Below are 72,089 nucleotides of genomic sequence, written 5' to 3'. Positions count from 1 at the left end.
TGACATCCACAACTGTGGGCAATACAAAGGCATCAAACTCCTGTCACACTTCATGAAAGTTCTGAAGAGAATGACTGATAAACAGATATGCAGAGTAGTAGAAATTAAGATGGAAGATGAGCAGTTCGGTTTCAGATCAGGATGCAGCACAACTAATCCAATGTTCGCAGTGAGAAAGATAGTTAAGAAGAACCAAGACCCAATGTTTGCAGTGAAAAAAATACTTGGGAAGAAGCTAGATATGAGAAAAGAGTCCAACTTGGCATTCCTAGACTTGGAGAAAGCATATGACAAGGTCTCAAGGAAACTGATTTGGGCAGTACTGCGGTGGTTCAAAGTCCCAGAAACATGGTAGAGTTAGTGCAGGCTATGTACAAGGACCCAATAACTCAAGTACAAAGAGTGTTCAGTCTCACAGAAGGGTTCCCAGTGGGAGTGGGGTGTGCACCAGAGTTCTGTTCTGAGCCTACTGCTGTTCATACTGTTGATGGACTAAATTAGTAAGCAGGTCAAAGGAGACAGCTCAACAAAGTTGCTCTATACAGATGATGTGGCATTACAGGTAGACTCTAAGCAAGAACTTCAGCAAAGGATAGGAGAATGGAATGCAAAACTGAAGTCACATGGGATGAAACTTAACACAGTTAAGACAGTGATAATATCAGCAAACTGGGGAAATCAGAAGAAGCTGAGAACTGAGATAGAAGTTAAGATAGTGGAACAGGTAAACAGCTTCAAGTATCTGGGAGGAGTAGTTGAGGAGAAAGGTAGTCTGAATGAAGAGGTCAAAGCTAGAATCAGAGGGGCTGCAGCCAACTGGCATAGAGTCTCAGGTGTAGTGAATGATAGAAGAATGTCAAAGAAGCTGAAAAGTAAGGTGTACAAGACAGTGGTGTGACCAGTACTACTGTATGGTACAGAAACCTGAGCACTGAAGGCAGAATAGATGAGGAAGCGAGAGGTGATGAAAATGGAGTGACTGAGACAGGTGGTAGGAGGCACAGTGTGAGACATATGAAGAAATGAAGACATAAGAGCAGAAGCCAAAGTAGCTCCAATTGCTGAAAAGATCAAAGAGAACAGATTATGGTGGTTTAGATATGTGCAGAAAAGCATGAGTCAGTCTGGTGAAGATGATTTTGGACAGACAGGAAGAAGGTAAGAGGAAACAAGGACATCCAGCAAAAAGATGGATGGATTGTGTGAAGGAAGATCTGAGACAGTCAGGCATGCGTGTTGAAGAAGGCAAGAGTGTGGCATTGAATCAATGGAGATGGTGACAGTTAGCACAACACCCCAACCCCATGTGGAAAATGGGAAAAAGGGGACGATGATGATTTTGGCCAACACCCCAAGCCCATGTGGAAAATGGGAAAAAGAGGACGATGATGATTTTGGCATTTCAGTATATTTGCTCATGGGTCTCAGTCTTTCAATGCCCTCTCAAGCAAATGGCTCTTCCTTAAGATCTTAACTTTGTTTAAAAAATAGTTCTGCATTTGTACAGTTCATTATGCTTATCTGAGGTTCTTACCTTTGAAGACCGTGTTTACTACTCTGATTTCTACAAGAAGTGTACCTGAGCTACAAGCTCTTATGGTAGGCTAGCCTTATCTCCAGTAAGCAGAATGCCTGTCATAAGTTTATAGCACAAATCAATCATGTGATTTTGTTCATTGATACAGGCTTTCCTAAAACAGTGAAGGTTATCAGATGATCTAGCAAGCAAACATCATAAATGATTATGCTATTTCTCTGTTACAATTTGCATCATGGGCAGCTTCTGCAAGTGGAGATCACTTACATTGCAAAACCTAAAGGAAGGCTAGTCAGGTTCTTCCTTTTATATATGGAAATGTGTCTTTTAGTTATCAAATTATCTTTTAAAAAATACATTAAGAAAGTGACAACATTCTCAGAAAAGCCTAACTTGAGTTCAGTGTGCACACCATGCACCTCATTATCATCAAGAAATGCCAAACCCACCAGTTCCTTCACTACTAAACGGCCCGGAGCTTGAGTATTCAATATAATACAGTTAATCCATATGCTTTTATTTTTTGCCAAATATTTGGCATGAAGTGAAAAAAACAGTCTTCCACAACAAAACCAGCCCCAGAGACCGGAAGATCGACAACTGAGATGACCGACAGTTTAAAAGCACGAAACTTCACATGCCCGACAAACCACAATCCCGACAATCAACAAAACAAAAGAAATACCTTTTCCGAAAAACACACACACAACACAAGCACAACAAAATCCTTACAAACCTACACTAAACCTTACATACACAACTATCTATGCACTAAACTTAACCCAAACCCTAACCCTAAGGTCCGTCACTATCGCACACTCACCTAACCCACGCTCTAACCCTAACTCACTTAACCCGCCCCTAACCCTAAAGTCTGTCACTATTGCACACTTACCTTACCCACACCCTAACCCTAAAGTCTGTCACTATCGCACATTTACCTTAACATGTCGGTGTTCTCAACATCGTGCTTTTAAACTGTCAGTCATCTCAGTTGTCGATCTTCTGGTCTTGGTGTTCTCATCGTCGGTGTTTTAAAGTAGACCCATATATATATATATATATATATATATATATATATATATATATATATATATATATATATATATATATATATATATATATATATATATATATGTGTGTGTATATATATATATATATATATATATATATATATATATATATATATAGATCTAGGCTTACCTTTAAAACCATGAATTGCAGTCGTTCAAGTGCTCATATGAGCGACTCGAAACCACAAAACTGACAATGTCGACAAACCTTCATGCTCAAAAAACAGCAAATCGAACAGCAGATTTGCTATTTTTCGAACATGAAGGAAGAAGAAAAATAAAACAAAGTGTAAAGCAGGGGGGCAAGCTCCCCTGCACCACCCATTTGGAGTGCTGCGCCCCCACACACCCCTACTTTATTATTCTAACTCTGAGATCACACTACAGTGGGGAAAGGAACCATTTTCCCCCCACTATAGTGCAAATCTACCCCTGAATGTCGATGCAATGCAAGTGTGAATCACTGTGCATTTGTCATTTGCACATTCACTTTTTTCCTTTGGCGCTTTGCAAATCTTGCAGACTGCCTTTGAAAATGTTCTGTTCACCCCCTTGCAATCTGCGGTTTTAAAGGTAAACCATATATATATATATATATATATATATATATATATATATATATATATATATATATATATAGGTCTATATTATCGTGTCAAAAGACATGTTCGCCAAACACGTCTTAATCGACATGGAAATATCGACTTGTCAAAAACCCGAACAGCCAAGTTAGTGAATTTTTTCCCAGTGGGGAAAAAATTGCTCGGCTATCATCGGGGATTTGCCCTTTTTTCCACTGTAGTACAATCTCGGAATTGGTATATTTAGTTGGGAGGGCACAGCCCCCCATGTTGTAGTGTTTGAAAGTGTGTTTTTTTTTTTCTGTATGGCCGAGTAATTTTTTTCCCCTGGGGAAAAAATCTGCTAACTCAGCCATTCGGTTTTTGAAAAGTCAATATTTCCGTGTCGATTAAGACGTGTTTGAAGAACATGCCTTTCAACACAGTAATATAGACCCTATATAGATATAGATATATAGATATAGATATCCCTGTGTATTGCTATTTGTTCAAAGACACATAGGACACATTTGGGAGAGGGGGCTAACATGTTTGAATATTTCATACAGGACATTCTAAACAAATATAAATGCATTTACTAAAGGCATGCTCTTTCCAGTGTCACAGACATTTAATCATATCAATGACATTCTGGTTCTAACCACCATCCACAACATGCTGCCAGTCATATCCATGACATTCTGGTTCTAACCACCATCAACAACGTGCTGCTAATCATATTCATGACATTCTGGTTCGTTCTAACCACCATCCACAACATGCTGCCAGTCATATCAATGACATTCTGGTTCTAACCACCATCCACAACGTGCTGCCAGTCATATCCATGACATTCTGGTTCTAACCACCATCAACATCATGCTGCTAATCATATTCATGACATTCCGTTTCTAACCACCATCCACAACATGCTGCCAGTCATATCCATGACATTCTGTTTCTAACCACCATCCACAATGTGCTGCCAATCATATCCATGACATTCTGGTTCTAACTATTATCCACAATGTGCTGCCAATCATATCCATGACATTCTGGTTCTAACCACTATCCACAATGTGCTGCCAATCATATCCACTATCCACAATGTACTGCCAATCATATCCATGACATTCTGGTTCTAACTACTATCCACAATGTGCTGTCAATCATATCTATGATGTTCTGGCTCTAACCACCATCCACAACATGCTACCAATCATATCTATGACATTCTGTTCAGTAGTCATCAGGAGAATAATAAGATTATTGGTGTCATCCACACACCTCTTTAATATGAAATTAATGTCTTTTAAACTGTATGTATCCACATTAATATTTTTCAGAGTTTGTACCCTTTTCTTATTAACCCCACCTAGACCACATCTACCCTGTCAAACCATTTGTAAAAGTGCACGTTGTGAGGGGGAACCAGGAGCAGACACTGCAGAAGCTTCTGATTTGATATCCTGTACTATTGTACATGGTGTGTCATGCACAACACTTCAATGAAATAAAGCTTCATACCTCTCATCAGTCTCAGAATCTGGTACATGGAAACTTGGCGAAGATTTAAACAACTGTTCAGAGGAACAAACAATAGTAATGGTGCATCCCTTATATTTCGTGAGTAACTTAAACTTGCATGCCCAATAACTGCATCCTTTATGCTCCTATTCTAGATTATACAAGAACATCTATATGACCAACATTGCCTTCTCTCCCTGACTTAGGTTCATAGGTGTGTACTGGGCTAACAACCACAAGGACCTTTTTAAGCCTAGCCATGCATCCCAAATATCTGACAAGCTCTGGTACCCTTGATAAGTATAAGCTGGGGTTTGGGAGGTGAAACATTTACAAGCAGGAACCTTGGAGATGAACCAATTACAGGCTACCTGTATCCATTAGAGACATATGTGCCAAACCAGGGGTGAATTTCCTGTTCCCCATCCAATTGTCCAAGTTGCAGTTGAATTGTGTTAGGGAGGAACTATGCTTCACATAAATGGGGAGCCTGTTCTAGAGAAGGGGGTAGTCTCTGAGATACATACCTGTCTCTCCAGCAAGTCCTATTTATACCACAGGCAAGGTTCAAGTCTTTAGAATGGGTAATTCTAGTGCTGTTTGTTTTGCGGATATGTAGGAGGTCAGGGTCTGACAATTCCTTGTATGCCAGGCATAGAACTCCCCTCAAAAGCCTGTAGGAGATAGAAATACAGGGATAGAGCCTTGAGGTGGCCTGCATAGGACATTTTACTTACACCCTCTATACTTTTAGTGAAGAACTTCTGTGGATATTCCAGTTGTTACATATGCCTGGTTAGGTACATACCAAAGGGGGCATTGTACACAATGATAGGTCTGATGAATGCAGAATACAGTGGAACATTGACTTCCTTGAACCAAGATGCTATCCTTTATTTATAAGTTGCACAACATAAAATGATTTCCTCACTAGCATAGGCATCTGATGGTCAAAGGCTATGTTACTGTTTATGTGTATCCCTTGAATCCCTAGCTACTGGGTCAACTCTTAGGTGTGTGTTGTCAATGTGATAGTTACCAGAGGTGGATGACTTCCCAAAGGATACTATTATGCACTTCTTGGCATTAAGTTTTAGTCCATGGCTCTGGCACCAGTTGTTGTGTCTGTGCAAGCCCTTCCTGGAGAACATTTGTGTCAGTGGGTGATTCAGTAACAGCTCCTAATTTGCAATCATATGCAAATGTAGTCAGCCAGAGGCCATTGACATTGACCTTGACTTCAGAGAAATGAATGCCAAAAAGGACCGGCCCTAGGACCGATCTCTGAGGGACTGTGCTTGGGACTGGCCTCTTTGTAGAGGTGGACTCCCCAATTCTAACTTCCTACATCCTGCTTGTGAATCAGCTGGCTATCCCCCCAGTTATGTAAGGGTTTATACCAAACCTCTTAAGTTTGTCAACAATGCCCAAATGGAGGATTATTTCAAATGCCTTGGCCAGGTCAAGGTAGGCAGTGTGAATAATTTTGCCCTCAGCCATTGCTTTGGTGATCCTTTCAAATAAGTCCACCAGGCTGAGTCGACTTGACCTGCTCTTGATGAAACCAAATTGGGTTGGGTCCAGTGTCTGGAGGTTTCCTGTGTCATTAATTATCATGCCCATAATAATTTTCTCCATGGCTTTGCATATGAGACTAGTGAGATGTATGGATCTGTAGTTTCCAGGGTCTGTAGATGGTCCACCTTTGATGGGATGACTGTTGCTGTTCTCCATTCATGAGGCACAAAGCCTCTTTGGAGGCTACAGTTAAGTAGCAAGTTCAGACAGCCTGACAGATCATGTTTCATACTATTTAAAAGGCATCCTGTAATATTGTCTGGGCCTTCTGATGCAGTGTTCTTGGCCTTTAGCATTAAGGACCTGTTCCCTAGTGATAGTAGGCGGAGTTATACTGGATGGTATTTCCTGATTGAAGGTTGCTGGGGAGAGAGGAATAAAGGTGGAAGTGAATTTGTCAGCCAGCAGGTTTGCTATAGGAAGTTAGCCTTAGAGTAGTTTCTGAATATTCCGGGGTTCCAGTTTTTTTTACTTCAAAGGAGACCATTTTGAGGTATGACCTTACCAGAGAAGACACTACACTAGGGGGCAGCACTTTTCCATATTAGTGAGGACCAGTATGGTTGCAGTCTGTGTTGATGTATTGACAATCTGGTCCAGGAAGTTTGGGTTAGCAGAATCCAGGAATCCCTGTGCCTGAACATTTGGTGTTATATATGATTCCCAGTTAATAGTGGGGTAATTAAATTCATCCACAAACATAGATTGGGTTGGATGGTGAGTGGTTCCAATAAGTTTAAATATATGGTATGGGTTTCCTGTCAGGGCACGGTGGTGCAGCGGTTAGCATTGTCACCTCACAGCAAGAAGTTCTCTGGTTAAATTCTAGGCTGGAGCGCCTTCTGTGAGGAGTCTGCATGTCCTCCCATGGTCGAGTGAATTTAAAAAGACATGCAGGTAGGTGTGTGCATGTGTGGGTGTGCCTTCTTTGAAGGTTGAGTGCCGGGCTGGCAACTCGACACCTTAAAAATTCACTACCAATCATTAGCGGACCGAAGTGGTAACCCCTAACTGGGAAAAGCCGAAAGACATGCTATGGGTTTCTTAGGTCATAGAGGGGGGCCTATAGCTTGCAAGGAATAGTACTGGATTTTTCCTGTGGTGATTTGAACTTGTCGAAGCTCAAGTACATTGTCCTGTTTGTCCAGACTTGAGGTAGATTTATTTCTCATGTACATTTAGACACCTCCATCTTTAGTCCCTGTCTGTGTAGTAGTTGGTCTAAATGTGTGGAAGCCATTATAACCTTGCACTGTCGGTGTTCTCTCTGTGGCTTTAAACCAATGTCTCAGAGACTGCACAGACATCAGCATTCTCTAGAGTAAAGAAAGCTTCTAGGTAGTGGAGTTTTTTGTTGAGACTCCTAGCATTGAGAAGTAGCACCTTTAGATTTTCTTGGTTTTGATTTGCTATGTCAGAAGTACTTTCAGTTTGGCATTGCCTAAAAAGAGCACTATGCTAAACTGGGCACTACCAAACACTTGAAGGGAAGCTAATAAGTAGAGCCTGATGATGTATGGATAAATTATTTAGGCAGATATTCTGATGTTAAAAGAAAATCAAACAGTACTTAGTGAAAATAAAGCATTATCATGAATAATGAAAAGCGGGAGCCACCTGAATGGTTACTGCTTGACTGCTATTAGTGATGTTCTCAACACAGCTTTTCACTGCTGGGATACAGTGCTTCTTTGCTTCTTCTCTCACCAGAAGCAAACACAAATACCAATACCAAGATGAGAATCAGGCCACAGCCTGTTTGTTGAGCCACACTCTTGTCCCACATGATGTAAAGGTCTCTAGGCTTGATGTAGTCTTTTCCTGGTAGATGCTTTGACTATCACAGTATATCAGCAAGACAAACCAGGAAGGTCGAGCACAGACACTCACTTCCCAACCCAAAATAGTCAGGAATCTGTGCACTCTGCTCCACCTCTCACCAGGAGCAAAATATAACCACAAATTCCAAACTGGAACCTATAAAGCAGTTATTAGGCTTTCCAGTTATCAGTAGTGCACAGGAAATAATGTTTTTTTATGCTTCTTCTCTCACAAAGAGCAAAACAGAACCAATAATCCCAAGATGACTACTGAGAGGCAGAATTTAGGCTCACCAGTAATTGGTGGTCTTGGAGCAGGTGTTCAGATTTTAAGGTTTAGATAAAAATGGGTTAATAACCTAAAAGCTGCAATGTCCACTGAGCTAATCAGAGGAAGGGCACTGAGCAAACTCGGATCTGTAATATATAACATTAAGAATTCTGTGTTTTGCTTATTTTTATGAGTTATTTATAGCACTTTTGTTGTCTGCTGCATACGTTTCTAGCTAGTTTCACTGTGTGTAAGGTATTAAATGGAAATTGTCTACATTTATTAAGCATCCGTTTGGGTTTTTTGTTCTGATTTCCAGCCGAGTGTGCCATAACTTATTTGCAGTTAAAAGCTTTCTCTAGAGTCTCCTTGCTCCTTTATCTGTTTAAAACTTTCATTTAAAGGCTCACTGCTGCTTTTCTGCTGTGATAAACATTTCTGCAGTTTTCTTTTCTACCTAAGTAGTGTGGGTATTTGTAGCATTGTCCATTTTCAGGCTTGTGTTTTGGGCCTAGTTGTTTGTGGAGGCTGTGTGTCTGAGCACATGTTCAAGGCCATCTTAGTTTAGCCAAAACCATTCTGCATTTCAATGAGAGGGGATTGCTTATGTTCATTGGCTGATTGGGGTTACCTGGCCTACGGCTTGGAGTAAGCACCTAATTGGGTCTTTTGAGCTTTTTTTAAAGTTGTTTCAGGTTTCAACTTTCTGTTACCTAAGAGGTTAACTTGTGAGTGTTTCTCCCATTTCACACTGAGCTAATCGGAGGAAGAGTACTGAGCAAACTTGGATCTGTAATATATAACATTAAGTATCTTTTTTGCTTATTTTTACAAGTTATTTATAGCACTTTTATTGTCTGCTGCATACGTTTCTAGCTAGTTTCACTGCGTGTGAGGTATTAACTGGAAATTGTCTACGTTTATTAAGCATCTGTTTGGGTTTTTTGTTCTGATTTCCTGCCGAGTGTATCATATAACTTGTTTGCAGTTAAACGCTTTCTCTAGAGTCTCCTTGTGCCTTTATCTGTTTAAAACTTTCATTTAAAGGCTCACTGCTGCTTTATGCTGTGATAAACATTTCTGCAGTTTTTTTTCTACCTATGTAGTGCGGGTATTTGTATCATTGTCCATATTCAGGCTTGTGTTTGGGCCTAGTTGTTTGTGAAGGCTGTGTCTGAGCACATGTTCAAAGTCATTTTAGTTTAGCCAAAGCCATTCTGCATTTTTTTGCAGTTGCCCACCCCTACTGTAAATTTGATCTGGGACATTCCTCCCAGTCTAGTGTCATTACCTCATTCTACCTAATCCAGGGAGAACAATTGAGAAGGCCAACACACTTAGCTTCTGCTCCTCCTTTCCCCTTTCCACTTTACAAAAAAAAAAAAAAAATCTAAGCTTGTTTCCTTCCTTTCCTGTAAGTAGTCTAGTCCAGATACAGATTTGCTGTATCCAGGACTGTTTGTAAGCTTCTGAGCCCCCAAGCCTTTCTATGTTGGAGGGAAGCCTTCTAGCTTAATTTTGTTTCTTAGAACTAGCCAGTTTTTTAGTTTCAGTACTCAAATCTGTTTCTTGGAGTTCAGCACTTGTTCAGAACTCATTGTAAGCACTAAATAAGCTACAAATTATTACAGCACTCAACTTTCCTCACTTGTCTAGAAGAAAACAGTTTTAGTACTTAATAAATAAGCACCTATCCAGGCATGTCTAAGGGTCAGCTCCCGGTGTTTTCTACCTGATGAATCTGGGCATCTTTGGGCAATGCAGCAATTGCCTCATGTACACAGACAACCCTCTCCTCATACCACCCAACACTACAACCTGAGAGAGATGCACTTATATAGCCAAACTGGAAGCAAAGCTCTCTTCACCCAAGACTGGACTAGACAGTCAAGAGAAGAAGGCAAACACTTGCACCACACCATACTCATCACATAGTCCCTCAAAACCTACACCACCAAAACACATACATAGAAACACAAAACACACACCTACATTCATGGAGGCTCCCAATAAAAATCTGCCCAAGCAACAGGGGCCTCCAAAGCAAAAAGGCAAGCAACCTCCACCCCCCCAACACAACCCAAATGACACATAGTCCACAAACTCAGTGTGCCACTCAACCACAGCCAATAAGGCATAACAACGTACCCAACACTCTAGTCATAGGTGACTCTATAGTCAGGCACACTGATGTTCCACTCACCAGGCTAAACAAGAAGAAAGTTACTGTCAGCTGCCTGTCAGGTGCCAGGATCCACCACATAACGCACGCACTCAGGTCACTCCACAACAAGTACAGATATGACTCTGTCATTGTCCATGTTGGTGTAAATGACCTGAGACGTACCTCCCTAGACTACATGAAAAGAGACATGGAGGAGATGTCTGATCTTGTAGCCCAGGCAGGCATGACCCTACCCCTGGTTAGCATCCTGCCATCACCCAGAATGATACCACAGTACAAGGACAAAATGATTGACTTCAACAATTGGCTAAGCTTCTGGTGCCATTTTAAAGGGATCCAGTATCTGTCTGCCTGGGATGACATGATCGACAAACCATGATGCTTTGCCAGAGATGGCCTGCACCTGTCGCCCTTGGGATTCCAGATACTGGCTAAGGCTCTTGCCACCCCTATAGTGCCTTTTTTAGGCAAGGTTCAAATGACAAATTCACCAGTGTAACAGGTACAAGCAAGCAAAATACAAGTGTAATGCTACTCAATGCTAGAAGTCTAAACCTCAAAATGCACTCACTCGAGGCACTCCTTAAAATGGAGAACATCGACATCTGTGCAGTGACAGAGACCTAGTTCAAGGCTCCAGAGAGCACCTCTGCATTACCAGGCTATAATTCATACCACACCTTTCGGCCACCTAACCTGGACTGGAGCAATAAAGGCGGAGGCGTGTCCATATTCATTAAGGATATCCACACCTCCAGGCTAGTTGCTCAGCATAATGCATCTGAGATTATCCAAGTGCAACTAAGTCTGGGCAAGACCTCAATCCAAATTGTAGCTTGCTACAGATCCCCCACCATGCCCCAGGATTCCCACTCCTCATTTCTTGATACACTGGAAAATATTAGGGTACAACCTAACAACCTAATAACGGGCAATTTCAACTACCCCACCATTAACTGGGAAAACTACTCATGTACCAACTCTTGTGCTCAACGTTTTCTGGAATTCATAAATTCCAATGCCTTGGATCAACTTATCCACACCCTTTCCAGGGGCAGCAATATCCTAGACCTTGTCATTACCAAGACGGGCAGCTGGTGTTCCACACCAGAGGTCAATTCCACGTTGGTCAGATCTGACCACAAGCTAATCACTCTAGATATCTACATCCCTCCCCCACTCCCCACTAGAGAAACCACCATAAAAAAAATTTCCAAAGCCAACTTTACGCTTTTTAAGGCAGAAGTGGCAAACTTCACGGCACCCATGCAGACGGACAATAGAGGTACGACTGCTGAATCCTACACAAATGCACTTTATAAGCACTTATACGAGCGCATGGATTGTGCAATCCCTAACAGAACCAAGATGCTATCCTCCAAAAAAAGGAAACCAATCTGGTGGTCCTCTGCCATAAACAAACTCTACAACAGAAGAAAGAAACTGTTGCAAAAAAGAGTAAAATCCCATGATTGGAGGAACTCCCTGGTCAGCATCAGTAAGAAGCTGAGATCCCTCATAAAATCCTCCAAAGCTAATTACAAAAATAAAATCACCACTGATTCTAAAGACAACCACAAATCATTCTATAGCTATGTCAAGAATCTCAATGGCAACACTCAGATCTGCTCTGAGTTACAGCACAATGGCACTAAATATACAGAACCAACTGATATTGCCAACATACGGGCATCAGTACTCATCCCCTATTGGGCCCATCTCTATACCGGAAGTTCCTGTAATCACGGCTGCACAGGTAAAAACCACACTCTCCAAAGCCAAGAACACAGCATCCATGGGACTTGACAACATCCCAGGCTGCGTTCTGCATGAACTACCGAACAAACTGGCACCCCACCTAAGTACCATGTTCAGTCATAGCCTCACCTCAGGCTTTGTGCCCACTGAATGGCATACAGTGGTGGTTATCCCACCCCACAAAGGGGGAGCCACCAGAGACCCCGGGAACTACCACCCCATTAGCCTGACAAGCCTGGTCTGCAAGGCTATGGAACATATCATCATGGAACTTATAAACAATGACATTGGTAATCTCCAAACTCTGGACCCCATGCAGTTCGGGTTTGTAAAAGGCAGATCATATCTCCTAAACCTGATAGACTTCTTTGAAGCGGTCACCAAAGCCGTAAATGAGGATAAGATGGTTCACAAAGCCTATCTAGATCTTGCCAAGGCTTTCAACACCATCTCCCACTCTGGAATTATAGATAAACTCACTAAAGTAGGTATAAATCCCTATGTCACAAGATGGGTTGCCAACTTGCTCACTGACAGAACCCACACTGTAAAAGTAGCAGTCTCCAAATCCAACTTCAGACCAGTGACAAGTGGAGTACCACAGGGTTCAGTCCTGGGTCCTCTCCTGTGTTTGGTATCTACTTTCTTGAAGTAGAGGCTAACACAGAAGGTCTTTACCTAACGAAGTTTGCAGATGACTGCAAACAAGGAGCCATAATCAAAACTCCTAACAATGTGGACATCCTACAAAAGGGCCTCACTGAGACAGATGCCTGGTGTCAAAGCCATGGCCTCAAGCTCAATGCCAAAAAGTGCATTGTCATCCCTTTTGGTAAAACCTCTGTACCCATGAACTACCACATAGGCGGTAGTCTACTTAACACCGCAAGTGTGATAAGAGACCTTGAGACACAGGTGGACAGTAGTCTCTCCTTTGATAATCACATCACCACAGTAGTCAGGAAATCCTTCTACGTAGCACACCTCATCACAAAAGGTTTCTCATCCAGGAAAAAAGAGGTCATTGTTCCCCTCTACTCATCACTCATTAGACCCATTATAGAGTACAATGACCCTTTTGGTATATATCTCACAAGATATCTACAACAACTGGAAAGGCCGCAGAAATACCTCAAAAAGAGGATTACCGGCCTCAAACAGATGCCCTACACAAACCATCTCAAAAAACTCCAGCTTTACTCCGTCACATATCGCCTACTCAGAGGCAATCTCTGCCTAACATATAAATCTATGTCAAACCCAGAGCTGTTGGACATGCTCCACTTAAAGAAATCCCAATCCTTCTGAGCTACATACTCTAGAGACCTAAACCTTGTCACCACAATAAACAGAACATGCTGGAAGGATAGATTCCTGTCCCAGAGACTTCCCATACTCTGTTGAACAAACTACCTATCTATATCAAACAAAGCTCTTCATTAGCACTCTTCAAGAAAAATCTTGATGATTGGATGGGAGATAGGAAATTCACCCCGGGGATCACTTCTTTGGCTCTGCTCGACAGGAGTGATGAAAGACAGAGTACCTTTTGGCTAGGCTTATATAGGCCCTAGGTCCAATAGCCTAGTACCTACCTATGAACCTATGTCCACTAAGCTGTTAGATATGAAAGAGGGAGTAACTTAAGCTTTAGCTATCTAAGAGGAGAGGCTCTAATTTTAAAAGAGCAAGATAGATTAAAAGGCGGTGGGCACTTTGTATTCTAGTTCTATGGAATACAGTGGGATGCCCAATAAATTTAAATAGCTGAAGGAGAGTGATTTCACAAAATGATAATTTTGTGCTTACTCACAATAGCCTATGAAAGAGGAGAGGGAAGGAGATATGTGGTCAAATTAAGATAAGGGGAAGGTAACTATAAAGACAGTTGAGTTTGAAAACACAGTAGCTCCAGGGTGGGAATGTCAGGAAAGCTTAATGTCTGTGTGACTCACAATAAACTCAGCTGTGGCCTCTTTCCTAGTTTAAATATGCAATTAAAAGCAGAATACAAGTAAAACACATTGTAAAGAAAATGAATCACAATAAACAAAACAGAAGACGGCCATAAATTAATGCAAATACAAGAAAGCATAAACAAACTAACCTTTCCCACACAGCAAGTTTTGGAAGAGTCTGGATGAGCTTATCTAGTAGAGTAAAGTACAGTAATCCAAAATCACCAGGTAAATACTGTGAATGGAAAAGACCATACTTTCAGCAGTATTTATTCAGGCAAGTGCCCTTGGCCAACAAACAGTTACAGCAAACAAGAAACTCCAAACCGGTTTCGCTCCCTAGCGTCTTCAGTGGAATAATATAGTCCCTTGTAAAATAAGAAGTTATGTCTTACCATAACGATCCATGTGAATTGTTCATCTCGCCTTTGTTCTTACACACGGGTTCAGAGCCGATCCTCGGCTCCGAGTCGGCCGCATCACCAGCTCGCATCTTCGAGAAAGCTCGAGGCACAGTAATATCCCATGATCCTCCAGTGCTAACCCTCAGATCTAGTTTGCTATACCAGAAGAATCCCTTTTAGAACTGTGTCTAGAACACTTATAAACAGATACTACACAGTGTCTGGAACCCTGCTGTCAAGTAGAGGAGAAAAGATGCCATTACTAATGCACAATAACATGCCAACCATATCTAGAAAAGGCTGAAAAGGAATCTAGTTGAAAACCGTTCTCCCAGACCGTAGGATGGGGGATGGAGGGGGGGAATGTAAGAACAAAGGTGAGATGAACAATTCACATGGATCGTTATGGTAAGACATAACTTCTTAATGTGAAATTGTTCAATCTCGCCGTTTGTTCTTACACACGGGTAGCATCCCTAGCTCCTTTTTCCCAGGTGGCTCAAGGGAGAATATTCCTGAGTACAGTGGAACCAAATGTCGCCCTGTCCCTGGAGCTCTTGTCTAGCTTGTAGTGGGCGATAAAAGTATGTGGTTTTGCCCAAGTTGCCGCTGCACAAATGGTATCTAAAGGCAAATGAGCAGTATGGGCTGAAGAGGTAGCAATTGCCCTTGTAGAATGAGCTCTGGGTTTGAAAGGGAGTTGCTGTTTCGATTCAGCATATACCAAATTTATGCAATCTGAGAGCCATTTGGATAAGGTAACCTTTGTTACTGCCTGTCCTTTTCTTTGGTCAGCATATGAGAAAAATAGTTGATCTGACTTTCTGTACTCTTTTGTCCTATGTAAGTAAAATCTTAGTTGTCTGTGAACGTCCAACTTGTGCAATGTGTATTCTAGCTTATTGGAATGATTTTTAAAGAAGGTAGGTAGTTCGATAGATTGATTGATGTTCTGAATCGAACAAACCTTCGGAAGGAAGGACGGATTGGTGAGCAAGGTTACTCTATCTGGATGAAAAATCAAGTACGGGGGTCGGATAGATAGAGCCTGTAACTCTGAAACTCTCCTGGTGGAAGTGATGGCAACCAGAAAAAGTGTTTTCCACGAAAGAAATTTTAACGGAGTTGTGGTTGCTGGTTCAAATGGGGGCAACATGAGTTGTGACAGCATGAGATTAAGATTCCAAGGGGCTATTGGATTATGAAAGGGGGGACGGAGGTGAAAGGTACCTTTCATGAAGGCTTTACAAAGCCTGTGGGACATAAGAGAACCATCCACACGGCCAATATGAAAATTGGATATAGCGGCCAGTTGAACCCTTATAGTGGATGTTGATGCTCCTTCTTGAAAAAGTGTGGTGAGGAAATCTAGTATCTTGTGTACTGGAGCCCCGAATGGATCTATACCTTGTTTGGAGGCCCAGTGCGCAAAACAGTTCCATTTGCTGATGTACAATTTCCTTGTAGATGGTTTGTGAGAAGATACAATAATTTGTTGTACTGCAGGGGATAGTAACTCCGACCTGGCTAAGATGGGAAGCGGAGCAGCCAAGCTGTCAGTTTGAGGGACTTGAGGAAGGTGTGAGGAACTCCCGACGAATGTGTCAACAGGTCTGGCTCCGGGTCCAGTATCCATGGTTCCTCCACTTGATGAGATTGAAGGAAGGGAAACCAGATTTGTCGAGGCCAGAATGGGGCTATCAGTATTATGGTCCTGTCCAGATGTTTGGCTTTCTGCAAAAACCTGGGAATTAGTGGAACAGGAGGAAAAGTGTAAAGGAGACCCGGGGGCCAATCATATACCAGTGCGTCCCTGGGGACACCCCCTGGAGGGGGCAACAGGGCAAAGTAGCTTCTGCATTTGGCATTCAATGGGGATGCAAACAGGTCACAGCAAGGCTGGCCCCATCTGCGGAAGATCTCTTCCGCCACTTGAGATTTGAGGGACCACTCGTGAGGGAACAGGATGGATCTGCTCAACCTGTCCGTGATTACGTTAGAAGTCCCCGGGATGTGCGTTGCTATCAGAAAGCGTCCAGTGGACTTTGCCCATTGCCAAATTCTGAGGGCCTCTCTGCATAACGGGTAAGATCTGGTTCCCCCTTGCTTGTTTATGTACCAGACCACTGACATGTTGTCTGTCTGAACTGTCACTGTTCTCCGAGGTAAGAACTTGTGAAAGTGTTGCAATGCTAGAAACACTGCCCTCAGCTCTAGAACATTGATGTGCAGATTGTACTCCAAGTTGGACCATTGACCTTGGACTGCTTGTCCCTGAAAGAATCCCCCCCACCCTATCAGGGAAGCGTCCGTGGTTAGAGTTGCTACCAGACTGGGTAAGACAAAGGGTCGTCCTAGTGTTAGCTCTTGACTGTGTATCCACCACAAGAGATCCTTCTTGCAAGAATTCGTGATCAAGATTTCGTGAGACAGTGGAAGTTGTAGATACGACCACTGGGCGAATAGCCTCTATTGAAGAATCCTCATGTGCATCCTGCCTAAAGGAACTACAAGAAGGGAGGCTGCCATCAAGCCTAGCACTCTTAATATTTGTCATGCAGGGACTCTCTTGTTGTGAAGAAGGAGCGAAATTTGATGCCTGAAGTCTGATACTCTTGGTGGGGGGAGAGTAACTTGAACCAGGGAAGTGTCTAGCTGTGCTCCTATAAATAAGATACGCTGTGACGGCGATAAGACAGATTTTCCAAAATTCACCATTATGCCTAGTGAAGAGCAAAGACTGATGGTGTAGTCCCTGGCTTGTAGAAGACGATACTCGGTGGTAGCAGATAGGAGCCAGTCGTCTAGATAAGGAAACACCCAGAATCCGTTTCGTCTCAAGTGAGACGCTACTACTGCCATGCATTTGGTGAACACCCTGGAGGCTGAGGTGAGACCAAAGGGCAGAGCGCGAAACTGGAAATTACTGGCTCCCAGCCGGAAGCGCAAGTGATCTCTGGATGCCCTGGCCATCTTGATATGGTAGTATGCGTCTTTGAGATCTATAGAGCCCATCCAGTCACCCTTCTGCAGAAAAGGGAGGATTGACTGAAGCGTGACCATCCGGAACTTTTCCTTTTTCACAAAGGTATTTAACTTGCTGAGGTCTAAAATTGGCCTCCAGTCCCCTGTTTTCTTTGGAACTAAAAAGAACCTTGAGTAAGTTCCGGATCCTATTTGGTCCGCTGGGACTGGTTGGATGACTCTGTTTTTGAGCAACCTTCCTATCTCTATGGTTGCTTGGTCTCGCAGACTGGGTGGAACGTCTGGGAGTTTTTTGGAGTTGGGTGGCATTTTTATGAAGGAGATGTTGTAGCCTCTGGTAACTATGCTTTTTACCCAGTAATCTGATGTAAGATTTAGCCAGGCCTCTGGGTATAAAGCCAAGTGACCCCCGACTGCCTCCAGAGTAGGACAGCCGGGCCTGCACTCAGGAGTGCTGGAAGGGCTTTCCAGAGAACGTCTCTCTGTCGCCCTGATTTTGCGGACCCCTCTGCTGGCTGGGTGGCGTCTTCCATTTCTTCCCCCTCCTCTGCCTCTGGAGGGGGCATCACTTTGGGTGTGTTGAAAAGATCCCTGAGTCTTTCGGAACCACATTTTTCCTCCTCGTTGCCCTTTAGGGTAGGGTCTAGATGGAATGGAAAAATGGACCCCTACGGCAGACAGGGTCTTCCCTTCTTGTTCACACCTTGTGAGAGTCTCCTTTACTTTGGGCCCAAACAAGGAGGCACCATCGAAGGGGGCGTTGGCAAAGGAAGACTTAAAGGCTTCCGCAAAGGAGCATAAGCGCAACCAGGATTGTCTTCTCAGGGCGATCGCTGAAGCTGCCGCTCTACTCGACCCTTCGGCTGCATATGAAATCAGCCTCATGGACGAGTTGACTATGGAATTTAGGGTGTTAAGTTGCGCTGTCACTTTCTCAGCGACAGCAGCATCTGTGTGTCCCTGGAGAGTATCTCCTAATTCCTTAATGAGATCTCTCTGTAAACGTGTGAAATGCGTAAGGTAGTTGAGCGATCGGATGGAAAAAGTCGCCAAACTAAATATGCGCTTCCCATATCTGTCCATTGTCCTAGAATCCTTATTAGGAGGATGGACAGAGGAAGATGATTCAGACATCTCTTTCTTAGTGGCCGCCGCCACCACCATAGTATCTACGGGAACTCCTTTTGTAAGATAGGCTTTATCTTGGGGAGCTGTCATGTATTTGTTTGGTTTACGGGGGATGGGTTCCACTGTATCAGGTGTTTCCCAAGCCCTCCGAGCTATAAGATCCATGAGATCGTCAAAGGGTGGAGTCACCCAGGAGGTAGAAGGTTGAGCCCCAAATGCCTTCAGTAAGACCAATTCATCCACAGAAGGGGTAAGGGTTTGCCAGTCCCCTCTTTGCTTCAGGATTTCCAAAATGTCTGCAAACAAGACATCCTCAGAGGTGGACTGTGGGGAACCTTCTGTTTCATCTAAATCTGTATCAGATGTGAGAGATTCCTGAGGGGAATCTATGTGCCTCCTCTTGCACAGTCGTTTCCTCGGAACATCCTCAGCGGGAGCTTCTGGGGATGCATCCGAGGAACCAGAGTCGCCCTGTGGGGACTTCTGAGGCATTGGGTCTCAACGCTAGGTAGGAACTGAAGGCACAGAAGCAGAACGCGGACCTTTTGGGGAAGGAGATGAAGATACCGATGAAGCATGTGTCTGATCAGACAAGACCTTCCTCATGATGTCAAAGGCACCGGTGCCCCGACCCGAAGATCCAACCCGATCCGAAGAAGGGGGTCGTTTCTCCGGAATCGGAACCACGGGCTCTGACACCGAGGACGGATCCGAACTGATCTGAGCCGAGGCACCGAGGGGAAGAGTCGGAACCGATATCTCGGTTCGACTATCCCCCCTGGAACCCAGGAAAGATCTTCGGCTCCGAGACTCTCCGGCTGGTTCCGAAGGAGTTGAGGTCAATGGAGCCGATAGCACTACTGGAGGCTTCGGCACCGAGGGCTCTACAATCATCAGTTCTTCGACTCCTAACACCGATGACTCGACGGGTCTCGGAGGAGGGAGTGATGAGGGAACTGGAATAGCTTCGAGTTTCGAAACTAGCTGGGACGAAACCTCGATTAATATGGACAAAGCCGAGTTCTCCATAAGCTTCTGTACCACTCGGTCCACACTGGAGTCGGAAAGTGGCCTCGAAGAATGGGTCGAAGGGATCAAAGCCGTCACCGAGCGAAGGATAGCCGAAGGTGGTACCTCTGATACCGGCTCCAAGACCTGAGCCTCGTGCAGAGATAAAGTCTCGACACCCGGCACCGAAGACATAGGTGCCGGTATCTGAATCTGAAAAGAGGTGCTCGGAGCCGATGACTTGGGCTCCGACACTCTTGAAGACTTCGACCCCTTCGAAGACTTTGAAACCTGTTCAGCCTTGTCCAGAGCCTCCTGAAACTCGGGTTTAAGCAACCCTCTGTCCACCAACTTCCTGCGTCTTTCCATCATGACCCTCCCACTAAAGGAATGACAAATGGAACAGTCTTCCTGCAAGTGGAGAGGGCCAAAACAGTAGATGCAGGATGAGTGGTTGTCAGTAATGGTCATCTTCTGTCCACACTGACACCTTTTAAAACCACTTATGGTCTTTTCTGACATTTTTACAGTAAGAAAAAGAAAATCCAAGAAAAGTACACCACTCTTAAGAAAAAAATTTTCTATAATATATTTTAAATGCAATATATATCTCACACAGCACACTATGATATAAATATATATATATATATATATATATATATATATATATATATATATATATATATATATATATATATGAAAAATAGAAAAGGTACTGTAAATTCTTACAGAAAAAACGGCCTAAGGCCCTTACTAAAAATTTTGAAGTAACAACCTAACTAAACTAACTTTAAACACCAACTAGATAATAAACCTATCAAACACTATTATAAAATGTAAAATTTAGAAGTAAATAACAAGAAATAACAAGAAAAATATAGAAAAATTTCTACTGGCCCAAGCCTCTCGATGTGATCTGCTGCTAGCGGCAAACTAGATCTGAGGGTTAGCACCGGAGGATCATGGGATATTACTGTGCCTCGAGCTTTCTCGAAGATGCGAGCTGGTGATGCGGCCGACTCGGAGCCGAGGATCGGCTCCGAACCCGTGTGTAAGAACAAACGGCGAGATTGAACAATTTCACATCATACATTTATATACTCACTTTTTAAAGACATAGCATATAAAGTCACCCTTCATTTCTCATACATATTAAATAAACTCTCCAGCACATTAAATCTACTAAAAATTATTAAGGGGAATTAGAAGGCACATCTCAAAGTACACTTTTTATCAAATCATTCCTGCTTATAAATGTTCATTCAAACCAGGCTTGTAAAGTGCACCCAAATTTATGATCCAGTCTTTCCTTTTTATCTAACAAAATATGTTTATCCGCTTCAGACAGATTTGCACTCCATAATGAGTCAATACCTACAAAAACAAAATTAGCAGATGCATGTTCAGTTTTATGTTTGAAGAGAGCACTCCTAGTATGTTTACATTTTATGTCACTTAAATGTACTGCTACCCTGCTCCCACATAGGTATATAGCCATATAAATTATCCATTCGCTCCAGCAAATAATCAATTTTCTGATCTCAAAAACCTTTGAGGTGTTAGTAGATGTGAATGACTTGGATTTCAAAATGACCTTACAGTATGTACAATTAGCACAAGGGTTACTTCTTCTAACAGTATTAACCTCATTCTTATTATTAATATTCATCCTTTTAAACCATGACAAAAATTCTCCAATATTTTTGCCACATTTATATCCATAAAGACAATGTTCATCCAGTCATTCATCAAAAAACTCATCTGTTTTTAAAATATGCCAATATTCATCTATAATATTACATACCCTATATGTGTTGGTACCATAAGTGGTCACTAACTTGGGTCTGGATGCTTCAACCAAATGTTCTGTACTCTAAATCATTCTGTACTAATTGTCTTTTTAACGCAAGTGCTACTTCTTCTTCCTTTCTAATAAGTTGTCTATTATAGCCCCGTTCGACAAATCTTTTTCCCATTTTATCTACCTCAGTCTGATAATCATCTTCTCTATTATAGATACATCGTAATTGTTTAAATTGGGACTTGGGTATATTTTTAATACTATGCCTCCGGTGGCAACTATCTGCTTGTAGAATAGAATTTTTAGTAAATGGTTTTCTATACAATCCTGTATTCATAGTTCCACCCTTAGTTTTTGTAATATGGACATCTAGAAAATCAATAGATGCCATTTCTATTCTATCCACAAAATTAATATCAAAAACATATAGCCGCAGTGGTACAGCGGTAGCTATGTTGCCTCATAGCAAGAGGTTCTCCTGTTCGATTCTCGGCTGGAGTGCCTTCTGTGTGGAGTCTGCATGTCCTCATCGTGGTCGAGTGGCCTCCGAAAGACATGTGTGAATGGGCGTGCCTTCGCTGAAGGTTGGGTGTTGGGCTGGCAACCCGGCACCATAAAAAAATTGACTGCCAATCATTAGCGGACCGGAGTTCCGCTGTGGCAACTCCTAACCGGCAAAACCCAAAAAGGCAAACAAAAAAACATTGAAGTTAAGGTATTCCACAAATGATTTCCAGCCTATTAGGGAACCAGACCAAATTGTCCAGCTGTCATCCAGGTAGCATCTCAACATCACCAGTTCTCCCTTGAAAAGATTGTCGATATTATAGATCAAATTGCATTCTAAATACCCCATAAATAGATCAGCATACACCAGGGCGAATGTGGTGCCCATTGCTTCCCCTTCACTTGCAGGTAGCAACCCTTACCAAAATAAGACACATTGTTATTCAATACCAGTTTCATTAAATCTAACACGAATTCCCCATGTTCTTTAGAATAATGGCCATATTCTGATAACCAGTATTTAATGGCCTCAATACCTCCATGATGTGGAATACTGGTATATAATGATTGCACTTCTAAAGTGCAAATATATGGATCGTGTTATTTGTAAGTCATTCACAAGTTCCAAAAACTCATTGGTGTCTTTTGGTCTTGATCTAACTAGCTGTAATAATGGCTTAAACTGATATTCTAAATACAGAGAGATAGGTTCAGTGAAAGCCCCAATTCCCGACACTATCGGTCTCCCGGGTGGGGGGAACACATTTTTATGTATCTTTGGTAAGATATAGAATGTCTGTAATCTAGGATTCTCTACCATTAATTCTTTAACTGATGTTTCTGTAATATAGCCCCTTTTGTTGTATTCCATCAACATTTCATCTATTTTACGTTTGAAGTCAGTCGTCGGATCTAAAGGCAGTTTATAATAAAATCTGCCATCATTTAACTGCTTGTTAACTTCGTTAATATATTCAGATGTTTTCCAAAGAACTACAGCCCCCACCCTTATCTGCTTTAAGTATCACTATGTCTTTATTTTCTTTCAAATGTCTTAATGCCAATCTCTCTTTTTGAGTTAAATTGGCACCATGATGTTTAAAGATGTCATTTTTATTAATGTGTAATTCACATAACACACTATCTTCAAAAAGTTTAACTCTAGAATGGTATGGAGGTACAAAAGAACTTTTCTTAACCTTAAAATAAGTTACCATATTAGACATTTCACTTCTGTTATGAAAAAATATTTCAGGTTTAACGTTCTACAAAAATATTTTATGTCCATACAAACATCATATTGGGACACAAAATGTGATGGTACATAGTTTAAGCCTTTACTAAGAACGGTCCTTTCTTCGTTTGTTAAATTATAGTCAGTTAAATTAACTATAAGTCCATCTTCTTGTTCTATTCCATCATTAAGTTCCTGAAAGTTCTCTCCACCTGTGTCTGTCCTTCGTTTAAAATGCTTTTTGCCACCCATTCTAAAGGGCTGGTTCTGGACTTTGTTTTCTTGTATTTGGCTGAATCTACATCTACTTCATCCCCCATATCATTTTCAGTATTGGTACTCAATGCACTTGAAGACATTTCCGAAGCACTAGATTCTGTACTGTAACCCAAATTGTAAGTGGATTTCAAGATGGATTTACTGCGTTTACATTTGCTTCTGCCTGATTTATTAATAGTCTTTGTAAAGCTAACGGCCCTTTTGGATTGTTTCCATGTATAGGCCTTGTCAGATTTAAAGTCATTCAAGTCTCTATTAAACTTTTTAACTTTTTTTACTTTCAGCTCTGAATCAGAAACATTCATTTCTTTGATATATTTGTCATATAGTCTCATATTTATCCTGTTGTTCAAAACATTGTACTGACTCTAAATAAGAATCAAGTTGGCTCTTAATATCACTAAGTGTCTCTTCATAATATGAAATCAGCAGTTCAATAAAAAGTTTAGATGCTGTATTTTGTATCATATGCCATTTATTCATGAAAATCTGTTTTTTCTTACCCATTCCGGGTTCCACATACACTCGCAACCCTCGTGGTACAATTCCAGCTTCTAAATAAGCTTGCAACAGTTTTATGTGCCATACGGTTGAACGAAAATTTTTTGTAGATAAGCTCAATTCTTTGGAAGTGTCTTGCATCTCTGAAGTGCGACTCACCCCAGTAAACGCTGTATCAGACTGTTCGCCAATAAGCCACATTCCATCCTCTTTATCTGCTGAAAGGTTCCCAATAAATGTTCATAAATCACCTTCAAAAGACATCTTGAAGCTGATAAATAAATCCATTCACAATAGAGATGTAGAAACGCCACAGCACTCAGCACTGATACAAATCCCAACAACCTCCTGGTGCACGTAAGCTCACAGTGTGATAGGACTATACCAATATGTAAAGACACCAAAAGAAAAAGTCCAGGACAACTAAATACACAAACTGTTGATGTAAAATAAATCGCAAAAATAAATAAAAAAAGAAATCAGGTAATACTTTCAGCAGTATTTATTCAGGCAAGTGCCCTTGGCCGACAAACAATCACAGCAAACAAGAAACTCCAAACCGGTTTCGCCCCCTAGTGTCTTCAGTGGAATAATACAGTCCCTTGTAAAACGTTTGTAAAGACATAGCATATAAAGTCACCCTTCATTTCTAATACATATTAAATAAACTCCCCAGTACATTAAATCTACTAAAAATTATTAAGGTGAATTAGAAGGCACATCTCAAAGTATACTTTTTATCAAATCATTCCTTCTTATAAATGTTAGTTCAAACCAGGCTTGTAAAGTGCGCCCAAGTTTATGACCCAAAGTCTTTCCTTTTTATCTAACAAAATATGTTTATCCGCTTCAGACAAATTTGCACTCCATAATGAGTCAATACCTACAAAAACAAAATTAGCAGATGCATGTTCAGTTTTATGTTTGAAGAGAGCACTCCTAGTATGTTTACATTTTATGTCACTTAAATGTACTGCTACCCTGCTTTTAAAAGACCGTGAGGTGTGTCCCACATAGAAGGCCCCACATTGGCATATAGCCATATAAATTATCCATTCGCTCTGGCAAGTAATCAGTTTTCTGATCTCAAAAACCTTTGAGATGTTAGTAGATGTGAATGACTTGAAGAGCCCTTTTTCAGAGAAGGCCCGGGGAGAAAATCTCCAACATATTAAACAATTTTCATTATAAATTAGCATTAAACAGAAATGTTACAGGATTATTACAAGGCATTAAGTAGGAATACAATGTTATACAGTGTCAATAATTAGGAGTATAGCAAAACTATTTCAAGATGTATAAAAAGAAATATGTCGTTAAGATGAATATAGTTTCTGGGGTAAGTGATTACAAAAACCCAGTTTTATCATAATCTAGTTGCATGAAGGCAAGACAATTACAATAGAATGTTTCTATGAAGTGATTTGCTTAATAGATTTTAGAAGACAGTAGAAAGAGTAGTCAAGGAAGATTAGGGAGAGCTAGTGAGACGAGTGAGTTAAGGGCAGAATGTAGATTAAGTTTGAGAAGTAGGGAATGTTAAGGAGGGAGAGTGCAGTGGCAGGACCAGTGACTTTTAAAGTGCTCTTTGGTGGCTGCCTTAAATTGTTTAGGATGTGTAAGGTGTGTATAAAAGTGTCATTGAGAAGACTTAATAGTCAGCTTATCAACAGCTTTTTTATGTGAGAATTCTCATGGAATGTATAGCTCCTCAAACGTGTGTGTCTGTGATTGAGTGATCCAGTTGTGTGTAATTTATTAGTGCTAGTATTGTACAGTGCTATACTGCAATAGAGATAGAGTAGGGACTGGGAATATGCCTTGTTCTGCAATCTGAGATTTGGTATATGTAAAGTTGTATGGATATCAGGGCATAGGCCCATGTTGAGGTATAGGGGTATTAGTGGTTGGCTGATGTGTGTGCTTTGGTGTGTTATTGTTTGTGTGCATATATTGTGCAACTGTGTATGAGCAGGGTGTTTGGTAAGTGACTACAGCGTGTTTGCTTTGAATGAATTACAAGTAAATGTGCTTTGTTGGAAGCATGCTTAGTATTGTGCAATGGGATGTGTTTGCGTTAAGCTTTGCTGTTGCCTGTGTTGTGATTGGTGTTCTCTTCAATAATGCAGTATATATTCATGTGTATAGCATTAGCATTTTGGTAGAAAATAAGTTAAATATATGTAAGTAAAATAGAAATAAATATTCTTTGTAGCCATATATATAAAGTTGTACATGATCTTCTCTGAAAACTAACTGATGAGACGGTCTGATGTTTGTTCTTACCCCACTTGCAAATAAAATTATTTTCTGTTTGTACTGCAATTTATGTCATGCATGCTTGGGTTGGGGGGGGGGGCAGGACAGTCGGTATCTCAAATCCTCCTTGTGATTCATTTCAGGACCGGTCTGCCTTTATATCCTTTATGACTGGATTACATAAAGTTGCAGAGAAGTTAATGAGTCTACAGGATATTTAATTATGGCTTGGAAAAAAATGTTCAGCTACTTATGTATCTTAAAATCCTGGTTAATCCAGTGACATTTTTATGTCTAATTATAAAGCTGTTTTCTATATGGTCATTAAGTTTCTCTTTTCTTTGTTCAAATGGATTCTTGCAAATTAAGTAGCATAATAGAGATGGTTTCAGAGCATACCTCCATTCTAACAAAAGAATCAATCTTTAGAAAAAGCAGATACAAACAACAATCATAATACTTTCGTTGTTGCTGAATTGTGTTGTTGTTGTCTGTTATTCCAAAGTTTTGTTGGTGGTACAAAACATTTAAGTTAAAACTTTCAACAGAGTGTAAACATATCTGGATTGTTTTACTAATTAAGTTTTGAACAAGCAAAATTAGAATAAAACAACTGTTTTTTTGGAGCAAAAATAGTTATAAATAAAATATAAAGCTTGACAAGTTTGCAAATGATTTCTAAACTCCCCAAATCCCACAGCTATGGTTCTATTGTATGGAGATATATTTTAATAAATAAAATATGCAGTGTCTTCGCCAGGCACTCTCCACTAAATAGCTTGAATAAGTTCTGCCTTGTAGACAAAAGTTTATCCTTTTCATTCAGCTCCCACCTACCAGATGTTTGCTTATCAGTATATGCTGATTTTCATGAGAATAAATATTATTCAGCCTGCTGATTACCAAGTGACAGCTGGGATGCCAACATATCTGTTTCATCTTGGGAGATGTTCCCATGGTCTGTTGCTAATCCCCTGCAGAGATACTGACATTAGAAAGAATTTATATACCAGTAAAAAAAGACATGAACATTAAAATGTCATCTGAGGACTGCCAACACTTTCCCATTGGATGTGGTGCAAGTCTAAGCTTGAGAAAGGGCTGGCAGGGTTACATGCATGAAAACAGTTGTGCAAGAACACAAGTGCACTGTAGTAGCTGTTTCTTTCTGAAGTTACCGACACCTCTGAGTATTTGTTATGCCTTGTGCAGTAAAACAATGAAGGATTTACAACTATGACTTGGTGAAAATGTTCGAAAATGTTAAAGACTTATTAGAATTTGCAGAAATAAAAATTATTATGAGTAGTGTGGATAATTTAAAATGCAGGAAATGTACAGATGAACATTCTGGAATTTCTAGATGATAATGTAATAGAAGTAAAAGGAAAATGTTTTTCTCATTGAGGACTCAAAGCCAAGACCCCCCCAGCATCCTGTGCTGGCAGCTCTGCCACTGGACCAACAAGAACCTTTGGACAGTTAGGTGTTCAGTTTTCCCTAAAGAGTTTTTTCCTTTCAGCTATGAAACCCCTAAAATGGTGATTAAGGTCAAATTGCAAACACATAGACACACACAGATACAGTGAAAATCATCTGCTTGGGTTCTAGCCCCAAATTAAAGCTTGTAATTTTCTTTCACTTTTATCATTCTAGCAATGGATAAGCAGAGGGCTTTCTTTGTTTTTTATTGTGTGTGTGTGTGTGTGTGTGTGTGTGTGTGTGTGTGTGTGTGTGTGTGTGTGTGTGTGTGTGTGTGTGTGTGTGTGTGTGTGTGATAATGTGTAGATCGAGTGTGTGATATACCTTTAAGAAGCTTTCCAGTCAGCAGGCACATGCATATAAGTACTGAGCACGTGCAAGCAAGAGTGCCATTTTGTAATGAGCAGCCGAGGTGTAAGTATGCATCTGTATACTAGTCAGTCAGTTCATTTAAGTTTAATGTTCCTGCTATCCATCCTAATGTGTTTGTGTGTAATAAACTACTTAAATGAACACCCAGCCTCATTTTTCTTATTCAAGTACACAAGACGGGTGACTTAGTCTCAGAAGTAGGATCCAGAGTCAAGACCATGAGGTGCACAGTTAAAGTTGGAGGAATATACAGGTGTGGATCATCCCTACTGCTCAAATGACTGACAAACAGGTCAGAAATGAATTCCAGGTACTAAAACTCACTTAAATTATTTTTTACACAATGAATATAAAACAAAGCACTCAGAATGTTCAAAACAAATTTCTAATTAAACGAAATGTTCGAAACTGCGACATAGTGATAAAATATTTGAAATAATTATGAAAACATTTGAAACAATTTCCGGTGGTTCATACAGCCTACCTTAACCTGGCCAAGGCCTTTGATACCATTCCTTACTCAGGAACCATAGAAAAACTCAGTAAGCTAGGCAACAACCCCTATATCACTATGTGGGTTGCAAACTGGCTCACAGGTAGAACCCAGAGTGTGAAAGTAGCTGACTCCAAGTTAGAATGCCAACCAGTCACTAGTGGAGTCCCACAGGGTTCAGTCCTGGGTCCTCTCCTGTTTGATATCTATTTCTCTGAAGTCCAGGCCAACACGAAGAGACTCTGGCTGACAAAGTTCACAGACGATTGCAAGTTGGGAGCTATTATTAACTCCCCAAGTGATGTCGACATCCTACAGAAAGGCCTCACTGAGACCGACAACTGGTGTCAGAACCATGGCCGTAAGCTCAGTGCCAAAAAATGTGTCATCATCCCTTTTGGAAAAAACCCGGCTCCCATGAATTAACACATCAATGGTAGTCCACTGAACACAGAAGGTGTTATAAGAGATCTGGGAACAGGTTGACAGCAACCTGTCTTTTGACCACCACATTGCCACTGTGGTCAGAAAGTCCTTCTATGTGGCACATCTCATTACTAAGGGTTTTGCATCCAGGAAGAAAGAGGTCATTGTCTCCCTCTACTCTTCCCTCATTAGGCCAATCATTGAGTACAATGCCCCATTTGCCATGTACCTCACTAAACACCTGCAACAACTGGAGAGGTCGCAAATGTACTTCACAAAGAGGATCCTAGACCTTAAACATTTGTCCTATATGGACAGAGTAAAAAAACTTCAACTATTCTCTGTCTCATATCCCCTACTTAGAGGCGATCTCTGCTTGATTACAAAGCCATGTCTGACCCAACTCTGTTAGACATGCTACATCTAAAGAAATCCCAATCCCTCTGCACCACATGCTCCAGAGACCTCAACCTCATTACCACAATCAACAGAACATGCTGGAGGGACAGGTTCATAACCCAGAGACTGCCCATGCCATGGAATAGGCTTCCCATACATGTCAAGCTGAGCACCTCACTGGCCCTCTTCAAGAGAAATCTTGATGAGTGGATGGGAAATAGAAAATTCACCCCAGGGATCACTCCAGTGGCTTTACTCGACAGAGACACTGGGAACTAAGGTCGGGTAGCATGATGCCAGGGTAATCCTACGGGCTAGGCTTGTAAAGGCTCCAGAGCCATTAACCTAGTGCACACCTATGAACCTATGAACCTATGAATCGCATAAAATGTATAAAAAAGGGAAAACAACTGTAGTTTTTCACTATGTGCTACTTTTTCACATTAACTAAATTTATTCGAAGTATCCAAAGTGTGCAAAGTATTGGCCAGTGTGCGCAGTATTACAGCACAGTTATTTCGCATAGTACAGTCATTTCAAAGAGATTTTGTGCATTTGAATATTATTACAAGTACCTGGTGTGTACATGTTCATACATAATTACAAGGCCCATATTTGCATTTTGTTCAAACATAATTTGTTGGCTTGGCAAAAGGATTTTGCAGACCAAGTCTGCTTGTGTTTGATAACAAAATTGCAGAAAATTGGAGAGTGTTTGGGCAAGAGCACGATATTTTCATACAGGCTGCTTTTTTCTGACAAAGACACATGTACAAAGGCATTTATTCTGCTTAATTTAGCTGTTTCAGAAGCCATTAAAAGAGTGTTCATTTGTGTATGCACCTGCTGTGTATGCAAGGGAGGGAGAAAACTGACATATAGTGCTACCAGCTGAAACGCGGGAAGACCCTGAGTGTTTAAAACGTAAATTTAGATAAATGTGTAAACCCCAAACGAATATTACAATGGAAAGGCACATATTTTACACAAGGGATCAAAAGCCTGGTGAAACTTTTGCAGCATACATGTGGCTTGAGAAACAAGGCAAAAATGTGCAGATTTGGTGATCTAAGAGATGAGTTGATAAAAGACAGGCTTGTGTGTAGTATTAAAGATGATGCAGTGAGAAAGATTTTTCTTCGAGGCAGTGATTTAACTTTGAATAAGGCAATAGAGATTTGTCAGGTATACGAGCTCACAGAAAAGAACACAGATATGCTTACAAATGAGAAAAGCACGCACGTGACGTCTTATACTGCTAATGTTGTTAGTATGCAGCACGAGATTAAAAGATACAGGCCCAAGGGTAGGGCAGCTTCAGTGAAACCCAGAGCCTTTCTAGCAAATTCCAGGGCAGCTACTGTAAAGTCCAGAGCATGCTCAGTGAAGCACAAGCGTGAATCAGCAAAACCTGTACCTAACCTCATAGTCAACTGTTGTAATCGTGGTGGTAGCCATGCACCTAAAAGAGAAAAGTACTTAGCTTTTGGTCAGAAGTGCCACAAATGTAAACAGTGGAATCATTTCAAAAGACTTTGTAAATCAAGCAAGGCTCATTCTTTTATTAAAAGAGGCAATTTGATCAACTAGAAAGCAGTGACCCTATTTTTTATGTTGATGGTGTGTCTTTGCTTGCTGAAACAATCAATGCAGTAGATTTGAGGGCAAAGAACAAAGTATTTCAAACTGTTCTGATTAATGGGAGACCTGTAAAGCTCAAAATTGATACTGTTTCAAAGAGTAATGTTGTGTCACTAGAAATGTTTGCCAAGGTAAGTGCTGGTGAGAAGCTCGATCTGGCAAAATGTGCGAAACGTGTTGCTTATGGTGGTGAAGAAATTCAAACTGAGGGCTTAGCAGTGCTTTCATGTTACTCTGCTGGGAACAGCTATGACTTGCAGTATTACGCAGTCAAGAGACCCATGCAGTCATTATCAGGCCTCAGAGACAGTTTGAAAATGGGACTGCTTTCATTTAATAAGAAGTCCACCATGTATGCTTGAATGATAACAGCTTAAATGTCACCCAGACTATTTTTTTTGACTATGCTGATTTTTTTTGAAGACAAATTAGGCAAACTCCCAGTTGTGTACTCCATGAAGTTAGACCCTGCGGTAAGCCTAGTTATCAGACCAGCACAGAAAGTTACAGTAGCTATACAGAACAGAGTCAAGGCTGAGCTAGACAGAATGGTACAACAAGGAGTAATTTTCCAGCTGAAGAACCAACTGAATGGGTATCCTCCATCATGGTAGCTCATAAGAAAGAATAAGAAAGAACTCTCATCTTGTTCTGTTTGTAATAGTACATCTGTGTCTCAGTATTTACTTACCTACTTACTTAATTACGTATTTATTTATTTATTTATTTATCCATCCATCTTTTGTTGACTAGGTTAGTCCCACCATGTCAGTGGCTTCTTCACAGGTGTGACACGAGGTGGTATTTATATTGACTAGGGGAAACTTGGCCAGAGCATTGAGGAACTTCGCCTCCTCTTTCATCTTTAGAGCAGGTAGATGCCACTGGAGGGCTTCTACAGCAGCAAGGAAGATAACTAAGATAAGAAGCAGCACATAGGAGGAGAGAAAAGCTTTGGAGAGTTTGAAGGTGGAAGATGAGAATTTGGAGAAAGATTTGTTTGATATGGAGAATCAGAATGAAGATAAAGATCCTGTGTGGTGGATGTTACAAATGAGTGGTGTGTAGCTGTCTCAGCGGAAAATGAGCTAAGCAAGTCCAGTGGAGTAGTGCAGATAACAGAACCATGCAAATGTTGTTCTGTTGAAAATAATCAAGCAGGATGTTCCAGGCAATCCATGTTCTGCTATTTCATGCAATGAAATGGCAGATAGCGTTTTTTTGGAAATGCTGAGGATGTAATGTAGAGGAGGAACCAGGTGATGTGACAGCAAAAAAAAAATGCAAATGTTGATGTGTTGCAGTCACAGCATTTAATTGTCATTCTGAATTGTGATAATGAAGACCTTTTCCTCCCAGTGTCTTGTTTATTAAACTCCTCTGGCCCAGCGGGGCCTAAACAGTCCATAAAATCCAATATGTATACATAGGTAAAAAGGAAACACATACCCTTATCTACATAAAATGACTATTACTGATTTAGTTTCTGCTAACATACTTTTCCTAGTAACTAAACATTAACACATAGTATGTACAACTAAACTAACAAGTATATATGGATTCTTGAACTATATATAATGACTAAGTTGTTTTTCCTTAATCTCCTCTATACATTATCTTATATTGTATGTAACTCTCGAATTGTTGTATTGGAACTTTCATGACTGTGTTAATGAGTGCACAATATGTGGTGCTTTTTTCCCTGGGCCTTCAATGGAAATGGATTCTTGCTAAACCAAACTGTACTATTCTTGTAGACAGAGGCAAAATAAAATAAAAAAAAATGTATTCTTTATGAAACAGTGATAAGAATAATTAAGAAAATATTACTACCTGACAGAGCTTTCTCTTAATAAATCTCAGTGTTATTCAAAGAAAAACGTTTATTATTCACACCATTCATAAATTGTTACTGATAAAGAGCTGTCATAAAAAAATCACTATTTTCATAGTAGCACACAGTAAAATACAGTTTATTTCTTTCCTTGTTCCCAAAATATCAAATACTATATTAAGAATATTTTTCTTTTACTTCTAGCTCTTCATTTTGTAGTGAAAAACAGTAATACTTATTGGGATATACTTTGGTTGAAGGCTATATCTGTCAAATAAAATAATTTGTTGTAAAAAAAAAAGTGGCTTAGAGGATTTACTACTATTAATCACATCTTGCTTAATTGATATGCAAACAGTTGTAACCGAAACATATCTCACAAATGTTTAATAGCATACCTGAACATTGCAAAAAAAAAAAAAAAAAAACTTTGCCATATGTTGTACCCTGGTGTCTATCTTAAAGACTGTCTTTTGAAATAGTTGAATTTCACATGATTGACTATTTAAAAAGTCAATATATCCCTAGTTGCATAAACAATGAATTGTCCTGAGATAGCATACACTGGAGATTGGGAAAAATGCCCTTTTACCCACTGTAGTGCAGTCTTGGAGTTGGTAATTGTAATTAGCAGAGGGTGAGGGGGTGCAGGGGGTTACCCCTTTTGAGTTTTTAAATATGTCCTACTTTTTAAATAGTCGATCATATGAGTTTGACCATATGAAATGTGACTATTTAAAAAGTCACTCATATAACATAGATCTGTTGTAACTTCACACCCCTCCCTCACTTTATATATATATATATATATATATATATATATATATACTAACTTCAAGGTTACGTATTCTTGTATATTGTATTCTTCAGAATCACAAGAGGTCATGGAAAATAGAACATGCATACACCTGACTACAGTCATTGATCAGGACCTTTAACGTTTATAGTGTGGCTTTTTCCTATGCCACAAAACATCTAAGCTGGAAGATATACTATTTTTGCTTTCCATGTTTTCACTATATTGAAACTGAGCTGAATGCTGTTGTAAAAAGGATTAACACTTATTGTGATATAAACAGAGGAGATGGAAGACTTATTTTCTGATGAACATCAATCATTCAGAGTTCTTATATACTTAACTTACAACATATCAGAGATATGAGAGATTTGCTGGAATTCATTATGAAATGCATTATGCTTCTTGATAACTTCCCAGAACAAGACTGCATTATCATTTTCAAACCAAAGTGTAGCTACATCGATATATTACTCAGAAAAATGTGAAAAGATTTAAAGCAAAAATAAACCTCACATTTTCCGTCTTGTCCATTTCCCACTAGCAGTTATGATTTTCCATCATTAAAGAGCAAAGCCCATTGCCTTTCATTAGTAAGAACATTGGAAAACAAAGCACTATAACCTACTGAATTCATCAAGTTACTCCTATGTACAAGACACCTGAAGCACAAGTAGCAACTGATAGCCAGAGGCTAGCCCAAGCTATTAACATTCTAAAAAAGATGAGCCAGCACGTACAGTTCTCTCGAACCCAACTTTATTTTTGAGCAGATTCCACTAAATATTAAGGAATCCTAGTAACCAAGCATACCAAGCATACCGGTTTCGGCCATGTCATGGCCTTTATCAATGCTATAAAGTCTGTACAAGTCAGGAAACCCGACCCCTAGTGAGCAACCAATATATACTCCACATTTAAAGTGATATATGTTCTTATACAATAAATGAATGTATTGGAACAAAACAACATTTCTACCCCCATAATAGTATAATTCAACATAATAAACATGTAGAATACATTTATGATCATGAACATCCTCAAAATTATTGTAAAAACAAGGGAATGTACCATAACCGAAATATTTGGTGGGCCTTAAATAATAATCAAAAGAATTTTTCCAAAACAATTTTTTATATGAATGACATATGTTTTATGTATTAATAAACCTCAAAATTTGTATTGATCATGAATATTCATTCCCACTAGTATCACAATATTGGTTCAGGCTATCCAAATACTGTATAATATATACATAAATTGTTGATATCATAAACTCAACTCAATAAAACATGGAAATAGTATATACATCCTCCATGTTCCTGTTAGTTTTCAAATATCCCTTGAACCAAAATTCATAAATGGTACATGAACCACCTTTATATAGATCATAATATGTATACATGACTTGTAAAGGTCTATTCTAACATATTTAAGCCAGGTCTAAATAAACCACCCAATTGAATTATCCACCTATTTTCCATTTGATTGAGTTTTTGATGCCATCCGGCTTTGAAACTCCTATGAAGGGTTATCCTGTCTATAACAACAAACCGGAAAATTGCTGAAGCATGTTCCAAGGTGTGTTTGAATAAGGCATTGACAACACGTTTATTCTTAATTGCACTTAAATGTTCCCCTATTCTAAATTTGACAGGTCTGGACGTTTGTCCGACATAAAATGCAGAACAACTACAGGTAGCCAAATACACCACCCAATCTGTGCTGCAATTGGCAAACCCTTATCTCAAAAATTGACGATTTTGCTAGGAAATTCTTTGGTTTGCTGCAAATGTTGGCAAGCAGCACAATGACCACAAGGATAACACCCCCTTAGTATTTCACCACTTAAAGTTCTTTGTTGTGGTATATTTGGAATGTATCTTTTGTAATGTGTGAAGTGAGAATTCATGTTTCTTCCCCGCCGGTAAGAAAACTGACAGTTTTCAGGCAACAACCTACCTAAAACCTCATGCGACAAAAGAATGCCCCAATGTTGGTTAATGACATCCCTGAAACGATTGGTATTAATACCATAGGTAGTTACCAACCGTATCGGTTGATTGTTATTTACTTTCTTACAATCCCTGTTATTTATTTTATAACATAATAGATCCTGACGTGTCATTCTATTAGTTTGTCCTTCAGCTTTGGCTAGTAGTTGAGATTCATAACCCCTTTGTAAAAACCTGCGCGATAAATCCAGACTGCAATCCAGATAATCTTGATCAGATGAACAAATACGTCTGATTCTCATGTATTGAGATTTTGGAATATTGCGGATGGTGTGGCGTGGATGAGAACTCTTAGCATGTAATAAAGTATTGTATTTAGGGAATTTACGATATATAGTGGTCGATAAAGTATTATCTACAAGTTTGGAAACCTTAACATCCAAAAATACAATCTCTGAAAGTTCAATATTAGCCGTGAACCGAATGCCAAGAGTATTATTGTTCAAATAATCCACAAACTGTATTAAACTTTGCTTATCTCCACGCCACACCATCCAGCAATCATCTAGATATCTACGCCAGATATCCAGATGTTGTAAAAATTTATTATGTTGGTCATCATATATATACCTAGCCTCATAATACCCCATGAACAAATCTGCATAGATGGGTGCAAAAGAAGCACCCATCGCGGTGCCCTTAATCTGCCAGTAGGCCTTGCCTGCATAATAAAAGATATTCTTCCATAGTACAAGTTCAGTAAGCTTGATCAAGAAGTTGTTAAAGGCTAAGGAATAGAGGTTGGATTTGTATAACCAAAAGGAAACAGCTAGAATTCCCTGATCATGTGGAATACTTGTATATAATGAAGCCACGTCAAGAGTACAAAGTAACCAGTGAGATTCTAATTGCGAATCATTGATTATATTAAGGAATTCGGTGGTATCCTTAATGCGAGACCTAATAAGCGGCAGTAAAGGTTTCAAATAATGAGTCAAAAAAGCTGACAATGGTTCCGTTAAGGAACCTCTACCTGAAACTATAGGTCTCCCAGGAGGATGTAATGGATCTTTATGTATCTTCGGTAACATGTATAAATACTGAGAACTAGGCTCTTCTACCTTAAGTTGCACGCCTACCTGTGTAGTAATGATACCTTGTTGCACCGATAAATCCAAAAAATCATCAATTTCTCTCTTAAAAGATAGAGTAGGATCCACATTTAATACCATGTAAAAACTAGAATCTGCTAACTGTCGCAAAGCTTCCTGATTATATAGTGAATAATCCAAAACCACAACTACTCCTCCTTTATCCGCCATAGTTATAACTATGTTGTGATTACTACCAAGCTCAACCAAAGCTTGCCTTTCAGCTGCTGTTAAATTATTTTCAGTAAGCCCATATAAATTGGAAAAATGTAACTCTTTCATTATACACTCTCTGAAAATAGACACATGTTTGTTCATGGGGGGAACAAAATTAGATTTCCTAAACCTAAAATCAGATGATCTTTGAGTATTTTCCTGATCTGCAAAAAAAATTTTTAGGTTAAGTATTCTACAAAATTCATCAACATCTTGTAATAACTGAGTTTCTGAAACCAATGATGAGGGTACAAAAGAAAGCCCTTTATTCAATAATTTGGTATGTGCTGAAGAAAGTTCAAAAGAGGAAATATTATGTATATTATCAATTATGTCACCATTTGTTGTAACAGGGACTGTAAGGTTAGGTTGCCGGAATCTGTTCCTATGTTTCTTACCACCCCGCCTCCTACCCCTAGCTCTAAAGGGGGGGCTGTTTCCTTTTGCTCCTATGCACAAGACACCTGAAGCACAAGTAGCAACTGATAGCCAGAGGCTAGCCCAAGCTATTACTCAGTATTATTCATCTGTAACTCAGTGTAGACTCTCTGTCCTGAGCAACAGCGGTACTCTATTGGCAAAGTTCAGAAATGGCCTGGGGCAATACTGATTTGAAAGTGATTAGTAGCTGTCACTTTATGGGTCAACACTGCATGCAGAGATGCATCTACTTCAAGCAAAACCCATGCAAAATTTGGCTGCTGATAGCTTATCTGTGCTTCTACTGCTACTAATATCTCTGACCTTGGGCCATGTGTTTTAATTTTAAATGTACAGAGTGGCATGATCATGCAATGGGCACAATGCATAGTACAATTTGCTTACAGTACCCATTGCTGCTTTCATATGGAACACCATGTGGCTATGTCTTGCTTAGGGAATGGGCACCACCTTTGTAAATGGAATGATTGCTTGTTGACTTGTTCAGGTGTCCATGTTTCTCTCAGCTAAAGCTCTTGGTGTGAACTATGTATTAACCCCCCCCCCCCCAGAAGTGCTGACAACACACAGAGTTACTGAAATCATAAAAAACAATCACATCTACAACTCAAGCAATGCAAGCAGTCCCATTGCTGAGTCAATGAAATGCCAGTGAGGACTGCTGCTCTTGCAGAAATGACATTAAATGGCACACAAAAACTGTTTTCCAGGAGTATTTTCCAGTTGTCATTCAACATACTCTAGGTAAACAAGCATTCAGATCTTTCAGAAAAATAATCCGATGATTCTGCATTTTGTTAAGAAAATATAAGAGCGTAAGAGTTTTATCCTTGATGGGCTTCCGGATATTGGCTAAGGCTCTTGCCACCCCCATAGTGCCTTTTTTAGGCAAGGCTCAAAAGACAAACCCACCACCTTAGAAAACAATAAAGGAAAAAAACTAAGGGTAATGCTGCTCAACGCCAGAAGTCTAAATCTCAAGATGCAGGCTCTCGAAGCACTCCTCAGTATGGAGAGCATCGATGTCTGTGCAGTAACTGAAACCTGGTTCAAGGCTCCTGAGAGCACCCCAGCCCTACTAGGTTATACCTCGTATCATGCATTTCAGCCCCAAAACCTGGGCCGAACCACAAAAGGAGGGGGAGTGTCCATATTCATTAAAGACACCCACACCTCCAGGTTAGTGGCAACGCACAAAGCATCGGAGACCATCCACGTGCAACTCACCGTAGGCAAAACTGCTATACAACTTGTAGCATGCTACAGACCACCCTCGCAATCTCAGGAACTCCATTCAGCCTTCCTGAAGACACTGGAGGATATGAATGTCTCACCAAATACCATCATATTGGGAGACTTCAACTACCCAAACATAGACTGGGTGCATTACTCAAGCCCTAACACCCTAGCCCAAAGGTTCCTAGAATTCATAACCTCAAATGTGATGGAACTAGTCACCTCCCCCACAAGGGGAAATAATATACTTGACCTGATCATCACAAACATGGGGACAAAATGCTCAACACCGGAAGTATACCCCTCACTAGTGAGATCAGACCATAAACTAATAACCCTACATATTCATATCCCACCTCCACCCCCAGCACAAAAGACCACAGTGAGAAACTTCTCAAAAGCTGACTTTACACTCCTTAGGACTGAAATGGTATCCTTCAAGCCCCCTAGGCCAGTGGAAACCACATCCCACACTGCTGAATCCTTCACAAATGCTTTCTACGGGCATCTCCAAGAATGCATGGATCATGCAATCCCAAATAAAACCAAGACCCTTTCCACCAAAGGCAAGCATCCTATCTGGTGGACCCCAGCCATAAACAAACTTTATAACAAGAGAAGGAAGCTACTGCAAGACAGAGCAAAATCCCATAAAGGGAAGGCATCACTGATCAGCACTAGCAAAAAACTACATTTGCTAATAAAATCATCAAAGGCCAACTTTGAGAGAAAAATCGCTAAGGACACTAAAGATAATCACAAGGCCTTCTTCAGTTATGTTAGAAACCTGGGAAACCCTCAGATATGCAGAGTTAGTTCATAATGGCAAAAAATACACTGAACCCACAGATATTGCCAACATACTGGCAGACAGGTTCAGTGCAAATTTCTCCCCTCCCTCTCCCCCAAAAGATGAAATAAATATCTCAGCTGAATGCAACCTTCCTGAAATCTCAGATGTCCAGGTGAGAGCTGCCCTCAGCAAAGCTAAAAATACAGCATCCATGGGACCTGACGGTGTCCCAGGTTGCGTGCTACGTGAACTCCTAGAGGAGCTAAACCCGCACATAAGAACGCTGTTTAATCTTAGCCTTGCTACAGGATACGTCCCTGAACACTGGCGTACAGCTACAATGGTCCCACTCCACAAAGGTGGCACCTCTACAGACCCTGGAAACTACCGCCCCATAAGCTTGACCAGCCTGGTCTGCAAAGCTATGGAAAGGATCATTATGGAACTCATAAACAAAGACATTGGGGACCTGCAGACAATTGACCCTACCCAGTTCGGCTTTGTAAAAGCAAGATCCTGTCTTTTAAACCCGGTGGACTTTTTTGAAACAGTCACTAGAGCCATCGATGAAGGCAAAGCAGTTCATACAGCCTACCTGGATCTGGCAAAAGCCTTCGACACAATACCCCACTCAGGCATCATTGACAAGCTCAACAGCTTAAATGTAAACCCGTTTGTCACAAGATGGGTTGCAAACTGGCTAAAGGACAGAACCCACAAAGTCAGAATAGCTGGAGCTATGTCAGACTCTAAGCCAGTCACAAGTGGAGTCCCACAGGGCTCTGTCTTGGGACCCCTCTTGTTCGGCATTTATTTCTCAGATGTGCAGGCAAACATAGGGGAGTTGTGGCTGACAACGTTCGCAGACGACTGCAAACTAGGCGCCATAGTCGACACACCAGCTGACACATGCATCCTCCAGAAGGGCCTCACAGAAACAGATGACTGGTGCCAGAGTCATGGCCTTAAACTAAATGCCAAAAAATGTATACTCATCCCCTTTGGAAAAAACAAAGTATCCACAAATTACCACATAGGTGGTAATCCATTAAGTGCGGAAAAAGTAATCAGAGACCTGGGGACCCAAGTTGACAGTGACCTCTCATTTGACACCCACGTCGCCAAAGTGGTTAGAAAGACCTTCTACCTTGCCCACCTTATAATGAAGGGATTCATATCCAGATCAAAGGATGTCATTGTACCCTTATATTCCTCCCTTATCAGGCCTATGATTGAGTACAATGCCCCATTTGGTATGTACCTCACCCGGCACCTGCAGCAGCTGGAGAGACCCCAAAAGTACCTTACCAAGAGGATCAAGGGTCTCCAGCATATGTCATATGCTGCCAGACTGAAAAAGCTCCAGCTCTATTCAGTAGCATACCGCCTGCTCAGAGGTGATCTGTGCCTTACGTACAAGGCCATGTCCAATTCAGAATTAATGGACATGCTCCACCTTAAAAAATCCAAATCCATCAGAGCCACGAGAGCTAAAGATCTAAACCTCAGCACAAATATGAATAGGACATGCTGGAGGGATAGATTCATAACCCAGAGGCTTCCCGCACTCTGGAACAGGATACCTGTCCATGTTAGGCAGAGCCCCTCACTGACTCTCTTCAAGAGAAATCTGGACGAATGGATGGGTGATCGTAGGTTTACCCCGGGGGTCATCTCTGTGTCATTGCTAAATAGAGGTATAGTAAACTAAATTTAATTTAAATTGTACACTTTTGTATCATTACATGGGGTGGCGAAAGCCACATACACTTTGGCTAGGCCTATAAATGCCCTAGGGCAGATAGCCTAGTACTATACTATGAAACTATGAAACTATATGCTGAAATATATTAAGCCTAATGGGAACCACACTCAGCAGCAATTATTCAGTGCATGTGTTAAAAAATGCATGCTTGCCATGAAGTGGGACTTGATGGCAAAATGTTTTATAGATGTATATTATACAAGTGCAAGGCATATACAGAACATGTAACTATGAGAGAAGAACACACATGGCATTGTTGTCACCCAAATTATGTAAGGTTTTGAGGGGTGGGAGAAATCCTGTCAGTAATGTTATGGGCCTGATGTCTGACCTATGTGGATTGACCCCTATAAATATCAAGAATACCTTCAGCAGGGTATACATACATGGGGGAATACAGTGAAGTAAGGAGTAGCCTGGACCAATCACTCCAGCCTATGCTAATACCAGTTTTTGCCATATCCAAAACAGCATGCTTGCTAAGCTTAAGTGTAGGAACACCAGTGACTCCACTGAGAAAACTGCAAACAAAAGCAAGTTCTCAGAGGCACAGAATGAGGTGCTACTGCAGGCTGTCTATCTCCACTGTTGAGGGCTGTTTGGGCACGATGCTCTACAATGGGCAACCTGAGACCATGCATGAAAAGACCTTGTAGCAACATTAATGCTGTTGGTGACAAGGACCGAACATATGACCAGGTCCACCATAGGGCTACAAACATTGCACACGTAACTAAGAAAAAAACCTTGCTTGGGAAGGTAGGTCAACAGGAAGTGGGCTATCTGTAGAGCTATGTCTGGTGGAGGAAGAATTTCTGGTCTCTGTCAGAAGCACAGCAATATCCTCATAGTCTCACAGTGTGGTGTTGAGCATTGCAGTTGAACTTCAGTGTGTCTGAACAATATCCAGAGGAGATGTTCCAGGTGGGTAGTATTACACCTGTATAACAAGTTACTTAATTTGTTCTGCCACAGTACTCACAGACCAACTTAGTAAGGCTGTGTACTTTGGTTAATACAGGAACATCAGGGATACAACTTACAAGGGCACTTGCATGAGGTAAGCTATTCCAATGTGCTGTGTAAAAACACTGTTACTGTTACATCTGACTTGGGAGAATGCTTCTGGTGGTGGGTTATAATTACACATTGTTGTGTAATGTGCTGTGTTCACAAGTGATTCGTGATCCAGGATCACCACTGCGGAGCTGCCACCATGATGGCAGTGCTGATCTGCCACAGTCAGTGTGTTCGATACAGGAAATGTGATCACTCGATCCCTTTTGCAAACCATTCGCACAGCCTCTGTCCCTGTAGGTACCCCAGGAGATGCACACCACACAGGAAGGACTAGTTACTGGGAACAATCACAGTCAGAACAATATGATACCTCTTATTGGTCAATAATCAGTATCTGAAACAAGACCTAGAGCATGGCTGTTTAAAGCAGGGGATTGAAATTGGTGATAGTTGGTGGCCCAGACACTACTCTTCCCCTGAACGAGCTGTGTCAGTGGTCATAACATTGGAGCAACCCTGGAAGCAGAGACTGGTACCTCCGCAACCATTTCTAAGTTAGCACAAAGAATGGGTGCACAGGATGACCTCCGGGAGTGTATGTCACCTAAGTGTGACAGTTTCAAAACACTGATTTGCATACTAGCATGCACATTGTCCTCACATGCGTCTGCACACTGTAGCAGGTGCCAGTCATGAAGCCAGTCCACCACTTCCTGCACAGATGGGGGGCATCATAGCCATGGATGGCCAAGATCATGATCATGGAGTAGCTGCACTTCCAAAGTGACATGAGTTGTGGAGGTGAGGATGGCCAGGTGAGGTCATCACTGGATCATGCCGGTTCTGACAGAGGCATGTCTGGCAATAGACTATGATCCTGATCATACAGCACACCACCATGTGTACAGGCTCAGGTATAAACTGTGAGACTCTAGGTAGAGACAGTAACCATTTGAAATGTCAGGACATGGAACTGACGAATCCTGAAATGTAAAGACTAAATGACCAAAACTTTGAACTTTCATATACTAAGTCTGAGATTTCCATTTCCTAGAACATTCCTTTTTCTCTGAGGTATGTTACCCTTGGAGGTGATATATATAAGTTCAGGAGGTATGGGGGTTTGCCTGCCTAGCAACAAAAAGAATGAGGTTTATTATTCAACTTTACATTTTCTTGGTGTTCTAAAACTCAGAAATCCAAGTCTCAGTATTTCAATAGGAAGCTCTCATTGATAAGGATGACAAACTGATTACTGTGCATGCCTTGGACCTGTCCAGCAGATCAACTGTAGTTCTGCAACTTGACTGTATCCCTGCATGCACACACAGAAACACACACACACACACACACACACACACACACACACACACACACACACACACACACACACACACACACACACACAATGCAGACCCATTGCTTTATACGCTCACACATCTATTGACAGTGGCCTCCCTGAACAGTTCATACATATAGTCATTACTACCTTGGCATGCCACACATTTCACTGTGAAAGACACTACACACTTGTGCTCCTTCTATTACAAATGATAATACCTGTGCCCTGTCCACTGTACTTTGTTATTTGGATTGCCTATATCTGATGAACAGTGTGACCAGTATTTGCATGTGTTAGTATAGACTGATGTTGGATTTACATGCATCACTTTTAGTGTAATGCATATTCTTTACAATGGGCTAGAGCTGTGGGAATTCACTGCCTGCTTGTTAGTGCCATAGCATACTGTGCCTGCCTGCACCCGGCATGATTCATCTCCTGCTCCTCCATTGACTCCTCATTAAATTTTTCCTCCTTCACAGAATAATTCCTTGCAGCTGACTCCTTCACTGACTCCTCATCTGGCTCTTCCTCCTTCACAGACTCATCCTCTGCTGCTGACTCCTCATCAAACTCTTCCTCCTTCACGGGCTCATCTCCTGCTGCTGACTCCTCCACTGACTCTTCATCAGGCTCAGTCCCCTGCTGAGGTGTCTGCTGTTTCTCCTGCAATTGGACACTCTGCTGTAACAGCCTCCTAAGTATAATGTTGTGTAACATTACACATACTAAAACAATTTTCATACAAATGGCAGGGTCATACTACAGGGAACCACCTGATGCATACAGGGAATGAAAGCATGCCTTCAGCAGTTAAAACACACCCACACTCTCTCTCTCACACACACACACACACACACACACACACACACACACACACACACACACACACACACACACACACACACACACACACACCATGACCCTAGTTTGCAATTGGGCATAGTTGTATATCTAGTCTGTTTCATTCTGTGGATTTCTAATGCATATGATCAGCCAGGGCTCCAGGCATACCCAGCATCACCACTAGCATGTCCTTGGGGGAGGTCACCCCTCACAAACCTTTGATAAAGGTCACACGAGTGACATATGTCAGAGTTGTGATAATTGCCTGAGTGGCCTTCTGACAAACTGCAAATGTTACCTGCAGACAACCTGCCAATTAACAGAATTATACCCCTTATAGTATGCATACTTTCTCCCCAGATCCCCACATGGGGCCTTTATTTAAATGTTTGTGCAGTCTGTAGCCCCCAGTGCCTCAGGGAAATGTGCTGTATCACAGAAATCCCGCATGGTGTTTGCTCTCTCATCTGTCATTTAGGGAAAGCATATATGCTCCCCGACATACTAAAGCTTGGCACTGAGAAACTGATGGAATATTATTGAGGCAGATGTCTCAGAATCTGCCACCATCTCCCCTTCTGGTCACTGAAAGGTCCCTACAGCTAATATACAGTGCATAAAGCAACACATAACCTTGATATCCACATGAGTAGGTAAGCCACTCCTCCTCCTGTCCTACAGATTAAGCCAACAAATGTCCACCAGGTCCTACTTGGTATCCCTATCCACACAGCACAGGTCTACAATGTCAGATTTGTGGAGACTGTGAAATGTTCAGCATTGTCAAATGATGTGACATCTCCCAGGGAAACAACACACATCTCTATGGCTCATAGTGGCAATAATAGCTTCTTGCATATACACATTAACTAAAGCTGTGACATCCTCCAACATATTCCCATGGTTAATTAATGCATGAACTCAGTTATTTAGCTGCAGTTATTACCATTGGTGTTAGAGCACTATGCTGCCCTTTTTATATGTTTCTGAATCCCTCCACAATCTTGATTTACCTCATTTGCATGAACAGCAACCCTCATTTTAATAGCAATGCACATTACTGTCCGTTTAGACGTTAATATATATATCACTGCCAGCTCTGCAGCTTGGCATTCACCACTTAAGGTTCATATGTCTCTGAGTCACACACATCCTGCAGGTGACCTCTCATTACGTAAAATTGCTTACCCCAATGTCTCTAAGGCAGCTGAATTCCAGAGTGTGACTTTTCTGATTTGCAGACGTCATTTTGAATGGAAGTTTCATATGTGGTATAAGAGAAGACAGAGCAAGAAGCAAACAAATGTCTGAAATGGATTTAATTTTGAGAAAAAAATGAGAATTTCTTTAGAGCAGCAGAGTTAACCAGTGTACAAATAAAACAACTTGCTGAAGATTTGGATGTGTGTAAAATTAAAATGAAGCAAAAGTCTATTGGTCATAGACAAAACACAACTGTAAAGTCAAGGCATAATTAGAAAAATATGAAAAACTGTATGGAACCAATCAGCAACACAAGTTTGTTAATACCGTTTGATACGAGGGCACTTACGTGACCAGACTCCATCTTGGTGTAGGTGTGTTTATTACCATGGCAAAAATCTTTGCCCAGCTCTTAACAGAGAATGCCATAAATGTGGTAGGCTAATAATTTTTCTTATGTAAGCAAATCTAGGAGGGAGAGTCAAAAACCTATTTTGCATGTATTTCATGCCAACTTGGTATCACTAGCAAAATATGTCCAATAACCAGATTGACCAGTTTAAGGTAAACAATGATTTATAAGTGCTGTAGGCTTGTGTTGGGATTGTGTGAACAATTTCAGCATTGAGCCTGGAAACTAAGACATGTGTTGCACGAATTATGAATTTATCACATTTCAGTTACGTGCTGCTACTGAATGTAATATTATTTCTGAGCTCATTCCTACACACGGCTTTAGAGATTGACTGTATGCTTCAAATGCTTCATTACTGACTTATTCTGGGATCAAACTGAAAACAATGGGACAAATTATTCTGTATTTTAGGTTCAAGAGTACAGCATAATTCTTCAAGTCATTTCAGCAACGTAATATAGTGGTAAGCTGCCACGTGAATTGATTAGCATGATTCAGTGAATTCACAGTGTACAAATGCAACTGAGTATACAGTGCAGTCAGAAGCACTGACCTGCATCATCACAAAGGCAGGGATTTATATAGTTACAAAGGTAATGATTCACATAGTTGCAAACACAGTGATTCGGATGGCAGATTCAGAAACGTCTGTCGCCCTAATATGGGCTACTACCACTAGCAGTAGCCCTGTCTGATTCAGAGATATCACAGTGACACTACATGGCCTGTAGGATCACTGCTGTGGGCCATTTCCTCAGCCAAGCTACATGCTAACAAGGAATGATGGGGGAGCTGCCTATGCTTATTACCCATGTGCTGTCCCTCATGAAATGCTTACAATAAGGCATTTACACAGCCAGACAATACAGATAATTGCTTGACTGCATGTGTTAGCACAACTGGCCCAGTTAAAAGTTCATATTCACCTATTACATCTAGTTGGCATAATGGTTAAGGTCTTCATCTCCCATGCACAAAGTACACAGTTTGTTCCTGACCATTTGGAGTTTGCATGTTGCCCCTGTGTTTCTTGGGGTTCTTCTGACCTCTGAAAACATGATGAGTGTTTCCATCTCAAACTCACAAATGAATAGAGCCGTGGGCAGCAGAACAGATTCTACATGGTGCCCTATAGGGGGAAGAGTTGTATAGACTGGCGGCTTTGGACATCTACTGTGGTGTGCAGTATCCTGAAGATAGAAGCACACGGATCAGAGACTGTGATCCGTGGCAGGGCTAGCTGCTCGACAGTTTAAAATATGGTTTTAGGTGATTTGGTGATGCATGGGTATTTGCCAGTAATAAGTAGGTTGAGGGCCTGGCCTACTGCCATGCTAATGGTGGGAGGGGTGTATGAGCCCTTACTGGGCAGTGTGTACCAGCCATACAGCCCAGCAACCCTGAGTCAATATGATACTGCCCGGCTGGTATCCAGTTGCCCAGCCTGGGTTACCTGGGATAGTTCTGTTGAGCGAAAGCTGGACATAAAACCAGTCAACCTGCCAAGCATAAACTAAGAATTGCTACACTCCATGTAGGTTTACTGACAGGACAGAGCTTGGAAGTGGATAACATGATGGTGTGGAGGAGGCTGGACATCCTATGTATCCAAGAGATAAAGACACTTGGCTTGGGATCCAGAGCCTACTACTTAGGATGAAGACAGGCTAGAAATGGTGCAGGAATTGTGATGAGAGAGCAGCTTCAAAAGACATTTAGGGATATCATCAGAATTAGTGACAGACTCATGGCAGTCAGACTCCAGTGTAATGATAAGGCAGTATTCATAATCTCAGCCTATGCCCCACAGCAGGGTTGTGATGAGGGAAAGAGTGCATTCAGAAAGCATTTGCAGGACCTACTAGATAAAGCAAGACAACATGAACTGGTGTTGATAATGAGTGACTTGAAAGCACATATCGGGACAGACAGAACATGATATGAGGACTGTCTGGGTCCACATGGGTGGGACAACAGTAGTAAAGAAGGAGAAGCTGTTCTAGACTTTTCTCTGGCAAATGGCTTGATAGTAGCCAACACATGATTCAGAAAGACAGACAATCATAAGATCTCATACAAGAGTGGCCAACATGCAACTCAGGTAGACTTCCTCCTAGTAAGGAAAGGGCACTAGGGTAGAACCAATGATTGCAAAGTCATCCCCAGTGAAACAGTTGGCCCACAGCATGAACCATTGGTTGCCACAGTCATCTGCAAACAGTGGTCAGAGAAGGCTCTAAGGTCAACAGAGACCAGGCTGAAGACCTGACCTGAAAGTAGACTGGAGAGAAAGTGCAACAGTTCAAGGAATTACTCAGTGCTCTATCTCCCCAAGAAGAGGAGGAAACAGGTGAAGTCGAAGAAGAATGTTAGCACCTCCAAACAGCATGCGTGACAGCTACAACACAAGTACATGGCCTAGCCATGTATGGATATAAGGTACTTAAGAAAGCTGGTGGTCGAATGCAGAAATCCAGGAAGTCATAAAAAGAAAGAAAGTGCAGATAAAAAGTGAGAGAAAGAAAAGACTGACCAGGCTAGGAAGGAATACTGGCTGGCTAGCAAAGAAGTTAAGAAAGGAGTTGCAATAGCAAAGAACAGGGTATCGGAGGCACTCTACCAGCTTTTGGAAAGTGACTCAGTAGGTGGCATGAAGAAATGATATCAGGTTGCAAGGCAAAGACAGAAAGATAAAGAAGATAGTCAGACACCCTTCATAAGGGATGCCAGCAACAACCTTCTCACAAATCCACAGGACAGCAGACGTAAATGGGAAGAGTACTTCCAGTAGCTTCTGAATGAAGAAATACCCACAGAAGTTGTACTGCCCCAGACACAGCCTACAATAAAAGAAGAACAGGAGGAGCCCACTTTAGAAGACGTAAGAACAGCACTAAGAAAAATGAAGCCAGGGAAAGTAGCAGGTTCAGATGAGGTCACAGCAGATATGATAAAAATGCTGGGTGAGATAGGGGAGAAATGACTCTTGAGAGTCCTCACAGCAGTGTGGAGAGAAAGACGTATCCCAGATGATTGGAGAATAAGCACAGTCTTGCCAGTGTATAAGAACAAAGTGGTAATTCGCAACTTTGGGCAGTTCGGTGGCATCAAGCTCCTGTCACATTGCATGAAAGTTCTGGAGAGGGTGGTTGATAAATGGATATGCAGAGTAGTAGAAAATAAGATGGGAGATGAGCAGTTTGGATTCAGATCTGGGTGTGGCAAAAGAAACCCAATGTTTGCAATGAGAACGATAGTTGAAAATAAGCTAGAAATGAAGAAATAGTCCAACTGAGCATTCCTAGACATGGAGAAAGCATATGACAAGGTCCCAAGAAAGCTGATTTGGGTAGTCCTGCAGTGGTTCAAAGTCCCAGAAACATTGGTAGAATTAGAGCAGACTATGTACAAGGCCCCAATGACTCAAGTACGAACAGTATTCGGTCTCATAGAGGGGTTCCTAGTGGTAATAGCTCTGCACCAGGGTTCATTTCTGAGCCCACTACTGTTCATACTCATGATGGACTGTCTTAGCAAACATATTGGAGGGGACAGATCAACAAAATTACTGTATGCAGATGATGTGGCATTACAGGCAGACTCTGAGCAAGAACTTCAGCAAAGGATATAGGAATGGAATGCAAAACTGAAGGTACATGGAATGAAACTTTGAACAGATATGACAGTTGTAATGGGGTAAATCAGAGGAAGCTGTGAATTGAGATAGAAGAGAAGATAGAGAAACAGGTTAATATATTCAAGTATCTGGGAAGGGTGATTGAAGAGAAGGGAAGTCTGAATGCAGAGGCCAAAGCTATAATCACAGGGCTGCAGCCAACTGGCATAGAGGGTCAGGTGTAGTGCATAACAGAAGAATACCAAAGAAGCTGAAAAGTAAGGTGTACAAAACAGTTGTGAAACCAGTACTACTGTATGGTATAGCAATAAGGGCAATAAAGGCAGAGCAGATAAGGAAGCTAGAGGTGATGGAAATGAAGTTCCTGAGAAGAGTGTTAGGAATCACACTGTGGGACAAATAAAGAAATAAGGGCATAAGAGCAGAAACCAAAGTAGCTCAGATTGCAGAAAAGATCAATGAGAACAAATTATGGTAGTTTGGGCACAAGTGCATAAAACCAGAAGACAATCTGGTGAAGAAAATTTGGGACAGACAAGAAGAAGGTAGAAGGAAGAGGGCAACTAGCAAGCAGTTGGATGGATTGTTTGAGAGAAGATCTGCAACAGTCAGGCATGAGGTCGAAGAAGGCAAGATTGTGGTATTGAATCGAGAGAGATGGTGACAGTTAACATGACCCCCTGACCCCATGTAGAAAATGGGAAAAAGGGGGCTGATGATTATGATGATGATTTTCCCATTCATTTCAGTGGGTGAAATGATGTTAGAGGTAAGTGCCAGGTAATTTAGCAGACTGGTAGTGGTGGGGGATCTCTGTGTTTCTGCATGTGTGGGGAGGGGGGCTGCATGTATGAGAATATGCAGACAAATGAGTGCTCTCAGATGAGTGTGTGTGTGACTGTGAGTCTGCCTGGGTGGTCACAGTAAGGAGGTTAGTTAGGGTATAGGTTGGGGTGTGTGGGCTAATGTGTGTGTCTGTGACTTGGGTGGAGGATTCTGTATGTCTGTTTGGCAAGTAGGGTAGAGGACTAAAGCTCTGACCTGTTATTAAGCTGTTTCCTGTGCCAAGGGTACATAGTTTGAATCTTTCCACCTTCATTTGCCTACTGTGTGCTTTGAGAAAGTCACTTAACCAGACAGCGCTTTGGAGCAATTGGGAATTTGGCCTCATCTCCTTTTTTTTTTTTTTCCAAAATCTCTTTATTTCAATTTTCTTTTTTCAAATAATAACAATATGGTAACTCAAAAACACAAATAAACAATACAAATACCTATCTAAAAAAAACAGACAACAATCTCGTTCCGATAAAATTATATATATATATATATATATATATATATATATATATATATATATATATATATATATATATACACAATATATACACAAGAAGTCACTACATCGTCAAGTAAAGTATGAGAATTCTTATGTTCATTTGGTCTCATAAGGGATAGTTAGAATGGGGATAGTCTATATATAAAGTAAAAATAGAAATGTAACCATTTATTTGTATGTTAAGGGAAAATATCTAGTTATACATATACTAAGAAAAGGGAGAAGATGCAAGAAAGACTGGTTATACTACATTCATTTCTTATTTAAAGGTTAGCTTTTCATGAAAATTTGTAGGCAAATTTTATTTGTCAAGAATTATATGTAGCAAGTAACCCCAATATTTTTGGTAATAGCGTTTGTTTTTTGTTTCTGAATAAATTAATTTGTGAGATGAGATATATTTGATAGCAAGATTGCTAATATTTTCCCATGTAATTGGTGACATGACATTCCAATTCTTTGTAATAAAGAATTTAATAGCACACATCGTAATAACGACATGTTTTAATATTTTTGGGAGTTGATTGATATTAATGTACAATATAGCTGTCTCCCAAGTAAGGGTTGATTTTTCATATCCCATCTTCTCTAATCTTACTCTCAAGGAACCTCATAAGTTGTGTAATTTAGTACAATTCCACATGACATGTAAAATATCAGCTGTTTGATCCGGACAATGGGGACATATAGGCGAAAAGTTATGATTTAATTTATTTAATTTAGATAAGGTATAATATAGATTGTTATTTACCATAATTTGTGTATATAACAGCTTCTTGAAAGGAATGAATTTGATTGTATTTTCAATGGCTAGTTTCTTATTTTCTTCAGTCAGTGATTCATTTTTCGTTTGCCAATAGTTTGAAAATAATAAAGAATTCTGATGTTTTGCACTCATTACAATTCCTAGAAATTGTTTTCCCTTTAATCGCAAGATTTTCAAGTATTAATTTAACTAAATCTATGTTCTGTAAGTCAGTGTGTATTTGTGAGAATTTAGCATTTATAAGATGATGAAGTTGATTAAGGATAATACTATATTTCATAGGAAGTTTGAGTTCAAGTCTCATTTGCCCCGTGTTAGAGTCTTTCCATTGGTATATATCCCATATTGTGTAGTCTTTTATCAGGGGGGTAGTTTGTTGGATTCACTGGTTTATTATTTATTAGTAAATTAGGATTTAGGTGTAACGGTTGTATAAGGGCAAAAGCGTCAGCTAATTGCAATGATTTAAATAGTTTCTGGGTTGTAAGAATCATGTTTTTAATTAGTGGGTGTAAATTCTTCATGTATATGCTAGCTTGGTTTAAATTCAAGAATGGTAAGGATTTGATATTACAGCCAAGGGATTTCAACTGTTCATACCAGATTTTAGTCCACTGGGGTGTCCAAGTATTTATATATGAGTCATAGTTTATTATTTGTATTAGTCTGTATACAGCAATTATACTATAGTAAAGCTTAAAATCAGGTAACCCCAATCCCCCCTTAACTTTGCCGAGTACAAGTTTTGCATATTTAATTCTGGTAGATTTCGGATAACATAAGAATCTTGATATAGCTTTCTCCATGGCAAGGAAGAAGTTTTGGGGAATATTTGAAAAGGTAGCATTTAATTGAAAGAGTATTCTTGGTAGAAAATTCATCTTGACATCAATAGCTTTTGACAGTAGAGACATATTAATGTTCTTCCATCTATCCATATCGTTTTGAATACTAGTCCATGTAGTTAGTAGGTTATTGTTTATAATGTCTTTGAAGTCTGAAGTAAATATTATTCCTAGATATTTTATCTGGTAGTTTATTTTGATCTCACTCATAGGTAAGTACAATTATTTATGCCCTATAGGATTGAGGGGAAATATGTGTGACTTGTTTAAATTTAAATTATAATTTGAAACTGCCGACAACTCATCAATAACTTTAAGTATTTTTGGGAGGTCAGTAGTGGGGGGTTGGAAGTATATATTTAAGTCATCAGCAAAGTCCGAGTATATAAGATTTGTATTGTGGATTCGGAGAATATGCTGAAAGGTTTTTTTTTTTGTGAAATAAACAGAAGGAGGGGTTCTAGATAGAGATTAAATAGGTATGGCGAAAGAGGACATCCTTGTCTTGTACCATTGGATAAGAGTATAGGGTTAGTTATAAGTTTATTTACCTGTATAGTGGTAGAAGCTTTCTGATACAGAACCTGGATCATTTTAATGAATTCTCGAGGAAAACCATGTAAAGGCAGTATATTAAAGAGAAAGTGTAAGTTTACTCTATCAAAAGCTTTAGTTGCATCGACTGTAAGGGCATATCTGGGGCATTTATCCATATTAAGTAGTCTTACAATGGTATCTAAAAGGAGGGTATTGTCACTTGTTTGCCTGTTTGTCATAAAGCCCATTTGGTGTTGGGAAATAATAAAGGGGAGTATATTCTTAAGTCTATTTGCTATAACATGGGCTAATATCTTAAGATCAGTGTTTATGAGGGCTATTGGTCTATAATTTGCTGGATCTGTTGGGTCAGAATGTGGTTTAGGAATCAACACTGTCTTGGAGTTATTTAAGTATTTGTCTGTTATACCATATTGTATTATATAGTTGAAAACCTTTAATAACACTTTGGAGATAGGTTCCATGAATAGCTTATAAAATTCCGATGTGTATCCATCAGGCCCAGGGGATTTACCTAATTTTAGTTTGTTTATTGCAGCTTTTATCTCTTTTAAATGTAACGGTGATTTTAAGAGTTTCATTTGATCTTCTGTAATTTGTGGAAAGTTTATATTATGTATAAAATCCTCAAAGCTGTCTGTAGATGATGATAAGGGTATATTGTATAATTTCTTATAAATATCTTCAAAAGTGTCCACTATATCTTGATCTTTATATTTCACCTGTCCTTCATATTTTATTTCTTTGATCCTAGGAGGTCCACTTTTTATGTTAATTAGAATAGCTAGGAATTTTGATGGTGTTTGAGCCCATTCTGAATATTGATATATTGACCTTAATTCTAAGAAGGAAATATTTTCTAAATAGTGTTTGTGTAATTGTTTTTGCCAATTAATTATTTTTTTCTTCAAGTTCTTTAGAATATTTTTCCTGAAGTTCTAGTTCAGCAGTGTTTATTTGACACTCTAGTTCATTCTTAAGATTGTTATACTTTTTTTGAGCCATGCATATTTTTGAATAATAATACCCCTGATGACCGCCTTGGTAGCCACCCATTGTATGTCATAAGGGATTTGATCAGATATAAAATCATTTTGAAATTGGGCTAGCACATTCTGAATTTCTTGTGTAGTTTCTTGGTTTTGTATAATTTTAGGATTTAATGTCCAGGTATTGAAATAGGAAATATTTTGTTTATGAGCTTGAAAGTTTATTAAAAGTCTAATTTTGGAATGATCTGAAAGAGTTCTAGGTGATACAGCATAATTTAATTTGTTAGAAAGGAAAGCAAGGGAAATTAGAAAAGCATCTATCCTGGCCCAAGTTTTATGAGTGGCTGAAAGGCCTCATCTCCTTAATGGTCTCTTGGAGTGCATGCCTAATCTCTACCAATGAATCTGATTGTGTTTTTTTTTGGGGGGGGGGGGCTGTCATACCTCTAAACTCTCTTAGACTAATGAGTAATCCTGCAAAATTAGGGTAGCACTAGACACCAGGGATATTGAAACGCAGATAAAAAAGTTAATAGAACCACAATTTTGCAGCATGAAAGACATATTGGTAGGGCAGGAGTAGACACCAGGGATATTCTTAAAATATTACCTGAATGAAGCATGAAAAGTTAACAGAATAACAGCTTGGATGTATGGACAGGGAGCAAAACTAGACACCAGGGATATTCTCAAAATATTACCTAACTCCTCTTACAAAGTTAATAGCACAACCATTTTGTAGTACAAAAGATGTATCAGGGGGCATTTATAGATGCCTGAGACACTCATTAAACATTACATTAACTCCTTAGACAGCCAGAACTTTAATCCTTCTTCACTACATACCAGGGGTATTCTTTAAATGGTACCCTATGTCAAAAAAAGCAGGGAGAAAGCTTTGAACCCCATACCATTGGCAGAGGAAACACTTCAGTCCTCTATGGTATAGAGCAGATTTGTAATACAAAGTATTTTCTAAAGAATAATAAATATAAAACTCTAATGTTTAGTTTTGTTGACTGACTGTAACAGTCTGGAGTTATGAGCAACAGGGTATAAGGCAAAATCAGGTTCATTGTGCAAAATCAAAGACAGTTAAAAGGGATGGATGGTTGGTTGGGAGACGCTGCCATATCTCTCAGTGGCCATGCTCAAGTCTCCCAAACAAAGATAGGAGGAATACTAAATGAGAACAGGGACATTTTTAAAATATTAGTCATCCAAGTCACTTAAAAAGTTAATAGAGCAACAGGTGGAGCATTATGACTCATTTTTTGGACAATGAGAAGAATGAAACTGTAATGTCTGTCATTATTCATTAACTGTAACGTCTGTCGTTATTCATTAACTGTAATCCTCTCATTATTCATTAACTGTAATGTCTGTCATTATTCATTAACTGTAATCATCTCATTATTCATTAACTGTAATGTCTGTCATTATTCATTAACTGTAATCATCTCATTATTCATTAACTGTAATGTCTGTCATTATTCATTAACTGTAATCCTCTCATTATTCATTAACTGTAATGTCTGTCATTATTCATTAACTGTAATCATCTCATTATTCATTAACTGTAATAATTTCATTATTCATTAACTGTAATGTCTGTCATTATTCATTAACTGTAATCATCTCATTATTCATTAACTGTAATGTCTGTCATTATTCATTAACTGTAATCATTTCATTATTCATTAACTGTAACCTCTCATTATTCATTAAGTGTAATGTCTGTCATTATTCATTAACTTTAATCATCTCATTATTCATTAACTGTAATAATTTCATTATTCATTAACTGTAATGTCTGTCATTATTCATTAACTGTAATCATCTCATTATTCATTAACTGTAATAATTTCATTATTCATTAACTGTAATGTCTGTCATTATTCATTAACTGTAATCATCTCAGTATTCATTAACTGTAATGTCTGTCATTATTCTTTAACTGTAATCATCTCATTATTCATTAACTGTAATGTCTGTCATTATTCATTAACTGTAATCATCTCATTATTCATTAACTGTAATCCTCTCATTATTCATTAACTGTAATGTCTGTCATTATTCATTAACTGTAATCATCTCATTATTCATTAACTGTAATAATTTCATTATTCATTAACTGTAATGTCTGTCATTATTCATTAACTGTAATCATCTCATTATTCATTAACTGTAATAATTTCATTATTCATTAACTGTAATGTCTGTCATTATTCATTAACTGTAATGTCTGTCATTATTCATTAACTGTAATCATCTCATTATTCATTAACTGTAATGTCTGTCATTATTCATTAACTGTAATCATCTCATTATTCATTAACTGTAATAATTTCATTATTCATTAACTGTAATGTCTGTCATTATTCATTAACTGTAATCATCTCATTATTCATTAACTGTAATAATTTCATTATTCATTAACTGTAATGTCTGTCATTATTCATTAACTGCAATCATCTCATTATTCATTAACTGTAATAATTTCATTATTCATTAACTGTAATGTCTGTCATTATTCATTAACTGTAATGTGTGTCATTATTCATTAACTGTAATTATCTCATTATTCATTAACTGTAATGTCTGTCATTATTCATTAACTGTAATCATCTCATTATTCTTTAACTGTAATGTCTGTCATTATTCATTAACTGTAATCATCTCATTATTCATTAACTGTAATCATCTCATTATTCTTTAACTGTAATCATTTCATTATTCATTAATTGTAATGTGTGTGTCATTATTCATTAACTGTAATCATTTCATTATTCATTGTAATGTCTGTCATTATTCATTAACTGTAATAATTTCATTATTCATTAACTGTAATGTCTGTCATTATTCATTAACTGTAATCAGCTCATTATTCATTAACTGTAATCATCTCATTATTCTTTAACTGTAATGTATGTCATTATTCATTAACTGTAATGTCTGTCATTATTCATTAACTGTAATGTCTGTCATTATTCATTAACTGTAATCATCTCAGTATTCTTTAACTGTAATGTATGTCATTATTCATTAACTGTAATCATCTCATTATTCATTTTAACTGTAATCATCTCATTATTTATTAACTGTAATCATCTCATTATTCATTAACTGTAATGACTGTCATTATTCATTAACTGTAATCCTCTCATTATTCATTAACTGTAATGTCTGTCATTATTCATTAACTGCAATCATCTCATTATTTTTTAACTGTAATGTCTGTCATTATTCATTAACTGTAATCATCTCATTATTCATTAACTGTAATCATCTCATTATTCATTAACTGTAATCATTTCATTATTCATTAACTGTAATGTCTGTCATTATTCATTAACTGTAATCATCTCAGTATTCATTAACTGTAATGTCTGTCATTATTCATTAACTGTAATCATCTCATTATTCATTAACTGTAATAATTTAATTATTCATTAACTGTAATGTCTGTCATTATTCATTAACTGTAATCATCTCATTATTCATTAACTGTAATCATCTCATTATTCTTTAACTGTAATGTCTGTCATTATTCATTAACTGTAATTATCTCATTATTTATTAACTGTAATGTCTGTCATTATTCATTAACTGTAATCCTCTCATTATTCATTAACTGTAATCATCTCATTATTCATTAACTGTAATCATCTCATTATTCTTTAACTGTAATGTCTGTCATTATTCATTAACTGTAATGTCTGTCATTATTCATTAACTGTAATCATCTCATTATTATTTAACTGTAATCATTTCATTATTCATTAACTGTAATGTCTGTCATTATTCATTAACTGTAATCATCTTTTTATTCATTAACTGTAATCATCTCATTATTCATTAACTGTAATAATTTCATTATTTATTAACTGTAATGTCTGTCATTATTCATTAACTGCAATCATCTCATTATTCTTTAACTGTAATGTCTGTCATTATTCATTAACTGTAATCATCTCATTATTCATTAACTGTAATGTGTGTCATTATTCATTAACTGTAATCATCTCATTATTCCTTAACTGTAATGTCTGTCATTATTCATTAACTGTAATCATCTCATTATTCATTAACTGCAATCATCTCATTATTCTTTAACTGTAATGTCTGTCATTATTCATTAACTGTAATCATCTCATTATTCATTAACTGTAATGTGTGTCATTATTCATTAACTGTAATGTCTTTCATTATTCATTAACTGTAATCATCTCATTATTCATTAACTGCAATCATCTCATTATTCTTTAACTGTAATGTCTGTTATTATTCATTAACTGTAATGTCTGTCATTATTCATTAACTGTAATCATCTCATTATTATTTAACTGTAATCATTTCATTATTCATTAACTGTAATGTCTGTCATTATTCATTAACTGTAATCATCTCATTATTCATTAACTGTAATCCTCTCATTATTCATTAACTGTAATGTCTGTCATTATTCATTAACTGTAATCATCTCATTATTCTTTAACTGTAATGTGCGTCATTATTCATTAACTGTAGTCATCTCATTATTCATTAACTGTAATCACCTCATTATTCATTAACTGTAATTATCTCATTATTCATTAACTGTAATGTGTGTCATTATTCATTAACTGTTATCCTCTCATTATTCATTAACTGTAATGTCTGTCATTATTCATTAACTGTAATCATCTCATTATTTTTTAACTGTAATGTGTGTCATTATTCATTAACTCTAATCATCTCATTATTCATTAACTGTAATCATCTCATTATTCATTAACTGTAATTATCTCATTTTCATTAACTGTAATGTGTGTCATTATTCATTAACTGTAATCATCTCATTATTCAGTAAATGTAATCATCTCATTATTCATTAACTGTAATTATCTCATTATTCATTAACTGTAATGTCTGTCATTATTCATTAACTGTAATCATCTCATTATTCATTAACTGTAAGTCTGTCATTATTCATTAACTGTAATCATCTCATTATTCTTTAACTGTAATCATTTCATTATTCATTAACTGTAATGTCTGTCATTATTCATTAACTGTAATCATCTCATTATTCTTTAACTGTAATCATTTCATTATTCATTAACTGTAATGTCTGTCATTATTCATTAACTGTAATCATCTCATTATTCATTAACTGTAATCCTCTCATTATTCATTAACTGTAATGTCTGTCATTATTCATTAACTGTAATCATCTCATTATTTTTTAACTGTAATGTGTGTCATTATTCATTAACTGTAATCATCTCATTATTCATTAACTGTAATCATCTCATTATTCATTAACTGTAATTATCTCATTATTCATTAACTGTAATGTGTGTCATTATTCATTAACTGTAATCATCTCATTATTCATTAAATGTAATCATCTCATTATTCATTAACTGTAATTATCTCATTATTCATTAACTGTAATGTCTGTCATTATACATTAACTGTAATCAACTCATTATTATTTAACTGTAATCATTTAATTATTCATTAACTGTAATGTCTGTCATTATTCATTAACTGTAATCATCTCATTATTCATTAACTGTAAGTCTGTCATTATTCATTAACTGTAATCATCTCATTATTCTTTAACTGTAATCATTTCATTATTCATTAGCTGTAATGTCTGTCATTATTCATTAACTGTAATCATCTCATTATTCTTTAACTGTAATCATTTCATTATTCATTAACTGTAATGTCTGTCATTATTCATTAACTGTAATCATCTCATTATTCATTAACTGTAATCCTCTCATTATTCATTAACTGTAATGTCTGTCATTATTCATTAACTGTAATCATCTCATTATTTTTTAACTGTAATGTGTGTCATTATTCATTAACTGTAATCATCTCATTATTCATTAACTGTAATCATCTCATTATTCATTAACTGTAATTATCTCATTATTCCTTAACTGTAATGTGTGTCATTATTCATTAACTGTAATCATCTCATTATTCATTAAATGTAATCATCTCATTATTCATTAACTGTAATTATCTCATTATTCATTAACTGTAATGTCTGTCATTATACATTAACTGTAATCAACTCATTATTCTTTAACTGTAATCATTTCATTATTCATTAACTGTAATGTCTGTCATTATTCATTAACTGTAATCATCTTTTTATTCATTAACTGTAATCATCTCATTATTCATTAACTGTAATAATTTCATTATTCATTAACTGTAATCATCTCATTATTCTTTAACTGTAATGTCTGTCATTATTCATTAACTGTAATCATCTCATTATTCATTAACTGTAATCATCTCATTATTCTTTAACTGTAATGTCTGTCATTATTCATTAACTGTAATGTCTGTCATTATTCAGTAACTGTAATCATCTCATTATTCATTAACCGTAATCATCTCATTCTTCTTTAACTGTAATGTCTGTCATTATTCCTTAACTGTAATGTCTGTCATTATTCATTAACTGTAATCATCTCATTATTTTTTAACTGTAATCATTTCATTATTCATTAACTGTAATGTCTGTCATTATTCATTAACTGTAATCATCTCATTATTCATTAACTGTAATGTCTGTCATTATTCATTAACTGTAATCATCTCATTATTCTTTAACTGTAATCATTTCATTATTCATTAACTGTAATGTCTGTCATTATTCATTAACTGTAATCATCTCATTATTCTTTAACTGTAATCATTTCATTATTCATTAACTGTAATGTCTGTCATTATTCATTAACTGTAATCATCTCATTATTCATTAACTGTAATGTCTGTCATTATTCATTAACTGTAATCATCTCATTATTCTTTAACTGTAATGTGTGTCATTATTCATTAACTGTAATCATCTCATTATTCATTAACTGTAATCATCTCATTATTCATTAACTGTAATTATCTCATTATTCATTAACTGTAATTTGTGTCATTATTCATTAACTGTAATCCTCTCATTATTCATTAACTGTAATGTCTGTCATTATTCATTAACTGTAATGTCTGTCATTATTCATTAACTGTAATCATCTCATTATTCTTTAACTGTAATGTGTGTCATTATTCATTAACTGTAATCATCTCATTATTCATTAACTGTAATCATCTGATTATTCATTAACTGTAATTATCTCATTATTCATTAACTGTAATGTGTGTCATTATTCATTAACTGTAATCCTCTCATTATTCATTAACTGTAATGTCTGTCATTATTCATTAACTGTAATGTCTGTAATTATTCATTAACTGTAATCATCTCATTATTCATTAACTGTAATCATCTCATTATTCATTAACTGTAATGCGTGTCATTATTCATTAACTGTAATCATCTCATTATTCATTAACTGTAATGTCTGTCATTATTCATTAATTGTAATGTCTGTCTTTATTCATTAACTGTAATCATCAGTGATTTATGAGGGGGGAGAGGAAAAAATAAGAGGCTACATCAGGGTCACTCTGTAAACTCAGGGACATGTAAGAGGGATGGTGGTATGTGTGTGTGCATGTGTGTGTGTGTGTGTGTGTGTGTGTGTGTGTGTGTGTGTGTGTGTGTGTGTGTGCATGTGTGTGTGTGCATGTGTGTGTGTGTGTGTGTGTGTGTGTGTGTGTGTGTGTGTGTGTGTGTGTGTGTGTGTGTGTGTGTGTGTGTGTGTGTGTGCATGTGTGTGGAAGAATGAATGAGGGAATGCCTGTGCCAACATAATACATGGGCTGCTAGAGGTGATTAGCACAGGAACATGTTAATTAGCACTACCAGTAACATTATTCAATTCAGAGACATACAAATTAGCTAATAATGTGTGCGTGTGTGTGCGTGTGTGTGTGTGCATGTTTAAATGTGTGCATGTGTGTGGAAGAATGAATGAGGGAATGCCTGTGCCAACATAATACATGGGCTGCTAGAGGTGATTAGCACAGGAACATGTTAATTAGCACTACCAGTAACATTATTCAATTCAGAGACATACAAATTAGCTAATAATGTGGGATTTCCTCATTGCACTAACATCACATTTTCTGCGATCATAGAAACTGTCCATTCTGGCAGCAGGTCTTTGAGCCTTTGTTTTTTTTTTTTTTTAATCTTAGGGACACAGTCACAAATCCAATGGTTAACACATCTGTAGAGTCAACAGCAGATATTACTAACTTTAACTTTAGACCTATAGCAATCTTTCTTATCCCACTTCTCAAAAATACTTGAAAAATGTATTTAAAAACTTTTGCTAAACTATCTCCTGCAGGAAGAACTCCTATCCCCCACAAAACATGGCTTCCATCCTTCCCATAGTACTAATACTGCACTTCTAACCTATATAGATACTGCCAATAAAGCTACAGATAATGGCAAACTACTGTCCTTATTTCTAGACGTCTCTAAAGCCTTCAGCACAGTTTGTCACAGCAAACTTCTACTTCAAAGGTCCTCATTAGGTCTCTGTCTTAGCCCAACCTTCTATGGTTCAGAAGCTACCTATCCATTAGGTATCATTCAGTAAAATGGCACTCCACCCTCTCTCCATAACTCAGTCACCACTGGTGTACTAGAAGGCTCTATCCTTGGTCCACTCCTCTTTAACATTCTGACCAACACCCTCCACATATCCACACAACAGGCCTCACTAAGACAGTACACAAAAGACTCTGCACTCATATGCATATTTGACAACATAGCACACCTTCAAAAAATGACTTTGGAAGCTTTAACAGCCACTAAATCATGGCTTTGAAACTCCCCACTCATGTTTAACCCTAAAAAAAACTAAACTACTACTTTTTCCCCAAATTCCTCTCTCATAAAAAATAAAATTTAAAATCCTCTCTCTTGATAGTATAACTATTGAAGTCACTTCTCATCGCAAATTATTAGGGATGATAGTGGATAATAATTTTAAATTTGACCTGCATATACAAAATTGCCACTACTTATCTCCTCCCCACAATTCTTTAGGCGGCTCCTACCCTTACTAACCTCCCGGCATCACAAAAATCAAAACTTGGTCAAAGCTATAGCAAAGTTGCTAAATTTGCAGCAAATAACCCTCTAAGAACTCACCACTGTATAGCACTAAGAATCCTAAATTGATCAGAACTACCCTATCAACCAACAGATACACACCTTCTTACCAGGTATAAAATTATACAGCATCTATCTGCTTGTCCAGCACTAAATAACATTCTACACAACTGTGTTCCTAGTCAGTCTTTATGATCCATTGACCAAAATTCCTCTGTCCACAAACCTATCAAATTTGCTGGGCATTGTCTGTACTTGTATAACAAATAAATAAAATATGAATCCAGGCCACGGATATAGGTAAAATGATCTTTATAAATCCACAGATGAGCGATTTCATCTGACAACAAGACTTCATCAGATTCCTGGTAATACTAACATCCAAAAACATGATGTTATTAAGGTCATAGTTGACAGCAAACTCAATAACCCATTTATTCTCATTGAGATAGTTGACAAACCACATACCACAGAATTTTTAAGGGTTATTTCTGATACACAATTGGAACCAGGTTGGTTTATGTGCACACTTGATGTTAAAGCTCTATACATGAATATCATTCATTGGGCTGGCATTGATGCACTTGAATATTGGTTAACACTATCAGAAATATATCCACCTGGTTTCAACACTTTTCTTATCATTCTTTGTGAACATACCCTTACCAAGAATGTCTTTTTTTATCAAGATGAGTGCTATCTTCAAAATAAGGGCACTGCTATGGGGGCTTCTTTTGCCCCCATTTATGCCAATTTATTTATGGCTTATTTTGAGGAACATATAATCTACGATCATTCTCACAACCTTTACCTTGATGAAATAGACATCTGGAGGAGATATTTGGATGACTGCTGGATGGTGTGGAGGTCTGATGTTGAATACCTACATGAGTCTGTCAACTATCTCAACGAGAATAAATGGGGTATTGAGTTTGCAGTCAACTATGACCTTAATAACATCGTGTTTTTGGATGTCAGTATTACCAGTAACATTGACCATACTTTGTCCACCATGGTACATCGCAAATTCCCCCAATACAATTCACTCCTCCACGCCTCCAGCTTTCATCCTCCTCACATTTGTCGTAACATCCCAAAATCCCAATTTATATGTGGTAAACGCATCTGTTCTGATGAACAGACTTGCAGTCTTTACAACATGATCTTATCACCAGATTCAAGGATAGGGGATATGATACTGGTTCCATATATAATGCTGCACGCCATGTTGATGGCTTAGAGAGGTCAAACTTGCTACAATATAAGCACAAAAATTCTACTGATGAGTCAATCAATCGTTTTTTTTGACTACGTATGGCCGCAACACTAATTCACTAATTCATAGTGTTGATCATCATTGGAATATTTTGTTGTCTGACTCTACATTATCTACAATTTTACCATCCAGTTGCCCTTTCACTTACAAGAAAGGCAGAAACTTGGGGTCTCTCTTTAACCACTATAAACATTTTTTACCATCTAAATTGCCCTTATCACAAACCACCTTTTTAGATGACAGATTAATTGGTTGTTTCCCTTGTGGACATTGTTCCTTCTGTACCAGACTCATCAAATCCACCTCTTTCAGCATTAAAAACACTAGTCAGGCTTTTGGTATAGTTTTTTTTTCCAATTGCTAATCTGATTGTGTTGTGTATCTTGTTACATGTCACTGTTCATCCTTTTACGTGGGCAAACTTCCCATCCGGTTAAATTTAGAATGGGTGAACACTTTAGTGAGATCAGACACCACAAACCAACCAATGCACTTTACAAACATACTTTGGTACATCCAAGTGCGTCATTTAATTTCATTATTATTGATAAAATCACTGCACATAGATCAAACAAAATGGGCTGGCATGATATACTGAATAGGAAAGAAAAAATTGGATCATCAAACTAGGTGGTTTATTTCCCCCTGGTCTTAACGAGCCCTTATGATTATTTATCATGTGACTCTGTGTGTATTATATAAATGAGTATTGCATTTATTTCCTTTATACTGATGAAGGAATTGTTAATTTGGCTGAAACCGGTTTGATTTATACTCATTTTTATATGTAGTTTATACTACATTTGATTTACATTTATTCTGCATATGTAGTTTATACTACATTCAAATAAAGGATCCTTGGTGCTACAGCTGATGGATTTACTGTGTTTTGGAATCTGTTTGTATTGAGTCCTTGCAGCTGCCATACTTGCAGAGGCAGTTTTTTTGATTTGACACAATGCACCACTCAGGCATTGTTAATAAACTCAAGAAGTTAGGTACAAGCCCATATGTCACCCGATGGATAGCCAAATGGCTCACAGACAGGATTCAGGAAGTTAAAATTGGGGAGTCCACCTCTAAAAGAAGCCACTCACAAGTGAAGTCCTTGGACCACTCCTTTTTGGCATTTATTTCTCTGACATCAAGGCCAATGTCAATGGTCTCTGGCTGACTAAATTTCCAGATGATTGCAAATTAGGAGCTGTCATTGAATCTCACATTGACACAAATGTTCTCCAGGAGGGACTGACACAAACAAACAAACCGTGTCAGAGCCATGGACTAAAACTAAATGCCAAGAAATGCATAATAGTATCCTTTGGGAAGTCATCCATCCCCAGTAACTATCATATTAACAATACACTCCTTAGAGTTGACTCAGTAGTCAGGGACTTAGGAACACACACAGATAATAATCTAGCCTTTGACCATCATGTGTCTACAGTGGTGAGGAAATCATTCTATGTTATGCAACTAATAAACAAAGGTATGCCATCTAAGTCCAAGGAAATCATTGTTCCACTGTATTCAGCATTCATCAGACCTATCATTGAATACAATGCCCCCTTTGGTATGTGCATAACCAGGCATATCCAACAATTGGAATGTCCACAGAGGTTCCTCACTAAAAGAATACAGAGCGTAAGTAAAATGTCCAATTCAGACTGCCTCAAGGCCCTATCCCTGTATTCTGTCTCCTACAGGCTTTTGAGGGGAGATCTATGCCAGGCATACAGGACATTGTCAGACCCCAATCTGACAGACCTTCAGAATATCCATGAAACAAACAGTACCAGAGTATCCCTTTCTAAAGACTTAAAACTTGCCTGTGATATAAATAGGACCTGCTGGAGAGATAGGTATGTATCCCAGAGACTACCATGTCTCTGGAACATGCTTCCCATCCATATGAAGCAGAGTTCCTCCCTAACCCAATTCAAGTGCAACTTGGACAATTGAATGGAAAACAGGAAATACATCCCTGGTTTGGCACCTATGTCTCTAATGGACACAGGTAACTTGTAAATGGTTCATCTCCCAGGCCCATGCTTACACTTATCAAGGGTATCGGAACTTGTCAGAGAATTGGGATGCATGGCTTGGCTTAAAAAGGCCCTTGTGGTCATTAGCCTAGTAAACATCTATGAACCTATGAACCCATGAACAATAGGCACCAACCTAGTTGGACTTTCCTGGTAATCAAGTGTCAATCAATCAATCAATAAATAAATAAATATCTGCAGAGCCATATATTCACTTGTTCATGGAGGCAATGATTTGTAGCATTATGGAGAGAGTAAACTAAAGGCTTATCAACAGGATACAGTGCACAACTCAAAAACTGAATACAAATTTTTCAGCTGACTTTCTGGAGTAATACAGTGTCCTGTTCACTTGACTGTGTTGTACACCATGATAGTACCAAATACAGATAGGCCCAGAGGTTCCAGCTGTTATCCATAACCAAGGAAAGTACCAGTAGTACTCAAACCAAAAAAAATAATCAGAGGTAACACCTGTTATCCATACACCACTGTCACTCCTCAATCTGCATTAAGTCACAGACAATTTTATAACATCAAATATGGCCTTAAGTTCTCAGAAGAGGTCACTACTAGCCATTCTGCAGGTAGATAGACCCTTATAAGGCCTCTCTCCACACCACTGATATAAATGCTTCTTCAGACTATCCATGTTGTTAGCCATTCTTACATCAGCTTGTAACAAAACTCCACGTATGACCTAACCTAAATTGGAAATACTCTTCTTCATTTTGTTTTCATGTTTTCTAAATCTACCAATAACTGATTTCTTAAGTTTCATACATGCAAGAGTGATATATTCAAAACCCAAAGTACATTCTAATTCATCACTCTTCAAATATGCACGCAGTTGAATCAAATTTTTCTGTCATCAGTTTATGACAAATTGGGAACAAATTATTGCTTCTGAGTTTTTTTTCTCATAATCTAAGCTACCTACACCTCTTAGCTATCTGGTAAAATACCTCTATACTCTTTCTAATCTCTGTACATCTATACTGGAATACTTACAAAACCTCAATACTATATTTAATAATAGGCCTTATTACAGACAGAACTGAGTCTTTAAATGAGATAATAAGGCATGACATTTCTTTAAGATTTTGTAAACTTGACCCTCAAAATTTAGTTGCCTATTATTATAACTTCCAGGTCCTCATATTCTAACAGTTCATAATTCAAACTGCATGGATATTATGGATGATCTTTCCCCAAATGCACATTTTACATTTAGAAATATTAAATGCCACCCCATTAAATATGTGCCATTTATGCAGATTATCTAAGCTCAGACAGTGTAGTGGTACGCTGCTGTGATTGTAGTGCACAGCATCCTGGATATGAGACTTGGCAGGGCTGATTATTCCATGCCCTGGAATAGACTCCCCATACATGTCAAGCAGAGCACCTCACTGGCCCTCTTCAAGAGAAATCTTGATGAGTGAATAGGAAATAGAAAGTTCACCCCGGGGGTCACTCCAGTGGCTCTACTTGATAGAGGCACTGGGAACTGATGTCAGGTGGCACAATGCCAGGGCAGTTCTATGGGTTAGGTTTGTAAAGGTTCCAGAGCCATTAGCCTAGTACACACCTATGAACCTAAGTAACTTTGCAATAAAGATTGTTCTTTTGCTTTAGAGCTAAAATCAGCAATTTCTGCATCATCTGTAAATTTACCTACCCAGCCAGCATTTACCAAATGCAGGAAATGAGAGCATGAAAACATGTAATAAAAATGGAGCTAATACATATATCTGTAGTGCACCTTGCTCAACACATAATTCTTCCAACCTGGCATATTTTATACAAATTTTAGCATTTCTTCCTTTTAACTAGTCCACTGTCTAATGTATAACACAAACACTAAAGTCTCAGTTTCCAAAGTTTATAATATTAGACTGTGAGGAATTGAATGAAAAACTTTGGCCAAATCTAAATATATAATATCAACAAAAATGTCACTGTCAGGGACTTGAACTATATCAGAACAAAAAGGTATTAGACTTGTGATACGGGATTCTTCCTTTTGTGAATCCATTTTCTGAAATATCACAGTATTTGCTAACAATGTTTCCTCCCAAGATGTATTTTTTCAAATCTTTTCTCAATCAAACTGGTTAGACTAATTGGTCTAAATGTATGCACACTATATGTCATTTCCCCCTTATGAATTGGGATAGTGTTGCTAGTTCTCATTCATATAGGGGATGTGCCAGATGATAACGACTGTTGGAAGAGGAAAGCTAAGCAACCCAACAGATTTTCTCATAGTCTAGATATAAAAGTACCACTGAACACATCTGGTCCTGAGACTGTATCCTTTTTGATTGCATTTAAGTGTTTTGCTAACCAGTTCCATAGTGATTATAGGACATTGAGAAAGAGGTTTCTTCAATTCAGAGCTAATATCTCCTAATCGGGAGGCATTCGTACCAACACTTGAAAAATATTCTGAAAAGTTTTTCACAGTCTTACTATGACCAGTGATATTATCCCCGACAGAAATCTAAATAATATAATAAATTATGGCCATTATAACTCCTATGAACATATTTAAAAAACATTTCTCATTATCCTCAATAAATTTACTTAACATATACTCATAAGTTATTTAACACAGATCTTATAAACAATATTTCTTTCTGTTGGTTTCTCTTTCATTAGTTTATATTACCTCTTTCTTTCATTAATACTTTTTAACATTATGAGGAATCCATTTTGGCCAACCCTAACTAAAACAAAGTCTGTTATTAAAGAATCAATTTTATTATAAAATAAACTCCACATTTCTGGGACCTAATGCCCATTAAACTAATTTTTCCAATCCCAAATCTGAATATAGTATTCCATATCACTATAATCAGCTTTATAGTAAGTTTTTTTTCATATGGCATTTTGGATTTGCCTTCCTAAAATATTCTAGAAACAGGGTGATTGTAAGCCAGTTGTCTGGTGCCATGATCTGTGATGTTACAAGAGCCTGGAGAACAGCCACTGTGACTATCCTATACAAGGGCAGATCCTTAACTGACCCATGTAATTATAGACCCATCAGCCTTATCAGTCTCACATGCAAAGCCATGGAATGCATCATAGCAGAGCTCATTTATGCAGACAAATGCAACTTACCTGATCTGGATCCTAATCAGTGTGATTGGGCAGGTCCTAGCTCCTGAGCCTATTAAGTTTCTTTGAAATGGTTACAAGGGCTGTGGACAATGGTCATTCTATACACACTGCTTATCTAGACCTGGCCAAGGCTATTGACACTATCCCCCAGTAGCATAGCTAGGGTGGGGTGAAGGGAAGCAACTGCCCTGGGCATAAAGTATTAGGGGGTGAGGATTGGCCATCTCGTCCATCATCCCTATTCATGATAGCTCTTTACTGCATTTGCATATCTGAGCACTGTACCACTCTGCATGTGGTCTAAGTTGTAGTAACTGCTTGCTGTAGTTTAAAAGTTAAAACAAATCTTTTTGTTTTTATTTTTTTTAACTGAAACCTGAGTGCTGTAGCACTCTGTGCAGAGTATAAACTGTAGGAACAGTTTAAAAGATAACTGTTTTTTTAACTAAAATCTGAGTGTCATGGCGCTCCATGCAGGGTATAAACTACAGCAATTGCTTGCTACATTTGTAGCAATTAGTTTGATACAATTTAAAAAAAATAATTGTTTTACTAAAAATGAGAAGAAGGAGGCCCGTGGTAGGATACAGAAATGGGATTTGATTGACTGGGGCAGGAGAGGTGTGTGTGTTATGCATCTGACAACCTGGTTGGTGTGCCAGTAGAAGAAGCAAGCAGACTATTTTTTTCTCTTCACTACTTGAAGAGCTGTGGGGGAGTTAAGTGTGTAGATTGAGTAACAAGATGCCAGCCAACTGGCGTCCTGCAGTTTTGAAAATTTCCTTTTTTTGGCTTTTGAAGGGCAGAGGGGTTAGGACGTTGGTTTGTGGTACCAGCACAGGATGCTGGTTCAGTCAACTCTGCTTCTGCTATTCCCTACCCTGGTATTATTGAAAAATTAGACAAGCTTAAAATAAACCCCCTACATTTTCTGGTGGATGACATACTGGCTATCCAACAGATCCCAAGTTGTGAAAGTTGCTGGTTCCCTCTCTGAATGTAAATTTGTAACTAGTGGGGTGCTACAGGGATCAGTTCTGGATCTTCTCCTGTTTGGCATTTATTTTGCAGCAATCCAAGCCAATATCCCAGAAGTGTGGTTGACTGCTGATAACTACAAACTCAACAATGTTATCCTTTCATCCACTCATACAAAAGCAAAGCGCTGGAATATGTACATAAATTGTGTATGAAAAATGACTACAGACTCTGTAAAAACAGTACAACATAGTAGTGTTTGTCAGAAAGGCTTTTCCTACCTCATATGTTATAATTGTTTCTATTCTTCAAACAAAAAGACCTAGGTACTTATGTGTATAACATCCTCTCATTCAATCATCATGTTTCCACCACAGTCATCCTTCTGCTGCCCTGGTTATTTTCCAAGGGAATATCTTCAAATTCAAAGAAATAATCCTACCACTGGAGTCTTTACTTATCAAACCCATCATAAAATATAGTGACTGTATAAATCCAAGCATATTGCTTAACTTGAAAGGCCCCAAAGATTTCTAACCAAGAAAATTAAAGGTTAGAATATCTACCATGATAAATTAGCACAACTCTTCTTATATTCAGTAGCTTAGAGGATGCTGCAAGGTGACCTGTGTCTTGCTTTTTGAACCATGAAAGACCTAGTCCGACATGATTTCCTATTTCTTCAAAAAGCAGTGGCTCTAAAAACACTTACACCAAGAAATAAACAAGACTTAGACAGAGAGGCTCCTAGCTCGTTGTACTCCTAGCCTATGAAATAAGTTACCACTACAGGTCAAAGTGCTACTTTAGCTACCTTTAAGGCTAGTCTTGATGACTGGATGGGTAGACACAAGTTTACACAATGGTTATCCTGTATAGCCTACTTGATTTGAGAGGTGAGTACTATTAAGTATGAGCTTTTAAGTTTGTCTGCATAAAGCTGTATATAGCTAAGTATCTTATGGTCTCTGTGATCACATGCATAGTATGTTTTTATTTACCTATGCTCCTGTACTTAACTGTCAGTCTGAATTCTCCAGTGGTTTCAGATATGCAACCCTCTCTGATGTTAGTATAGCATCCAGAATATTTTCCTTTCTGGTTGGGCTAGGCACATGAAATTCACATTTCCACGGTGAGTATTTGGAAGATTTAAAATCTCCGCCTAACATTAAATTGGTGTTTAAAATATTATATTGATACTCGTGTGATGCCCCTGCACTGGCCCAGTAATCAAGGAGCCTCAATCCTCACCACTAGCACCAGTGAGGGACGTACACATTGGGAGGAT

This window comes from Protopterus annectens, chromosome 8.part1 (genome assembly GCF_019279795.1).
Source record: "Protopterus annectens isolate FY-2018-M chromosome 8.part1, PAN1.0, whole genome shotgun sequence".
Classification (NCBI taxonomy): Eukaryota; Metazoa; Chordata; order Ceratodontiformes; family Protopteridae; genus Protopterus; species Protopterus annectens.
Note: the sequence above shows the minus strand (reverse complement) of the source record.